A 72,089-nucleotide genomic window follows, 5' to 3' on the forward strand; every position below is an offset into this window, starting at 1 on the left:
CACTACACTGTGTGCAATGTGGCTCTACTGTATAGATTGCAAAAAAGAAGCTTGAACTTCAACACAGAAATCAAAGACAAATAGTTAGAAATGTCGCAGTTTTAAATACAATAGAATTTTTGTTGTTGAAACTATTGATGTGCTGTAAACTGTTCGACTGATATTCTCCGAAATTATTTGTGTAGACCTAAAATTTGGACTCTATCCTGAGTAGAATGTACCCGGTTTCAATACTAGATAAGCAGCCAGATGTCAGATCTGGAAAGGAATATGTGTAAGCTTATGCACACTTGATAACAAGCCACAGTAATAAGCCGAAATTGGTCAAAAGGGGGACATACAATTTGGCAAGGGTAGTTCTGTGCAATAAATGAATGCCTTCATTTTTACCGTGCGCTTACCATGCATTTACGTGGAGGAGGAAGTCATTGAGGCTTTTAAAGACCCCTTACTGTTCTGAGGTGGTTATCAATACATGCGCGCCTTACCAGATTTAAACTGAATGCCTTCCGTAAGGAATTTCATGATTTATGCAAATCAGCTCCATATCTGTGATTCGTCATCAAGTTCCAATGAAAGTTAGTTGTCAAAAATGTTGTCGAAATGCCCGCCACGCCTCCTATTCTCAGCACAGGAAAGCTTGCCATCCTCGATTTCACTTGGGAAACACAAAATAAGGTTGGCACGTACGAAACCCCTGAAAACAGAGTCTTTCTCAGCGTAGAGCTATGTAGATCTAAGTATGTAGATCATGAGCATAAAGTTGGCGTCAGATTTAGATTCAGGTAGCATCATATTGAGCGTCAGATAGCCTCAGATCCGAATACACTCGATGGCAGTGAAGCAGAATCCTTCCCTGTAGTCTCAACGGTATTATTTCAGGTTTGAGTCCGTCGGGTGTCTTCGGATCTGAGGCCATCTGACACTCAATATAACGTTCATAGGATAACGCTACCTGAATCTGAATCTGACGCCAACTTTATACTTGTTCGATCGATTAATCACTCAAATTGGTCATTAATATTCATCGGATTATTATCAAAACCTAATCAGTTCTGGCCATTACCCTACGGAACATGTCTATGAAATTTCGTTTCAATTGATGCAGCCGTCATTCAGAAATGGTGATACAGACACACACACACACACACGCACGCACAGACACACAGACGTCATCGCTATATTAAAACCTTCCTTACGGAAGGTAAAAATGATATAATTCATATAGTCGCAATAGGCCTTTCTGGTGAACTATCCCAAATATCTACCACACATTGACTGAAAAAATATTTACATCTATCCAATCTGGATCTGTCCTTGAATAATTCCAATCTGTGTCCTTTTGTCGAAGTAGATGCTTTTAACTGGATCAACGAGAATATGTCCATGGAAAACGGTTTATACACTTCCTGTAAATCAGCTCTAATCCGTCTGATTTCTAAAGTTGTCAGTTTCAATATGCGTAACCCGGGGCGTAGACTATCCTCATAATTCAAGCCACCAAGCTGCGAAATCATCGTAGTGAACCGACGCTGCACTTGTTACGAATAGTATCCCTACTCACATGAGTGAGTGTGTGTGTGTGTGTGTGTGTGGGGGGGGGCACACTTGGGACGAACTAGTGATTTCAAACATAAACCAACCAGGTTATTCACAGTAACTAAATTAATTAATGGTTGACATACATTGAATGAAAATCATGAAAATATAGCGATTAGCAACATCATCAAATCAATACAGTTCTATTAAATTCAAATAAACCGGAATATACAAATGATATGCAAATAAGGAAGCCAGAATTTACACAGCAGTCTACGATACCAAGAAATACATTTACACAGATATAAAGAAATCGTACAGCTCACATATTTCAATTTGCCATCAACATACAGAAAAAGTTCAAAAACCGTGATTTTACATCATTCACGAAATGCTGCCAAAATTACCCTCAATATTGAAATAAAAATTGCCAACATAAATTTTTTGATTGCTCAGATGATTGGTAACACAATGAGATATGTTGGCAAAAATTAACACGAATTTCACATGACATGAAACCCAAAAATGTCCACATACACTAAATAGCCAACAAATACTAGTAGTAGTACATACATTGTGCAATCAACGACGAAACTTTGACATGCAGCGCAGCGCAGCAAACGTTATACAAACGTTACAATGTTGCAAATGCTTAGCTGTGGATGTAGGTCAAAATCTTCGAGTCGTCTGCTCTCGCGTTTCTTTTGATTTGAGCGCGCTGTCGCGTGATCAATCTTTCAATGTGAGTAACCGGAGTATCGACACATAATAACATGTCACATGGATCATGCGACTTGCGAAATGAACCTGATCATCATAAATTCTGAATGTTGGTAGGTATACTATTATTGGCTTTTGTGAAGTGTCACCATCACGATACAGACAAATGAGTGGACACACAGCCAAGTAAAAGTCTGTAGCGATATGAGTCTTATGACCGATAACTTGATAAGCTGTATACAAGTAGTAGTACGCGTTGTGTAGTTGCTACTTTATAGCTTAGCCTTTACCGTTTGTTGAGTGGGTTAGACACACTGCTCACAGACAATCGACCTTTTCTCAGATATATGTCCTTACAAATATCATAAGACATTATACAGAGCCATTGAAGGAACATTAGACGACATATGACCAGAGCCGATGCCGACGATGAGGGTGCAGATATAGATGTGAGTCTTGCTTCGTGGAAATGGACCATACTACTGCTCGCTCGTCCTACGTGCGTGTTCATCCATCCATCCATCCATGATCACTTTTGGCATGTTTTGCCTTGCATTCTAATACGAGGCCAGGGTTATCATGGATGTAGCGCTAGAACAGTATCCAGGGGATACGAAACGAGCAGTGTAAAATTTAATGGGAAAGTTAGGTGGCAACGAGTCCCGGCAACTATAGCTTAATGATCATACCCCTATGAGAGAAACTGGTTGCAGTGTCTGACATGGCGCTAGCGCGCTATGTTATTATAGTGACTTGAAATGAACACTGTTGGCATCATGGTTCGAGATTTAGATGGTGACGAGAATACGAATGATAAAGGGACATGACTGGGACTATACAAATACTGAGCAAAAGAAAAATGTTGGTTTACTTTTCACAATAATCACAATGGAAATTTAATTCAGAAATTCTCGCTCACTATAATAAATATTTCATGAATAAGAAATACAGGATTCACGTTAAGTCAGGTCAGTAACCTTTTTCACCATCACTCATCCTGCAAAACTTTTTTGCTTGTCTCACTTTTTATATCAGTTGTCATCAAACTGTATACAAAATTTAGTAGCTTTATAAAGTGGAACTTTTAAAACTGACAACTTTCTCTGACCATGGAGGTGCTGTAAGTAATAGGATAGTATTAATGTTTATGAAATATCTCCGTACTTTCTTCAGGAAATAATACATATGCGATAACATAAACTACTATTTTGACCATCATGGCAAGTGGTTCGTGTGCAACATCCTCTGAAACATGTAGCAGTAGTAGCAGCTGTAGCCTGCCAGAAAGTTTAATGCCAGGAACGTTTCAAACCTGGTTTAGTGAGCTCTACTCGCCAAGTAAGTATAAAAAGTATCAGTGTTTTTGATAAGGTCGGTAAGCAGGTAAAATCTACTGGGGTCCCTAGCAATTTTACAGGTGATTCCCAAACAAAATTATGGTACAGATTGTATGGGAAACTATGTAACTTCTACCCCATTCCTTGTTGCTGTTACCTAGGCTCCCCAACCTTAGCAAAAAAAAAATGTACAGAACGCAAAAAGTAAGATAACCTCCTACGTATTTCAAAAACCATAATAGTAAAAATGTTCTCCCTAGAATTGTATTACCTGTTGTTTGCATGGTGACTAGACGTAAGGAAAGAAGTTGGTTGAATTTTGTATTCTTGCTATTCTGTTCAGGGATAACTCTAGTGTAATATGTATATATAAGTTAATTATAAATGTCTCTAACAGCCATATTGGTGGTTATCCATTTTGTTTCAGCAATATAGTATCTTATTGATTTTGAGCTGAGGTGGATGTCAAAATAAGTTAATCAAACGATTCCTTGGTTCGTACTGATTCTTTATAGGAAAAGTCCAGTCAGACTTGTTTCTATGTTAAGGTACACTTGTATTGATATATCGTAAAAATGATTTTGTGTTATATATCATAACATCACACCTTTAGTAACTACCTCAACTTTGAAATTGCATAAAAAAACCTATTTCACTTGACATGTGTTTAGTCATTTTTGGATTTCTGCAAATAAAAGGTTTATAGTAACACAAATCTCTTTTGTTTTGATAGTCACAATGGGCGTATATTTCTCTAAAAGTTCAGTGTATTACATTGGTTTACTGGCTCATTGGCCAATGGGCTTCATTTACACCTGTCAATCACACTAGTTCCACCTTCATTGGCTACAAACAAATATGCACACAAACACTATTTTTCACCTTCTACATGTACATATCTTTCAGGATTTATGGTACCTGGTTCACAGTTGATGGCATTTATAAGTATAATGAATGAAATCAAAGTAAGTCAGTGTAGTTGTATATATTGTATGCAAATATCATCTACATCAAAGCACATTTACCTTGTTTTATCGATGTCTTGTTTTAGTTCATGTTGTAAAAATATGATTATATTTATGGAAAGGTCAAAAAGCCCTCTAATTTGTGCAGACGACAAATTCCCCAAAGTAATAATCCAAACCACTTATGCTGCAATGGTAACAGCATGTGTGTAGTGACTAACTCCAGATCTGCTTCCATTTGGGTCTCCAATTGGCAACTGCAGAAGGTGTCAGAGCTTTCTTATTGAAATAATTCATGGGATAATACTGCAGTATTATACATACTGTTTGTCATAAAGACTTAGCATTTTGGTGTTTGAGACACAATCATAATTGTCATACTCTCAGAGGCTTAGGGACGATCTGTCGATTGCACAATGTCGCACTAGCTCAATAAACAAACTTAACTTTGTTTGTTTGGAGCAAAGCCCCCCCCCCATGACCATTCACAAGTGTGACATCAACACGCTTATACATGATGTAAACCATGATGAAAATTGTAGTGGTCGCACTGCTACGATCAATGCAATGTAAATTTATACACAATAAACACATTAGAATATCATTGGGAAACCCAGCTTTGTGTATCACATTAGCAGTAAATTCTAATCAACATCTCAGTAGTAAATACAGAACCTGTTATCGGTGAAGGTGTGAAAGTTTTCTAAATTTGTGTTGCTTAGAAGTGTGAAAATGAAGTTCAGCAGTCACATATTGACACCAGACGGACCCCTTTCCTTCCCTAAGTTCATTTATTGAGCTTGTGTGACATTGTGTGATCGTCCCTTAGGGTGTGAGGGTTATGAAACAATTTACTCTAAATCAGAACACATCATTAAAAGAAGTGCCAATATGAGTCAACAAAACAGACAGTCTAGGCCAGAAATGTTTTCAGATACCTTCTTCTTTAAAGTGTCCTGCCATATGCCACAGTTACAATTTTGCTTTATGTTTGAGAGGACATAAACTTCTGGTCAGTCAGTTTAAGTTGACGCATTCTTTGATGTGATCTAATTTAGAGAAAATTATTGTGTCAAACCCTAAAATGTGAAGTAAACCCTATATGAACAGAAATGAGGTGTTTAATTTAAGACTCTCTGAAATCTTATCATTAAAAGGTATAGAATTGCAGGGTTTATGCAGCAATTTACTCTAAAACAGACCCTATCAAAGAATGTGTCAACATGAGTCGACAGAACAGTTTTGTGGTTTCAAACACCACTCAAATATTGTAACATTGTGTAAAGTAGGACACTTTGAAGAAGTTGGTATCTGAGAACACTTAGCCTAGATTTTATGTTTTGGCAACTCAGTTTGACGAATCTTGTGATATATTCTGTAAAATGGTGCATAAAACCTTCAAATGTTTTAGCATTTATGTCAAGGATTGTGTGTGTGTCTCAAACGCCAAAATGCTATAAAGCCTGTACAACAAAGAGTGTACAAGCATCAGTTATTGGAGCTCCAACCCTTGACGACACCATCAGCATTGGCAGAGGTATGAACTCGGTTAAGTTCTCTATAGGTATAATAGTATTCTATTGACTGCTGCATCCTTTGTAAATCTGTTTTGATCACTTGAGGATTTTTGTCCTTAAATGCAGTTGTGATATTATAATTATGAAAACCATCAACATAAAATATATGATACCGTTTAATTTTTCAGAGAGAATATGTAGACAACCCAGAAGTTTTCAGACACCTGATACAATTACTATATCATATTGATACGGATACAATAGATGGACAAATGAGATATCTAATGGTAAGACTGACATATTCTACATTCACTGTTAAAAAGACATAATTCCTTGGCTATCAAATTACCTTTAAGAAAATCAAACACATTCAAGTTTGGAGTGTGTCAGAGAAAAAAAAACTTTCATTTTTCAAAAAAGCGAAGACTTTTTTCGTTACGTTGCCTCAGCTGGTTCAAAAACATCTGACAAAATCAGACCAATAAAGAAACATGGTGCAACAAAATCAAACACCCTTCAAATTTGGAGTGTGTCAGAGGGAAAAAACCCTTCATTTTTCTAAAAAGCCTTGAAGGCTTTTCAGGTGATCCACAAACACCTGACAGAGTCAGACAAATACGGAAACATGGCAATCGTTCTTTTAGTGTGGCCGCACCAATTCTGTGGAACAACCTCCCTAAAATCCATCTGTTGTCAAACCTTGCAATTTTTAAATCTCAACCTAAAACTCACCAATTTAGAATTATTCGCATTTTCCATGCAGCTCATTTTTATTTCAAATGTTTAATTACAGCTTTTAACTTTTTTGTGTATTTATTAGTGTAATCGGTACTTTTAATAACCATCTTTGATGACAAGTTTGATTGTGGATAATGATTCTATATACTTATATAAATCAATAATTATTATTATTATTATTATTATTATTATTAAATATGTGACTATTTTATACAGACTTCAAAACTTCATCCACAATGTATTTTATCTTTTGAATGTGTAGATAAAAAAAAGAATTCGATATCTGTTGAAAGAGCAGAGAATACTAGCTGACAACCTACTGTATATAATGTACCAGACATTTGAACTGAAGACTGGTGTCCTGACATCATATCCAGTTAGTTTAGGACTACTACAAGATGAAAGGTATTGAACATGTTACTGTTCTCTTGGTGGTCTGAGGTTAATTCAACTAATAATCATGAAACAAAGTGATCTGTACCTGTGGACAATTGCATCTGACATTTGTGTTATGTTTTGGTGAAATTGGCTCATGTATGTCAGAGACATGAGCTGTAAATATCCGAATTTGGCTATTTGACCTTGAAGATGACTTTCAAGGTCAAAGTCTTAAAAGTAGGTTTTGATAGTATGGGTGTAGACACTTGAATGTAGTCACTACTTATTACACCTCCAAAGTAATGATGCAAATTGTTTTAAATTTTACAACAATGCCATTCAGCCATATTTGATTCAGTCACAATACAAAGTGTGTATTCTATGGACAAACTAATGTGAACATTTACAGGGGAACAAATGAGAGGCCAATTTTATCTTAGCCCTATTTCTTTATGCTTATAGTAGGGTAGACTGAAAGACCTGCTGTTGTGGACTCTTTCTCATCTATTTCCACAAATGACTGATGGGGAACTGTGTATCTGCAACAAAATGTTGTTGCCTCCAATCATATCTCTACTTTCAAATTATTGACAGTTACATCCTGCATGTTCACACCCACCCAGGCCATGGTGTACATCATCACAATCAGACAAGACAGCAGATATTGTTAATACTCTCTTTTCATTTACCTGGCATGGACCTATATTGGCACAATGGCACTTTATAGATTCTCAACTTCATGGTGAGCATACAGTCCATTGCAGCCTTTGTAACCACATAGGATTAAAACATTCACATTGCACCCTCTATCATACATGGTCCCCAATTCTATAACTGGCCTGGGTTGGTTGGGACACAAGTGTGGTTCAGAACTTCAGTAAGGTCATTAGCCAATAAGAAACAAATGGAAGTGACGAGGCTTGAACCTCCAACCTGCTGATTCCCAGCTGGCCCCACTACCATTCAACTATCATAACACCTTATATTGTTTTTGAAAACTTTTCAGGAGGGAGAAGTTACTTGAATCTCATGGAGTAATGAAAACAACAAATGTATCGGTAGGCAATGGTACCATCAGCCAACAGAAGCCAGGAGTGACGTTTTACAATTATAGCAAACCAGCAGTCAGTGCCTATCTTGCTTCATGTGGAGTTCCTCTCAAATTCACATCGGCATTAAATCCAACAGGTTCATCTCAAGACCCTAGGAGTTGTGTCAGCATTCCATCACTACGTCCTGCAGGAGTACAATCTACTTCATCCAACCTATCACGTATGATGACCACATCTCAACCATCACATATAACAACCACATCTACAATCTTGGAGAAGCTTCTCTTCGCCCCAAATGAGTTTGCAAAGAGTCGACAGCTTTATGGAAATGTACGTATAACTGTTACCATATTAAAAAATAGAAATTCAAGATGCCTTTTGATAATTTTGATATAATTATTATCCTCAAGTATAATTGTGAAATATTGAAAGAATAATTTGACTCATATTTTGAATACCGCAGAACAATGACGTGGATGTGACCAGGGTATAAAAACCATATTGTTGTTTGAATACTTTCAACACAGCTTGTGTGTGGTATAATTAGATATTAATCCCGATTATTTTTCATCGTTCAGCTAAGGAAAGTACGAGACTCTTGTCACTATGAGTCGCTAGACGAGTAGTGAAAACCCTTAAATCATGAGTATTTTATGGCTAAATGAAGACAAATATTGGGGAATAATATAATCATACCATCACCAGTAATGTAAACAAGAATATGTGAAAGTAATGTAATTTTAAGAATTTTGACTCATATTTCGATCAGAACAGAACCATTGACGTAGACACACATTGTTGTGATGTAGAACTACTAACGTATATATCCCACCATATTTTCTGTTGAACCTTGAATGGTATAATACTCCTTATAAGGTAATATTGTTTAATAGCTCAAAACATGAACTGCAAATTGATAGTGTTAGTGTCACTGTTATTCTAGGTGCAGAAAGTTTGATTCTCAAGCTTCCTTTAATTTTCACAGATTCCAATCTCTCTAAGTGTGCAAGGAGAGCTGCCTACTGATGTCACTGCAAGTGGTGACAAAAATAACCAAACAGATAAACTTGGAGTACAACAGGAAACATTTGCAGAGAGGTTGAAGAAGGCACTTTTGAAGAAGAAGTCAACTGGAGAAGCCACACCAGAGCAGAAAAATGGAGTACCTGAAGTCGTCAGTACTGGTAATATTAAAACAGATGTCCATTCATTGATACAAAGACCCATGACACGGAGCACTACACGAAAGCTGGAAAGTGAAACGGAACCTACTAATATGAAGAGAGATTCTGAAGGAAGAAATAGTAGTTGTGAAGATACTGATGAAGAATTGATGATTATTGATGACAACCCTGTTGCGGAACAGTCATGTCTTACTAGCACACCGGGTAATAGCACAGTGTCGATAGGGTCATCTGAATTTAGTGTCAGATCTCCAGCGAAATCTTTCCCATACACACAGAGGGTAACAATAACAAATGGACATATACAAGAAAAGAACATTGAAAAGGTACAGCACGAGAACTGCTTGACAAAACCAAAAGGATCTGATAATATGACACTATTTGCAGTTACTAAACCAAGTCCATTAGCGTGCCTGCACCAAATGGTTGTTGATAAACCAACAGACAGAAGTATAGATGCACAACTTGATTATTCAAAGAAACTAGAGAGTTTAGACATCAGTTCAGAATCATCGGAAGTGCCAAATTCATTCAGTAATGAGTCATTGTCTCCAACTTCTGCTGCTCAAATGTCGGATGACAGCGAGTACGATCAGCTGATATTTCAAGGTGGTGGTACCTCAGACCATTCAGGAATGGAGTCAGCAAGTAGCGATATCGTCAATAATTTTGAAGATGAAAATAACGGGGTTGGTACCAATAATTCTACTGGGCTATACCAACCACCTGATCGGTCTTTCTATGATTGGATGATTGACAAGGCCTTACCGACATCACCAACTTGCCACAAGTTAAGCTCTCCTCGTAAGTTTCAACGCAAGTCAATATCCAAAGAAATCAAACAATCCACAAAAGAAAAAGTGAAACGTAAACAAACACAGAGGCCATATGCTACCAGGGCTTCAACGAAATGACACATTTTTTGTCAAGGAGTTATGTAAAATGTTGCCAAAAATTTTTTGTTGTATGTAAATATGTTTAAGAGCCATTTTTCATGTTGTGATTTTAAAAGTATAATAGTTGACAGATTTTATAATTTGTGACTTTGTTCATATACCGAAATTTCATATGTACTATTTACTGTTTACACCTGCATTAGTTGTTTCTAGAGTGTTATTTTTTTGACAACAATATATTCCCTAAAAACTGTTAAAATACCAATAACTAGACATTAATATTAGTTAGAAGTTGATTTTATACGTCAGTAGTACCGTAACAGGTTGATCGTATCTGTGATACAATATAATAGCAGAAATGACTTTATTGCACTGCTGCAACGATTTGTGATTGCATTTGTGCCATTTATTTTTGGGCTCAGACCCTGACTAATATGGTACGTTCAATCCAATCAAATCGATTTTGGGGTCGGATCCAAAAATCAGTTTGATTGGATTTAATGTACCATACTATGTGTACTGCTACATAAATACGTTGACCTACAGGTAATTCAATACTATTCAGAGTGTACAATATTACAAGTAAGTCATTATATCTAACAAGACAGTTTAAAAAAACCAAAAAAAAAAACATTTCAGTTGCAGCTAGTGCTGCTTTAAAGATGTTTAACACATGTTGTTGGATATGTTAATGTATTGAAGAATTTCAGCAAAAACTTTCAGTATCTTTGAATCTAAACTTATTGCATTTTTAAACAAGAAAAGATAACCATCAATTTATAAAATATATTTAGAATAACTTTTTAAATGCATTGATAGCAATTTAACAAATTAGATATATTTATGATATTTAATAATTTTAAACTATTTCTGATTAAGTTGATGCATGTCAGTTTTATTACATTAAATAAAGTTTCAGGTTTTCATAATTGACTTAGAGTAGTTCCTTCCTGGGAATCTCTTTTGCACTGTATTTGGTTTTCAAGTTTTCTATAATGTTATTGTTAGTTTTTATATACACTACCCACAAGTGTTTTAAAAAGTATAGTACAATTATTATGCTGGCATAGACCTATAATAGTACAGCAACCCTTTAAACATCAACTCCCTGCAGAGCGTCATACCATTACAGTGTCTGTAAGTGCATGGGATATACCACAAACAAGGATTTGGGGAGTCATTTCATGATTTTACATCACATAAATTTCATGCAATTTCCAGGAAACACCAAATAGGAAATTGTGTCACACACACTCATTTAGTGACTTTTAGTAGTGATCCAACATTGCCTAATAGGAGTCAGTAGAAATGCATATGTATCAGATGAACAATATATTTTCATGGTTTCTATGTGCTTATTACTCTTAGATAGTCGGGAATAGCCATTGTCCATCTAATGCATATGCATGTCTCCCACCTCCCATAAGGCAATTTTGGACAACGGCTAGGAAAATGAATGTGAAGCATGATTCGATCTGGCATTTCTTAACAATCATGTGAAATTTATGTGAGATGTGAAATCACGAAATGATTTTCCAGAACCCAATGTTTGCAAAACGTTTTCATTTCCTGGAGTGGCGTCCTTTACAATACTACACTATAGTCGAAAAAAGAAAAAGACTGCACACAATTGGTAAGATAAAACAAAATTTTTTATTGCAAACCTGACCTCTGTAATGGTGTGTATACCATGTGACGATCATTAACTAACATACTGGTCAGCTAGCAAACGAATGTATATTGTTACAAGAATACTTAATTTGAGTTCAAAAGTGACATTTTATGGCCATATCCAGGATAGGACACATAACATCATACATGTAAGCTGATTAATAAAAGCCTGTATTGTTCACACTCAAATGGTTTTTTGATTTACTGCATGTTATTTACATATAATATAGCAAAACACTGAATATAAATGGAACCTGGTCATTCAATCTTGTCATGCAAAATTCAGATATTTGAACTGCATTGTTACATCTACATAGCAACCAATTCAAGGTGTTAGAAACACTCGATGGGGACGAGGACATCATCATCATCATATGTCATTCATTGCCTTGGTGACTTCGTTCCATCCCACATTGCTTCAATGACTTAGTTCCAGAGTACATTGCTTCAATGACTTAGTTCCAGAGTACATTGCTTCAATGACTTAGTTCTATGCTACATTGTCTCAATGACTTAGTTCCATACTATACTACCTCCGTGACTTAGTTCCATACACCATTGTCTCAATGACTTAGTTCCATACTACATTGCCTTGGTGACTTAGTTCCATACTATATTTTCTCAATGACTTAGTTCCATGCTACACTGCCTCCATGACTTAGTTCCATGCTACATGTGCACTACAGTGAAGACTTAGTTCAATATTAAACTGTGTTCATGACTAAGTACTATCTACACCTCATTGGGGACTTAATCCCCTACATCTTTGCAAGTCACTTCATACCACGCTACATTGCAAGTGATTTCTTACCCCTACAAGTGACTTATGATTGCTAGATGATTTAGTTCCACAGTATGTTATTATAATGACTTTTATTTGAGAGTTCTTTGACCATCAGAATATAGAATACCACATTCATCTGACAATTTCAACTCTTTATTACCAATCAGCATTGGCACTTTCATATTGAAAACTCTCAAAACTTTAAACAAAAGTTGAGAAATGAATGAGTTGCGTGTACAATTTGCAACAAAGTTATGCTGCTTAATTGAATATGTAAGCAGTTGACCGATAACGTTTAAAAAGTTTGGAAAGTGTACTGTGGAAAAATTATGATGCATGATAGAGGAACTCTTCCTAGATTACAGTGATACATAAGATTGCTTTTTTTTTTGTAACTCAATACTGGCAATTGAGTAACGTGAGTAAGCACAGAGCTATTTCTTTTCTTTTTAATATTTCATGATTCATGATGACAACAGCAGGTTGTAAGAGTACAGAATCTCGGCAAAAAAAAGAAGAACCTTGAAACATACTAGCCAATGAATAAATTATGTGAAAAACTGAAGTACGGTACAGTAGTAAAATATAATGAGCACCACAGTATTTTCCTAATATAGGTACTACAAAAAACGGCAATTTTGTCAGTGTCTAAAAATTACATCTCACATTCTCACTATCAAATTTAAATATCAGAATATCATAATCTTATAGTATCTTAAATAAAGGGAATAACAACATTTTGAATCATGATTTTGGTTTGCCAGACACTAATAGAGGCACTGACGATATATTTTTTTTATTACTACCGTTCAATTTTTACCTAGTCCTGCACAATATCGTTAAAAGTAACACATCAAGACTGAAGATTCCTAAATAAATTTCAGTTTTTACAGCTTGTACGCATATTTTTAAAATTTTTTTTTTATCAAGAACCATGATTAGCACCAGTTATATACCTCCAATGCAGGAGAAATAGTAATATATGCACAGAAAGAAAACCGTCCCATCTTGCTTGAGGTTCTGTTTGCTTTTCCTATATCTACCATCTAGTATATTTAATATAGGTGTAAATTTAAAAAAAAGGAAATAATGAATTTTAATTCACATAAAAGTAAGTATACATAAACTTTTTGAAAACACATCATATTTTACACTCATTATCATCAGGAGATTATGGTTGCTAGTAATGTCAATAATCGTTAGACTGAGCTGAAAAACCTTGATTTTATTTTTTCAAATACATGAGAGTTCACAGCCAAATAAGATTTAAAATAACACGCTTTAAAAAAGAGGATTTAGCTATTTTTCTCTCTTTCTGGTCACTGTTTTCATTATTTGCATGATCAGTTTGGTGTTCTTGGTGGAATAGTTCTTTCCTAGCTGAGATAGTGTGTTTATAGACCTTGACGGAAAAGGTCACATAATTCTATCTGTTGAAAGAACTTACAAGTTACTGTGTGTCTGTAATAGGTTAGCCTGTTTACGGCACTTACGGTATATTCCTTTCACTCTCTCTTACGCTTGTTACTAAAATTGTACAAAAAAGCTGTTTGTACGGTATGAAAATATCCACCCAATCAGCTTGTTCATCACCATGGGGTATTCAAATGAAGTCAGTATGCAAATGACACACATGCAAATGAAGTGTATGCAGATGAACAAGTGCAGTTGAAATGGACAAAGGGTCTATTCTAATCGGCATGTGTTCGTCTATGCATACACTTCATTTGCATACTCATTTGCATACTCATTTGCATAAGCTATATACCATAAGCACCATAAACAGGCTAGTATACTGTGAACATATTCATCTTGATGCTCAAAAGTGTTTTTCATATCTTTTCTGCTTTATTTTGGCAAATTTGAACATTTCTGGTTGTTTCAGGATACCTGTGTCACCTTTTGATTGACAGCTCCTAACATAGGGTATATCCTTATATGGGTTTTGTTACCTCTTGTTTCTCACAATACACCAGTGAAAGTGATTCTACTTTCGCACTGATTTATTTCGGCACAAACATTGATCAGTTATATGTGTCAAAATACCTACCCACTTTGACACTGATTTAGTTTGACACATTTACACATTTTCACACTAGAAGAGTGAAAATACACGCATTCACAGTTTGAACATGAAAGTGCATTATACACAAACTAAAATAACTGCGGAACACTTTCTGTAAACAACAACCACTGTGAGACATACCACACTTATAAAAAGTGGTGACATAATTCTTTTTTTAATGTGAGATTTGATAAGATCACCAACAGAATGGCAGCATTAATCATACATAATATTGTCGGGTTTTTTTCTGTTGACTTAGAGGACCTGCCAAACCAGACCCCTTAGAATGCAGAGAAAAAGTAATATATGCATAAAACGTATCCCCACCTTTTTTGTGACGTTCTGTTTGTTCTTTCTTTATCTATCATCTAGCATGTACATTGTTTGCATAGCTAATAAACTTTTTTTTATGGCAGCGTCACCTCTCTATCAACCTATGATGCTTTGCCTTCACTCGGCTACTGGTATAAGAAGTGAAGAGAGGCACTCATTATAAAAGTGACGTAAGTTACTGATCATGCAATTGATAGAAACTGTGATATAAAATACGATACACTGTTTTTTATCTAGTCTGTAAGAAACGCCATGATGTGGCGCCCTCACACATCAGTCAACTCCTTTGTCAGGCCGGTGAGCGATGTTACGTATCTTACAATATATTTTTAGTCTGGTTGACAATGATTTGATTCAGACTTGTTCAATACACCTACAACAGAACACTACCAATAGTCCACATGCATAAAATACCCTTTTACATTTTTTTTTTAAAAAACCATGAAATTTTACCATTAAGATGCTGCATCCAATGAAATCTAAGAAATAAATCTTTAAAAAAGTTCTTCTTTGTAAATGCACTTAGAAATCTTTTTAATTCTTTGTTGAGCCTACACTTTGTAAACTGCAATGTGGATGCTCATTTAGTAGAGTTAAAAAAAATCACTCAACTATTGGGTTGCCAAACATTTACCCAATTCACCCAATATTCATCAAATGAGGATGAAAAAGAAAAAAACAAAAGAATTAATCATACTTCTTAGTTGGGGGCAGTGTTTCAAAGAATGTCATATCTGTATAATGTGGTGAGGATACTTAGAATGTTTGTGGTACTGTACATCAAGTGAATTTTCATTGATATTTATACAAGGATTTCCTTACATTCTACTAAAAAGAACGGGAGAACTGTTCACTTTTTTGCATGAACAGTGGTATGAATTATCCAACACACAAGATATGTGCATTCTTAAAAAAACTGAAAATGCCAAGTGGGAAGATCTTGACGGTCTCACTTCACAAACTGCTGCATCTGTTGTACAATTTCCACATCAACAGTTCCCATCATGGTCTCAAAGACTCGTTGACCATACACTTGTTGTGAGACTGACAACTTGTTGATAGTGAAGTCTCTTAGTGAAACTGCATGAACGGGATCCTTCAACGACAACTGAAAATAACAACAAATACATTTTTGAACAACAGCTCAAACTACAACGTATTATTACACTGTGAGGAGTAGTCAGAAATGTGCTCACTAATGAAAAACGAAATGATTTGTTGATAAGAACTGCGTGTGTTTTCTTGTCACTCACAATTATGACAAAGAACAAGGAAACTTGTACTGTACTAACCTGACGTCTGCGTTTGTCATGTTCCGTTTCATATTCGTCCTCTAACTCTTCTCTCTCACACATCACAAGGTAGCTAAAAACAAAATGAAATACAACCTCCCTGTCAGACTTTCCAAACTAAATAAGTTACGAAGCTTTGGTTTACTAAGATAGACACACACTAAATCTATTGTTCTTCAATGTGGTAGATTACACAAGTGGGTGATAGTGGTTCCTCTGTTGTGCGAATCTAATCACCCTGTGATCAAGATAGTGTAAATAAGTCCAAAAACAGTTCACTGCAAGTTCACGGAAAAATAGAATCATAATCAAATCAGCTCTTTTAGCTGGTGGTCTGCAAATGAGGCGTACGAATCCAAACTATTGAGCATTGCTTGTTTAGAAATTACTTCTATACTAACTTGCAATATCAGCTATACACAAGTAATTCACAAACATGGTAAACGATTATTGGCAGATCAAACATTAGGCAAAATAAAAATAAATTGTGTGTTTCTGATAACCCGACCGGTCCAAGTTGAAGCCACCGACCATAAACGCTCGAAAACATTTAAAACAGAAAGGTAAGAAATTCTTTGTCTTCTTCGTCTTTTTGACCTTTGTGCATGTTTGTTTCTTTCCTCCAGTGATGTCTGTACATATTTCATCAAACTATCACATATGGGATATTCCGACCAACATTTAGTTTATTTCTTGTGTCGAAGCAATATTTTCCACAAATAACAACAATTATAATGGTAAGGGTAAAATAAATGACATAAAGTAAAATCCCAAACTACATACCCCATTTTCTGAAGCCACGTTATCGGAAACATACAAATACTTACTTTCATTTTATTTGCCTTATTGATAAACAGGCCTTGTACTTACTCAATTTGTACACCAGAATCACTTCTACAAACATCATGTAGAACTTCAACCAGGAAATTTATGATACTACAAAACTTATCCTGTATAACACTGCAATACAAATAAACATGTACACATTAGCTAACAACTTCACTAAATATTGCTAAATCACCAAAATTCTTACGTTCAATATCACTTTAGTCTACTAATACCATTATAATTGAAAATTGTCTTTTACTAGCTTAAAAAAGATGTGAACATAACTTGATTTCAGATTCATGTTTTTTTATTTATAAAAAAAAATTGGAACTTTATTATGGAAAATTTACCTGGAATTCACATTGAGTAAGGTACCTAGTGCAAACGCTGATAATTTCCGTCTTTCTGTTTGTGTTATGTGGTCTGTTTTCTCCACCCAAGTGTCTATCAAGGAACCCAGGACTTCTGTACTCTGTACAAGAAAAAATGCAAAATTACAAACTTCAAATAATAATCTTTAGTGTCATAAAATGTACAAAATTTACAGGCACATGAAAATGATACTTTCACAAGAGGTGAACATTTATGGTCACATAAATATCATTCTGAGTTTCCTGTTCTTTGTTTTGCCAAGACGATGAAATTATTTTCCTGGTTAAAGTCTACAACATTGTTTAATCGAACCTAACCTAACCTAATACTGATCACAATGCAATCAGTTATATTTGTCAAGAAACAAAAACAAATGATCCAGTCATGTGTATCGGACAATCACTAAACAAGTGTATACGACAGAGCCTTGTTAAAATCTGTTATTTATGCATACATTGCAGTATACTATGAACAAACAAACGAATCAAGTTATTGCCTTTGAACAGAAAATGTGGATTATATACCCTGGTCATTCTATGTCACAACAACCTGTGTCCTATGTCACTGGTTCTGTGGTTCCCAAAATATGTCAAAACATTCCCAATCGCCAAATTTCCTGATTGCTCATAAATTATTCTTGAGGAGATATGATTAGGTCAATATTCCCCAATACTTTTCTTCACTCAGCCAGAAAATACTCATGTTTTATGATTTTATCATTACTCGTCTAGGGACTCATTGCGACAAGACCCCTTAGGTCACTCATATTTCTTTGGCTGAACGAAGCTAAATAATGGAGAATAAATGTCTGATTATATAACACACCTGTTTTCCCCACTGTAAGCTAACATCTTCCAGAAAAGTGTAGAAAAAAGATTCATTCTGTAGTATAATCCTGGCAAAGACTGATAAATACATGGACATAACCATTGGGTATTCCTGTAAGAGCAAGAACAGATAAGAGATTACACTATACCAACCATTACAATACATGTATAGGTAGATCTACATTTGAATGGCGTCTTTGTGTATTAAAATTCTTGAGTTATGGTAGAAAGAGAAATTTCAACTATTTGACCTTGAAAACGTTGGTCAAGGTCAAATGTTAAGCTCTTATTAGAAAGCTTACTATTCACACTGTGGAGGTACACAATTGAATCTTGTCCGTATATATATCAAACGTTTTGAGATATGAAGTAAAGTGTGCATTTCGATCACAAATATGGCCACCATTTTGCCATAAAGGTCAAGGTGATGTGCATCCAAGATAGCATGTTCCCTTTGTGCCAAGTTTGGTTGGAATAGGCTGATACGCCTGAAAAATGAGAGTGCATGGACAGATGAACGGATAGAACCCAAGGTGGAATAGCTCCCTCCAGGTGTCACCAGGGTTCGTACACTTAAAGCAAAACAAAATTCCAGGACTTTCCAGGGGTTTTTCGTCAGTTTTCCAGGGGTATCTACTGATTTTGACCATTTCCCAGGGGTGTTGACACTAAAGTATATTTTTTGAATGACATCTAATTGTCTGATGTGGACGAGAAAAAAATTATCAACAGTTCCCATAATATGTCACAAAACATTTTAAAAACAATCGACACTATGCAAGACGTTGGTTTCAAAACCACGTTTGCACGCTAAGATTAACGGAGAAACCGCTGTCCTATCCCCTAAGTAGCCGTTTCGTCAAGCTGGTGCATTGATCGTGTAAGATTGAGTCGCAGCATTCGTCAGTCTAATTCAGACATATCCAGAAAAATAAACTAAAAACTCAAGTTTGTCCTCGTTATTGTATGGTTTGATGTTACTAGATTTATAAGTCACTTAAAATAATTTTTTTCTTCAAAAGTTTGAATGAAAACGTCATTTACGTAACGAACTTTTGAGCTATGAATAACTGAATATATTCATCGCTTGCGTCTCGATGTTTATATACGGATGCCACGAGTTGCGGAACATCGCGATTTCACAACTCAACTTGACCATTGACGAATGTTACTGTACTGACAACATAAAACAGTAGTTTATTCTTTTAGAACATGTAACACAAATACCCATTTATCGACGACATAAAAGTCACACCCGTACTTCCACAACCCGGAAATTCAACTGCACTTCCCTAGGCCCTAGTATTGCCATGCCTGAGCTTGTAGTATGTCGACTCGTGCGCCGAACTTGTAACAATTTCTAATCGAGGTTGATGATGCTTTGATACTCGCTACAATGTTACGATAATCTTGTTAACAGACCTACTGCATGTACTGTTACCCCCGGCCGGGATTGTTACAATATCATGTCCCTGAAATGACGACTGGGAGATGGAGTAGCAATATACGCAAGATCGCAACAAACACTGCGGCGCTCATTCAACTACGCTAGGCACGGTCTGTGGGGCAAAGTGTCTCGTGGAATGATCGGTTTGACTGTCTGGGTTTAATCGGCGTGAATTTTGATTCAACACCGTGGCGAAAGACTTTGGAAATATTTTCGCCATTTCACATTTACGAGATTCAGAATAATATGAATGGGTGGCTCGAGCACAGACATGACGATCGCCAATATTAATCGATCGATTGATCATGATCATTTTCCAGGGTTTTCCAGGGGTAGGGCACATTTTTCCAGGGTTTTCCAGGGAGGGTTTGAAATTCCAGGGTTTTCCAGGGTTTTCCAGGACCGTGCGAACCCTGTGTCACCTGCCGGGGGCTTAAAATGACGATATAGCTCGTACAGATGAATTGCAGTTGATGACAAAAAATGAGCAATCACTTAGATTGACTTTACATGACATCTGCATGTATTCTTTCCTTACCTCTCCTTTCAAGATGGCTTCAAATATACTTGGTAACAACTGACGGAACATGTGTGACCCTTCAACTGGATAAACTTTGAGTACATTCTCCATAACCTGTAAAATACATCATTAACCCTTAAAGATGCCATAGACTTTTCATGCAAAAGACTCCCTAGGCCAAGGACGTGGACAGTGGAGGATCTTACCCACTCTACAATTATCAACTTTAACATGAAAGGAATAATGAAACATATATTATCAATCCTATTCTTTCCTTATCCACACATTACATAAATAATCGTCAAATGGATATTTTTAATTTACCCAGATATGAGGTGAAGAGCTGAAAATTGGGCTTATACAAATGAAGTTAATTTGTCTGCAGACGTGGCCTGGGAACCCGCAGGGGACTGTCAGCATATATGCAGACATAGCATTGTACATGTAGGGATGTATGATATTATGAGTAAGTCATTACATCTACCAAAAGATTTTCCAAAAAAGTTCCAGTTGTATCTGGAGCAGCTTTAATTTGTTGAAACTAATTCATTTGATACAATTATTTTTTAATTCTATGCTAAGTGCCGTTACATACACAGGGCGTGAACATGAGAATCTAACTGTAATGTACAAAATTTGATAGTCAGCATACACAAGAAATGCTACTCACCCTCATCACCATGACAACTCCTTCTGGCTTGACATCATTTCCTATATGTGCAGAACAGGCTGTGACTACAACCCCAGAATATTGCTAAAATAGGAAACAAAAACAAAGTGAGTCCTGTATGGATCAGCTTAGATATTAATGAATGTATATCAAGGTGCAACATTAATATTTCATATTGAAATCATTTCAAGGGCTAATTTTCAATCCCATGTTAGTGTCTCGACACTTCCAATGTGTATGATGTCAACATTTTCACGAATAAAGTCCCAAAACACAACTGATGTCAAAAATACAGTGACAGATTCCTTTCCTGTATATTCATAATACCATAGTCCAACATTAAGAGATAGAAAATCTGTAATTCTCTAAACTGATAGTTTCATAGGCACTCTATGAGCTCTGTGAACATGTTACATGGTCAAAGTCATCTAGCATAATGAGTGTCACCCTATTTATATGCAGAGTAGGTCTTCAAGCCATACATGTATATACTCACACTTTCAGTTAAGAGAGCACCATCTGTGACCGAGGTCCAATTTTTGGCTAAAAGTCAGAGCACAAAATGCGCAATTATAATTTTAATCACATACCTCTAAAAATTCTTTTGGTCCAAGCAGGACATATGATGTAATGATATTAAAACAGGTCTTTAAGGTTTCAGCATCAAGATCTGTCAAAATATAAAAAACAAACAGTTATCAGTTAAAAATAGCATCACTGTTTGCTACTTGTCATTTGAAGTGGTAGGCTCAGTTACCCAGACATTCACCACTGAGGGCGGGCTCTTCTGTGAGACCTCCCCAGATGAGAGTCTGGGTACACCAAATCCCAACTCGCCCACCTGTGCCAGAACAATCTCCTAGAGCAGTGCATTCTGGGGAATGCTTCATATCCAACATTGTAGGCTTAATGATTTAGGTACCTTCGCAACAGGTTATCCCTTCTCAAGCAACTGATACATCTTACTTACAACAACCAGGCCTTGTAAGCCCATTTCTTATGGCTTGGAAGAAATGTACTGTGTGACCCCAGCGCAGGGTAGTTGGAATATCGTTTCCCTAGACTCTCATCCAGGGTGGTCTCGTAGAAGAGCCCCCAGCAGTGGGAGTCTGGGTAACTGAGACTATTCATGTGGTAGATCTGTCAAGGATGTCAGGTTTAAGACATACAACATAAAAATATTATGGAAGATACACTGCAGATTTTAACATTGGGTATTAAAGTTTGGGTTAAACCAAAATAGCAACAAATTTACTTCTGGCTATATTTGACAAGATTGTTTATGCATGTTGCACAATAATTTGTTCCCTTTATACCAGTTTGATAGATGTTACTTGTTCATATACGAAAGAATAAATGCTCGAAGGGAGACATACACCAAAGGCAGGTAAGCCAAACAGCAGTGTGCCCTCTCTATCCAATTTTACACATGGCAATTTTTTGTGACCCATCAAAAGTTGGCGTTCCATATTGCTTAATTATTATTCAGACACTCATAAGTAACCAATTTTTTTCTGACCAACAACAAAAAGTAGTTGTTTTTTATAAGGGGGTACACACTGACAGACAGACAGACAGACAGACAGATAGAGGCCATTGAAAAGGTTCTTGTCCATGGAGACTAGTAAATGCACAGGGAGCAGCGATCATGTTAGTAGTGTTGATTTGATATGATTAGATTTGATTTGATTTGATTTTTTTTGTGGATAACACTGGGTTTTTTTTTCACTTGTTTTTCATACCTTGACTAAAAACAGTGTTATTAAACCTACAAACAAATCAAAGCAACACATCACTAACTACCTCGCTGCAACCAGTGGTAAATGTGTTGATTGAAAAACACCAATAAGTGAACAAAGTGTACTAACCCAACAAGGCTGGCATATTTGTAAATAATTGTAGTAGTTCTGTTGTAATAGCTGGAGCATGGTGTAACGTTTCCAACCTGGAAAAAATAACAAAAACCAAATATGTGTTTAAAGATCTGAGGTAACTTTTTAATTTCTACATCATGCCAAATTAGAGGAAACGGACTTAAAAATATCAAAACACTGACGGACAACATACACAGTAAATTCCAAATAAAATAATAATAATAAAAATTAAAAAAGAAATCTGGACCACTATAGATTTTGTTGCAGGACTTTTTGGATTATTTTGTCTCTGGTTTGAGGCAACCATATTTCAAATGAATTTACTCACCCTTGAGATAACACAGTTTACAAATAATTGCATACAAAATCACAGAATTCCACTGAAGTCACATGTTATGAGGCTCACTTTTCATTATGTTATCAAGATCTGCTAATGTTTTAAACGTTTATGTGTCCTTATACACATGTGTCTTTATGTGTCCTTATACATAGAACACTCATGCACACTTGCATACAGTATGCCCTCTAACGATAGCCAAATTTTGTTGTTGTGAGTCAAAATGATAAAAACTGGCATTTCTAGTGAGTCACCACATAGTAAGAGATAAGGGAACACCAAATTTTGGTGCATCACTAGAAATTGTGTGCATAGGTGGCACGTCAAATTGGCTAAGAGGGCACACTGCTTGCATACATGTACACAACAATGTTTTTGGTATTGCATTGCAGTGTAAATACCAATAATATGTATATACATTGAATTAATGTAAGTAATTACAGTGGTATACAATACATGTATATGTCGTAATTATATTATCTTGCCAAATTCAGTGTTTACCTTTACAGTAGCCATATGGATAAGAATTTGATATCTATTTTGGATTATTACTTGATAAAACAACTTTACTATGTTTTTCGACTTGAAAAAAAGAACACGAAATAACATATACCAAGTCCTTGTTTGTTACTCACTAAATTGCAAAATATTAAAAAATGTGTAAAATGTTTGTTATTGTACGTACAAGAACAAACCTTTTACAGTTTTTGCATCTGTTGGCAATTTGTTAAGGACTTGGTCTGTGTTACTTCACAATGTTTTATTCCAAAACATGTACCCCTAACTCTCCTCCATATGGCCATTTTACTACAAAGTAGAAATGATCTAAATACAATGTAAGTAGACTTACCAAAGTTCTTCTCTAGATACAATGTAAGTAGACTTACCAAAGTTCTTCTCTAGATACAATGTAAGTAGACTTACCAAAGTTCTTCTCTAGATACAATGTAAGTAGACTTACCAAAGTTCTTCTCTAGATACAATGTAAGTAGACTTACCAAAGTTCTTACCCAGATACAATGTAAGTAGACTTACCAAAGCTCTTATCTAGATACAATATATGCACACTTACCAAAGCTCTTATCTAGATACAATGTATGTACACTTACCAAAGATCTTATCTAGACACAATGTATGTACACTTACCAAAGCTCTTATCTAGATAAAATGTATGTAGACTTACCAAGCTCTTATCTAGATACAATATATGCACACTTACCAAAGCTCAATGCCATCTTCAAAGAGGTAGACATGCGGTGGCTGTGTGACGTCTGTACTATGTTGAATTACTGGCAATAAAAATGAATAGAGAGATACACTGGCCGGCCCAAGTCCCTGTTCAGAGAATAGATGAATAAAGATCATGAATTTGTATCTTGATACAATCTTAATTTGCATAGTTAAAAAATTGCTATGGTTGGGAAACCTTGGTCACAGAAAGGGGAATGGAGTAAAACTTGCATTGTTCCTCATGCTATCGACTATAATTTTGGTTGGGAACCACAGTAAAATTACTGGGGAATCTCGTTAGATTTTACCTGGTTACAGTCCTTAACAACAACACAGCTTGAAGTTAAAATACAGTGAATGGACAGCGACACACAACTGAATACACATATAAATGTATCCACACAACTGAGATGATGAAATCTGGGTTTTATGTAAAAGAGTGCAATATTTTTATTTTGTTGTTCTAAATTTGCCACCTCTTCTTACAACAAACTGACAATAACAAAAACAGCGCCAATATCATTGTAACACAACAACATTTACAGTGATTTAAATCCACATGCCAATCTATCATTCACTGTTGTTTGTAATTGCACCCATGATTTTACTATTGCTATGTATGTTGGACATTGCACCTTGGTTGCTTGGGGACAAAATGTCAATTTTTTTAATGTTTATCCGTGGAAAGATTTGTGCGCAATTTTGAAAAGTCATATACCTATTATTAATAATCAAATATTTATATAGAGAGATGTATGATGAATGAAGAATCTGGTTAAAATTGGCTACACACAACTGCCCTCAGGCAAAGTTAAAGAGCTAATTTTCAGTGTTTGACACTTCCCAACGTCTATCAAACCGACACTTTCACAAGTACAGTCCCCAAATATGTAACTATTTTCAAAAATAAAGTGACAGACTTCTTTCCTGAATATTCATACAATAGCCGTACATTAGGAGACAAAAAATCTGTGCAATACTCTCTACAATGGCAGTTTCATAGGTGCTGTATGAGCTCTGTGAGCATTTTATTACATGATCGTAGCCATCTAGCATAATGAGCAACATCTTAATCTGACCCCTATCTATTAGTCTAGTCCCTATACGCTATTGTTAGGATTTACACCTCCACTCACTGGTTTAGTTAGAGACAACCTTGGCATCCAGACTACCAATCTATATGCAAAGTTAGACTCTCTCACAGTCCTTGGAGCATCACATTGCTGAACGGGCTGTTTTGTTTGTACTGATATCTACTGCATAATTGTACTGTGGTCTCTCATCGACTACATAGGGCTAATCATTTGTTGACATGTTCTCACGCATTGCAATAATGACAGAGTCGCAGTAACATGTCAACAAATGATTATCCCTTTGTAGTTCATGAGGGCCCACAGTACAATTATGCAGTAGATATTGGTACATACAAAACAGCTAATAGTGATGCTCCTGAGGACTGGTGAGAGAGTCTAATGCAGCAAACAACTGCCCTCAGTTAAAGTCAAAGGTTGAAGGTCAGTAAACAGACTTTGATCCATGGTACTGCTGTTTTGTGTAAATGGTAAAGGTTTTCATTTATGTCCTATATTATGTTACTTCTATGAATGATCGCTTGTGAAAGTCTGTGAAACTGATAAAGGAAGGCAAAGTCATTGTTTCTTGTTGTACAGTAATTTAACAGTAAGCTAGAGGGTTCGATGTTCAAGGTAAAAGGTCATATCTGCCTGCTTGCATTGTCTGCTGCCTGTGTCAACTTACATGTAGTGTGAATATGGCACATTGTCAGGTCTCACTGTACTAAACCAAAGGACATACAGAAGATTCAAAGACTTGATTGTACATCAAAGAGGTACTACTGCTGTAAATTTTACAATTATATTTGAAAGTAGACTAGCACCCACATACAGGTAAGTGTAAAAATATGCAACCATGGCAAACTTTGACATGGAAACAATTAGCAATATGGTACTACTACTAGTTGAGTTTCCATAAAGTCAGGGTCAATTTTTATCCTAGCAGAGCTCTACATGTACCTGCTGATATGTGTCCAGAGTTAACTATTTTCCTTTGTCCCCAGGTCAAATTTCACAGTCCTAGTTTTTATTTTGCTTCATGCTTTTAGTTGACTACGATGTATATAGTTCATTGTACTTTCCAAGGACAACCTTGTCTAGCTCTTAGGGGCGTCATCGAAATCAAAAGCATCGTAATTACGCGTCGCTACGAGTAAAGACTAGTAACTACTAGTAGCTACGATGTACTACGAGAAACGGGAGATAATAATAATAATAATAATAATAATGTTGGTTTCTTATATAGCGCTTTCCCACTCCGTGCTCAAAGCGCTTTACAATTATTACCCCTGGCTCGGATCAGAACGGCACAACGGCCATTTTAGTCTTCCTCAACTCCCCGGGGAGCATACAATCCATACTGTACTGAGATAATGAGGTGTTCAGGTTCATGAATAACTGACAATAGATAATAAGTTTACATTTCTTTGTTTCCCTTAACGATGTCGTCTTTACGCGTAGATACACGTAATTTTTTATCGCCAACACACAATAGATAGTGATTCTCACCTTCCATGTTTCCAATGATGACATCGTCTTCTATCGTAGTTGATCGTAGTTTGTCATAATTTTCGATCGTCAAAGAAAACCACGTACTCAGCCAGTAATGTGCTGATGAAACTAGTACTGCACATGTTTTTATGAGTGCAAGTTCATGGGCGATATTCATTAAAAAAAAACAATAAGATATGCACGAAATCAAAGTTTCAATATTCAGTACAAACTAACAGTACAACTTACAAGCTCACGCTTGGCGGCCATGGTAGGGCCAAGAAATGCTGTTGAATTTCCGGGTTGCGGAAGTGCAGTTTTGACTTTTATATCATCGAATAACGGGATTTGTTTTATATATTCTAAAACAACAACTAATTTTTTATGTTTCTCAGTACAGTAACATTCCTAAATGATGGGGTTGAGTTGAGAAATCGCAATGTTCGGCAACACGTGGCGTGATGCATGATGTCGGTAGATATATAAACATAGAGACGCAAGTGATGAACGTATTCAGTTATTCGTAGCCCGAAATTTCGTTATATAAATGACGTTTTTCCTCAAAATTTTGAAGAAACAAAACGTTTTTAGGTGACTTCTAAATCAATCAAATCAAACGATATATTAATGCGAGACAAGCTTTAGTTTTTAATTTGTTTTTGTGGACAATGTTCGATTTCGACTGACGAATCCTGCGACTGGAATCTAACACGATCAATGCACCGTTCAGCAGCCAGACGAAAATGGTCGACATGTTTGTTGACCAGCCGAGAAGTGCATAAGGAACTTGTGAGGCAGTCCGAATAAATAGATGTAAAATCCGACGTTTCGAATAAAAATTCTTCTTCAAGGTATTTTTAGGCAAGACATATTAGGTAAACATCTGAATATATCTGAAACACTTAGTTGACTTACTAGCCGACTGTACGAATGCCATAGAACTTAGAAGGCATCGAATGAATAACATTGAAAAAAGTAAGCGTGAAACTGATTTGCGCACAGGAAAGAAAATCTTTTTGTTTCGTTATTTTTTTCACGATGAAGACTACGCGTAAATGGTCGTAGTTTGGGCTCATGAATAACGGACAATAGGTGTTTACTTTTTATTGTCTACAACCTGAAGTACATGAATATGCGTTGAGACTTATGAATATTCACCGTAGTACATCGTAACTACTAGTAGTTACTCGTCTTTACTCGTAGCGACGCGTAATTACGATGCTTTTGATTTCGATGTCGTCCCTTATAAGGTATCATTACAATTTACATGTTGGCATCCAGGAGAAGGCCAACCTCATTGCACACATGTGAATAATCGCCAATATTGATTGACTAGTGCATTGACATATTGATATCATAGTTTTTATGTTGCTTTATGTTGTTCCATGTACAGTAGTTTGTTCTACATTCCAAGGTCAACTTTACTATACTATGCATATAATTGCCAATCTGATGGACTCAACAATTACAACTCTAGGCTAGGGCATTCATATGTTGATAGCAAGTGAACATAAGTTACATTACCAACCAAAGAAAGATGAACGATGAACTGTATGTAACATTTCTCATTCACAGGACTCATGGCTTACTCAGTGACCTCACAGAGAATACCTGAATTGTTAAAATACATAACAAGATGGCGTCCACAATGTAACCCTCTCTACTTCATGATAAAGAATAGTCATCAAACCAATAACACTTGGCCACATCTCAACATCTACACAGATAATGAACAATTTCACTCCTGTAAAACTGTGGTCTGTAAAGCCAACAACTTCTACAAACCTCCCTACAACATAACATACTTTGCCTACTCTACTGATGGTGGTAGTCTTACAACTTTACTGAAGCAGGATGGAGTTGTGGACCGCAGAGTAGACTACACAGCATTTGAACTTGTTCCTACATGTATTGTAAACAATATTAAGAAAGTGATGTGTGATCAAATGGATTTTGCACATATTATGGAGGCAAAATACAAAACATTTGTTTTTGATCAACAGATGGAAGAGCTAATTGCAGCAAAACCACTTCCAGAGGGACTTACACTAGGACCCCTATCAAGTGAACACGTGCAACTGCTAGAAGAGAAAAACGCACTCCCATTTACACCAAAATTTGCTAAAACTCTAGAACAATACAAACACTTGGCAGCTTATGATGAAAATCAAACACCTGTAGCCTGGGTCATACATAAAGAATATGGTGACATGGGATATTCATATACAGAGCCAGCTTTCAGAAAACTTGACCTTTTCAGTATCTTGGCAAGAATACTTACATTGGAAGTATCTGAGTTTGAAATTGAACCCTATGCAATTGTACACACCAACAACTACCAGTCAGTTGTTCAGATTGCTGCCAGCACTCTTAGATTCAGGCTATACAAAGATTTTGACATGACAAGACTATGTCTAAAAAAGAAGCATTTGGTACAAAATGTCAACACACGGCTATAAATAGTCTAGTCGTACACCTGTTCACAGTTTCTACAAAAACTATCCTCTCCATGTATAGTCAAACTGACAAATTTGACTGAAGATCTAGCTAAACCTCCTGCTGGGGTAAGGCTGGGCAGTCAATGTCAGTAGTAATCCATGTATTATGACGTCATAATTTTCATTGATGTTCCTTCTACAGTTTGCTACAAATAAACAATCATGTTTTCTGTCAATTTGATTGGTTGTTGTATCTTTGCTTGCCTGATGTATTGCCCATGTCGGAATGTTAGCTGAAATTTGCTCTTTTTATAATCATTTGGGAAAGTCAGACCGTCAGAGTGTATCAATTTTTTTTTTTTAAAGAATTGTTCATAAAATGTTCTTGTTGGCGCTTTCTGACAGTAATATACAGATTACGACTGGTTGCGACGCGAGGTCACCATCATACAGCTACCTCCTCGAGGGACTGTGGGCCACCCCAACACTTCATGAAGGTAGAGCCCAAGGGGAAAAAGTCATGGGTTTGTTGACCCATAGACTCGACCCTAGAGAATGTGTCCTATGATGTTACATGTGTATGATCACTCAACAAGTGTTTTGTAACACACCACATCATTTCCCGTGTTGTATGCCTACCTGGCCTGAAAAGTATACATACATGCACAACTCAGCAGTTCAGTAGGGGTATCATATATAGAGGTATCATTTTAACAATGCCAGAACTTTTTTTAAACACCTGAGACAGTTAAACAACCCATTTTGAAAGCAATGTTTTTATTCTAATTTGACATGGGCTGACCAACTGATTAACATGTGGAATCACAGTCACTCTATTTTTGATGCTAGAGGAACTGTGATGAAAAACAAACAGTGACAACTGCCCTCAGTCAAAGTTCAGTAAACAGACTTTGATTAATGGTACTGTTGTTTTGCGTAAATGGTGAATGTGGCACGTTGTCAGGTCTCACTGTATTAAACCAAAGGGCATACAGAAGATTCAAAGACTTGATTGTACATCAAAGAGTACTAAATTTTACAGTTAATTGAAAGCAGACTAGCGCCCACATACAGGTAAGTGTAAAAATATGCAACCATGTCAAACTTTGACATGGAAACACAATATGGTAGTTGAGGGTCAATTTTTATCTCATCTGAGTTCTACATGCATTGTACAAGTTGAAGTGTGTTCTGAGTTAATTATTTGTATTTATCCACGGATTGAATTTCACAGACTCAGACCTACTAAGTTTTGATGTTGCTTCATGCTTTCAGTTGACTACAGTATGTAGTTCATTGTACATTCCAAGGTAAACCCTCAGTACTTCAAGGTAAACCTCACTGCACCTAATTTATGTAAACAATGATTCATTTGAATCACCATTCAGCTATGTAAGTCTAACCTAGTCCAAGGTCTAACAGTAACACCATTGATTTGCAAACAGCCAATAAGTTATAATGTAACTCTAGCTATGTAAGTCTAACCTACTCACTCTAAACCATTGATATGCAAACAGCCAATAAGTTAGCTCATTCATATGTTGATAACGTATACATTTAATAATCACTTTTTATGTTGCTTCATGCATGGATGTATACTAGTACCTTCTCCCTAGTACATCCATGATTAGAGCATGTATGAGTAGAGCATGATACTTCCATGAGTAGAGTTTGTTCTACATTCCAAGGTCATGACCTCACTACACTATGGACAATCATTGATATCACAGGGAAAAGCAGGCATGTGATTGATTGATTGATTATTTGGTGGAATGATTGATTAATTTTTGTGGTTAAATATAACTTATTTTGTGTGTGAAGTTGATCCACTGAATGATTGATTTTTGTGGTGATATAAAAATTTTGTTCCTTCTTTCTGTGGCTACTTTTCTCTCTTTTAGTCACATAAATATTTCTCTCTTTTTTTACTAAACACATCTTGTCCATTCTTCTCCTCTTATCTAAAATAAAACACCCCTAATCTTCATTACCAAGGCATATGGTTACAGGAACAATTTGCTTTATCTCGTATCTTCTTGGAGATTATCACACCACACAAACACTCATTCATGTGCAAACTAGTATAAAATAGAGCTCCTAGTTCGTAAACAAACACTTCATGATCAATCATTCAACCAAATAATCAATCAATTGATAAATCGATCGATCAATCAATTACATGCCAGCTTTCCTCTGTGATTGATATTTTGATAGCAAGTGAACATTAGCACCCAGAGACAGACATTCAGCCTTGTTGACTGGTGTTAATGGTATGTAACATTTCTCATTCACAGGACTCATGGCTTACTCAGTGACCTCACAGAGAATACCTGAATTGTTAAAATACATAGCAAGATGGCGTCCACAATGTAACCCTCTCTACTTCATGATAAAGAATAGTCATCAAACCGATAATACTTGGCCACATCTCAACATCTACACAGATAATGAACAATTTCAATTTTGTACAACTGTGGTCTGTAGAGCCAACAACTTCTACAAACCTCCCTACAACACAACATACTTTGCCTACTCTACTGATGGTGGTAGTCTTACAACTTTACTGAAGCAGGATGGAGTTGTGGACTGCAGAGTAGACTACACAGCATTTGAACTTGTTCCTACATGTTTTGTAAACAATATTAAGAAAGTGATGTGTGATCAAATGGATTTTGCTCATGTTATGGAGGCAAAATACAAAACATTTGTTTTTGATCAACAGATGGAAGAGCTCAAAAAGCTAATTGCAGCAAAACCACTTCCAGAGGGACTTACACTAGGACCCCTATCAAGTGAACACGTGCAACTGCTAGAAGAGAAAAACACACTCCCATTTACACCAAAATTTGCTAAAACTCTAGAACACTACAAACACTTGGCAGCTTATGATGAAAATCAAACACCTGTAGCCTGGGTCATACATAAGGAATATGGTGACATGGGATATTCATATACAGAGCCAGCTTTCAGAAAACTTGACCTTTTCAGTATCTTGGCAAGAATACTTACATTGGAAGTATCTGAGTTTGAAGTTGAACCCTATGCAATTGTACACACCAACAACTACCAGTCAGCTGTACGCCATGCTGCCAGCACTCTTAGATTCTGGCTATACAAGGATTTTGACATGACAAGACTATGTCTAAAAAAGAAGCATTTGGTACAAAATGTCAACGCACGGCTATAAATAGTCTAGTCGTACACCTGTTCACAGTTTCTACAAAAACTATCCTCTCCATGTATAGTCAAACTCACAAATAGAGTGACTGTGATTTCACATGTTAATCAAACTGGAGAAAGGCTGGATAGTCCATGTCAGTAGTAGTCCATCACAGACAGGCAGTTGTAATTGGTTACTTCTTTCCAATAATTGTTCATTAATCTTCAATAAGTACAGCTGAGTTTGAGTTAATCACATGGGGATGTGATAACATTATCACATTTACATCAATGCACCAATATCATTAAACTATAGCTGTCGGGGGTGGGGGTGGGGGGTGGGGGTGGGGGTGAAAATGAAATGTTGTGCTATAGTAACCAGTTTCACTATATGATGGAGATGATTGTAGTAATCATAACATGAATGGGAAACTAGACTAGGCTATAAATGGTACTTAGTTACACATACGTATAAATAAGCAAAGTATTACAACACAGCTAAGCCATGAATGCATTCCAAAACAAAGGTATGAGGTTTAAAACCTGGGCGCTCAACATCACAACAACATGCGTCTACTTCAGTTCTTCTACAGTGCTCATAATCCGATTCCAAATATTATTTTTCCCCCAAATTTTTCCAACATTATAGGAGTCCTGGAGAATATTATCTAATTACACAATCTCCTGATGGTACTACCAGTATAGTTTTGGTCAATTGTGGATAAAGAAACCAGAATGTACAAAAGTTTCAGACTAATCTAAAACTAGTCAATGTAGTAATGATTTCCATTTGTACTGTGATTTTCACCTTTTTCTTACGAAATGTGTTAAAGGGGCACAAGTTAATGATTTTATGACATCAATAAAACAATAACACTGTACATCCCACTCAGAGTGCAAGCTATAATTAAAAAAAAAATTAAGTTTTTTATTCAAAAACACATTGAGGATGGGATTACTCAATTTGAACAATTTTCCATCTACACACCCCAAGTAACGTTCCCACCAAATACCATGGCAGTAGGTCTGGCGGTTTTTGACTTAAGTTTAAGTTGTTCACACACACACACACACACACACACACACGCACACACACACACACACACACACACACACACTTTGTGACACCGAAAGCGTGACTGAACTAGGTACCTCAGTGTTCAGTTGTGCTAAAAAAAAAACATATGACAATCAGATTATGTTTAACCTTACCTGCACTAGGTGAATGAGTGTAGTTAAAATTGCACATCTCAACATGTTGTGCTCAGCTGACTCCTCCCACAACAACGGTAAATACTGAACCAAGGAAGACACGAATGGACGAATCTACAAATAACAAAGTCACACACAAATACAGTCAAAATACAGATTTTGAAATCATTGACATTTATCTTTTTGCGATTAGAAAATTATTTTTTTGTCAGCCATTGCTGTTTACAAATTTCCTGGTGAGCAGCATTTGCACAAATGGCCAGACACTTATCAGCTGTTTTTGAACTTGTCTGTGATAGAAAAATTAATATACATTTCGTCTGTGAATCCACAACTTGTTTGCAAAGTACCATGATTGTGTCCACAAATTTTGAACTGTGGCTTGCTCATTAAGAAGTGTTATAAATTTCACACAATTCATAGCCTGTAGACCACAGGAAAACTTTACTTAGAGGTGAGAAATACAACTTGCAAACTTCATTATCCCTTTGAGCAAGTTTTCTTCGAATTAATTGATCATTTTTTTAACAACAGTGTCAGAAAGTGATAGGTTGAATTTTGGTATCACTATGGTCAGTTGAAAACAATACAATACTTACTTGTCTTTCAACTCTCTCTATTACAAATGACATGACATGAAGTGCTTGCATCTGTTAAAAAAAGAAATGACATCACAGTGTTAATAATTAGGTATAAATTGCTGAATGAAAGGGTGGCATTTCCGGTTCTGTATACATGACAGTCACACAATGGAATTGCGACAATTCCGGATTTGCTGCTATTCCGTTGTGACTGTCAAGTGTACAGAACTGGAAACGCCACCCTTTCATGTGGTGAATGGAAATTAGTTTTGTGGGTTGTAATTTCCATCAAAAGTTTCATAACTTCACTTTAAAACAACTTGAGCATTCTCTGATTCAATCATGTGTCAGACTTCAATTGCTGTTATGATAGAGAGAAGCAAATAGGTACACTTACATAGTCATACATATGATACACGTTCAGCTTTCATAACCCAGGGATGTCACTAATTTTCAACGTAGCAGGTAAAAATTGGAAAAGTAGGCAGTAATGCCGAGGAGGGAGACCCATCAATCTGCCCAACAATGGATATACAGTGATTGAAAAAAGAATTCCTGAAAAAGTAGCCAGCACAACATTGCAGAGAAGCTAGTTATATTTGCCAGCTACCAGACTTTAAGTAAGTACAGCCATGCCATGATGGGGGCGCCCTCACACATCGGTCAACCCCTCCCACATCAGAGAGAGGAGGCCGGTGAGGGTGGAACAACACAACGTATCTTACAGTCTAACTGCATACACAGTTCACACACACATAGTATCAAGTGCACTTCTAGAGTTGGGTCACTCATACCTTTGTGTCACATTCAGACACTTGCTGCAGGAGCTGGAATAGGAGTTGAAAGCTTGTTTCCAAATACTGTTGATAAAACATATACATAAAGTCAATAGAATGACCACAGTGAGAGATAGACATACATACATACATACATACATACATACATACATACATACATACATACACACACACATGCATACATACATACATACATACATACATACATACATACATACATACATACATACAAACAAACATACATACATACATACATACATACATACATACATACATACATACATACATACACACACACATGCATACATACATACATACATACATACATACATACATACATACATACAAACAAACATACAAACATACATACATACATACATACATACATACATACATACAAACATACACACACATACATACATACATACATACATACATACATACAGATACATACATGCATACATGCATATATATACATACATACATACATACATACATACATACATACATACATACATACATACACACACACATACATACATACATACATACAAACAAACATACAAACATACATACATACATACATACATACATACATACATACATACATACATACATACATACAAACATACACACACATACATGCATACATACATACATACATACATACAGATACATACATGCATACATGCATACATATACATACATACATACATACATACATACATACATACATACATCCATACATACATACATGCATACATATACATACATACATGCATGCATGCACACACACACACACACACACACACACACACACACACACACACACACACAAAACGACATACAATCCAAGTGATATATTTTCATACTTACTGGCATAAACTGGTCGGTTTTAAACTCAAAATCATCCACACGTACATCAATGAATCAAGGAATATAAGTCCATGGAATAAGCTCAGATAACAAAATAATGTTATCACACTTGTGTATATTTAAATTGAAAGACATTATGAATTCTTCATACGTTTCTGTGAGAGATTTCACATTGACAGGTCCTCTAGTAAGACCAGGAGATCTTTCAAAATTCAAAACACAAGTTGTGTAATAATATAAAAATTTCTGAGAATGAAATCTGAAACTATCAGAATAAAAAGATAGTAAACTATATACTTAATATAGTACATGTTTCTGGATCAGTGTATTGAAATTCAATTAGTTGATTTTCTGGTTCCAAGATGCATTGCGTGAGATGACATCACTTCCCATATGTATGATGTGTTGTTTAGGCATCTGTTGCCTGTATTACATCATTTGAAATAATATTTTCATCATGAAACAATAGAAATGTTGACCACTTTTAATAATTATGAGTAATTTTATAAAACAAACACTAAATGAAGCCATCAATGACAGAGAAGGATTTTACTGGTAAACCTAGGGTACGGTCAGGTGACAACCATCCCCCCTGAGTAGTGCATGTAAATCCCCTGCATATCCAGAACACATGTTGTATGGGGAGAAGTACACTCCATCTTTGAACCTACACCTAGTCTGTTCTATAAAGGATATAAATTTTGAGTGCTTGTGCTGCCGTGATTCTGACCACCATATCTTCGTTATCGGCAAGTAAGGGTAGTAAAGCCTCATACACAGTAGGCCTTAGATTGGTGGCCAACTTGACACCGACCCACTGCCCTATTAACCAAACTACCCGACGTCGTATCAACTTGAACCTAGGTAAGAACATATCAAACATACATTTGGTGCACATAAATATCAGTAGAAGGCACATTCAAACATGCAGAAATCCATTTTGAAATAAAAAATTAACAGTTTTGTCATAAACAACATGGTCATCTATCTTACATGAAATTTATGTCTATGATTATTTATTGATACTCCTTTGAGATTGAAGGTCAACACAACTCCAGGAAATGGAGACAATGTCATAAACTGTGGGTTCAGGAGATTCACTTCATGATTTTACATCACCAACAATCACTTGCACTTTCAGAGACACATTAAGTTGATCGTGTGCCTTTATAGGGCATCTTTGCTATGGACTACTGCATCATGGGAGTCAGCAGAAATAATCATTCATGAATTGATTGAACAATGAATATTCATGATTCCTAAGTGCTTACTCTCTTCAATGTAAAACATTTCTCATGAATCGCATGTAATTATAGGTGATATAGAATCATGAAGCGACTCTCCAGAACCCACACTTTATGAAAATGACTTTATTTCCTGAAGTGGCATTCCCTTTTAATACACAGTGTGAAATTTCTAATCATATCACTTGGCTAAAATGTAAAAGATGACTTACCTTGAGTTTTTATTTTGCAATTCTGGCAATAACTGTGAGGTCAACCACGTGTCAAAGTTCACATCATCAAACAACTCATAGGCTGCTAGACCAGCTGCATTATACACTGTACACCAAAACCACAAAGGAGAAAATTAATACATGACTGTATTGAGAAACTAGCAGTGAGCTATAGTGCAAAATATAAGTATAAATCTATTATTAAATATTTATTATTAAAATTATCAAATAATTTTTGTTTAAAGTATAACCGTACACCCCCCCCTCCCCTTTATTTAACGATACAATGAGTGTTTTTATTTACTGTTCCAAAGTAACTTTATTTTACTTTCCTGAGTTTTTAGTTGCAGTTGCAGCTCCTTTGATGTTCAAACGTTTTATATTAACTGACTTCTCCATTCATACTACTTTGTCTGTATAGATATACAGGTTAACTGGTGAAATGTCAAACTCCAAGAAACGGATATAAAACTCACCTGCGTCCTTATGTAGTAAGGCTGACATATTTTCAACATCTGTTATACCTAGTAAACAAATACACTATTAGTTATGATAATCAGACAATATGTACATATTAAAAATGTCTTTCTGATTACACGATACTCTGATAGAGTAGTGGGTTCCTAACAGGGACACTCTTTATAGACTAGTGGTTCCATTCCGAGACTCTCTTTATAGAGTAACAATAGAATACAATATTCTGTTACAGAAGTTCTAGCCAATTTGTAGGCAAGTATCACACGAGGGCGCCCCAGATTTAGCTGGTCACCGATCACATGGCAAAGCACACACGAGTACAAATCAAGACTGCGTTACATCAAGAAGCATTGCAGTAGTGGTTAAGCATGTTTTGATTATTGGTTGTCACTAATAAAACAGAGAACACAGAAAATGAGTGGTAACATCCGGTCGTGTATGTTGTCTTTATGCTACAATACCCAACTATACTACTAACCCTCACTTCTGGCTCAATAATGGCTTGTGAACAGCACTCCTAGTGGCCAAACCATGAAATCTTTTATCTTTCTGATAAGCAGTATGTGGTGTGCTAACGTTTGTTCTTTTGTTAAGCTACTTTCAAGTAACTGTCAAAAAACACTATCAATGATTATATTATAGCATTACCAATTCCAGTGAATTTTGTGACGTCATCGCTGTACATTATTACTGATAATGTACTCAGTTATTGGGCATCGCGGCCCCGGAACGAGCATAACAATACAAGCTTATTTGTTCTGTTTCTTCATACGACTAGGTATTTTTTCGAAATGCATGTTGTTACTTATGATTGTCATTTCCACTGTTTAAAAATACAACGCATTCATGAAACAAATTTGTGTTCACAGCAGTTCATTGGAGTGTATAGTGTGTGTACGTGTACGTACGTGTGTCGCTATGATTAGTATTCAGCTTCCGGGCCGAACATGGCAGACGATGTTCAGCGCTGTGTATATTATACGTTTTTTTGCGTTTCTCGGTCTACAAATTCACTGGAATTGGCAAAACTATAAAATAATAACAATAATGTACGTCCTCCCAGTCCATAATGGACTCAAGCAAACTTTGCACTCCATAATGGGCTCGGCTGTCGCCTCGCCCATTATGTCGTTCAAAGTTTGCTTTCGTCCATTATGGGCTGGGAGGGCGTACATTATTGTTTAAATAATGCCTTTATGAGTTTCAAATATTAACACAAATATCGTACTTACCCTGTGTACCGTGAATCATTTCCAACACAAATGGTGTCAAGGTTTCCCTGTATTCATGGAACAATGTTAAGAAGAACACTTCTACACATGGCTGTAGAAAGTAATATGGAAGAAAGCTTGCATCAGGGAAATGGATTTGTAGTTATCAAAGTTACAAGGCGTAACAGATAACTAAAGCATTTGAGGTACTTGCCCCACGTGTAAAATAACAATGTATTGATGGCTTTTATTTATCAGCTCAGTAAGTGGTCATTCTTAATGTAATCTATCTGTATACAATTGTTTACTCATTGGGAAGGGTAGACCCTAGCTGATCACTCTCAGTCAATGAAGTGTCAATCAAATTTGCCTATATTCTAATTGTGACACAGTTGGGCTTCCTCTGCTGGTGACATTGTTTAAAAATTGAGTACATTTAGAGTGACCACTTACTAGGTTGATTCATCTGATATGAAAGGTCTAAGTGAATGGGGCAAGTAGCTGAAATGCTTTAGTTATCTGTTATATGTTGTACATGTACCTGTCTCTAAGTCTAAATCAAAACATGATATGTGACTAAAACCATATCAACTAAAAAAAGCTCCGGTCATCAGAATTTTATACAGAAATGTTCTATAGTGCAACTCTTTAGTTTAATATACATCCTAATTAAGCTATACAGTGAATGATAAAATCAAAATAAAATCAGGTATATATTCTGTCTTTGTGACGTACTGATGTTCAAAGTAAACCAATCATTATTATAGCTTGTATCTATTCTATGGTGAATACTACTCTGGTAATCAAGGTCTCAATTTACAAAGACAGACTCAAACTATATTGTTGCAACATGTTGATAAAAGCTAGTGAATGGACATTGATTTAATTGGACTCACAGAAAGGGGGCATTTCTGATGATGGTCTTGCAGTGTACATTTTTGGGGATTTCTGATGTACACGTTATCTTGAGCACAGGGTGATTAGATTCACACAACATCGGAACCACTATCATCCATTTATGTAATCTACCACATTTGATCAACGATAGTTTTATTTTTGTGTCTATCTTGGCAAACTGAGGTATTGACTGCCAGAGTAGTGTGTCACTTCCAGGGTTATGACACTTTGTAGCTGAGAGCCTACTTGATTCATTATTTGAGAAATGCTGGTCAAAGACAGCTGATAAGAATGCTGAATTAAATAGTGAAGGTGAAATATGCCAACTTACCCTAAGACTAAATTTAAATGACTCTCCTCCCTCATCCACACAAAAGCCTTCAGCATCCGTTTCCCACATTTGTAGTTCCTGTAAAACAATACAAGTACAAATCATACAAAGAAATATGACAACTAAAAGGTGTAAATACAGCCTTATTGTACTATGCACAAGTCAAGGTGTACACGTTTGAACTGAAAGTATGGAATTTGTACTCAGGTCTTTCTATATCACAATGCATATCTATGTCAGTGATTTTGTGGTGCTGGAAATACGAGTCAAAACATTCAGATTTGACACTCTTTTTGCAGTTATTTCTTAACCCATTAACATCACAGTGCCCTCGTTTTGATCATATATGATTGATAAGCTTGTGCACACATGATTACATCATTCTCAATATTTTTCATCATTCAGCCGGAAAATACTCATTACTTATTAAGGGTTTTGCTATTCTAAGTCTATAGGCTCATAGTAACAAGGTCTTCTAGGTCACTCATATTTTCCTTAGTTGAGCGAGGAAATATATAGATGAACAATATCTAGTTGTCTCAACAGAGTATTGTTCATTCATTCAAGACTGTATTTTAGACTGTTCACTATGATTCAATGTCATCATTCTCACATAGTTCAACATTAATTGCAACCATGAACTGTTGACATCAAAGCATTGACAAATGGAACCTCTTACAAACAGGGAGAGTAAACAAATGAATTGGATTAATAACATTTGGCTCAGCATGTTGGAAGTACAGAGACTTGTATTACATTTCATGGTTTGATAAGAACAGTTTTATGGCCTCTTTAGGTGTACATGAAATGCCAGGGGAACTGAAAATTTGTTTGTGAAAGTGAACTATTACAGAAAGAGGCCATACAGGTGTTCTTATCAATTGATGGAATGTAATACTTGTCTCTGTACTTCCAACATGCTGTGCCAAGTGTTATTGATCCAATTCAGTTGTTTACTTTCCCAGTTTGTAACAGATTCCGTTTGTCAATGCTTCAATGTCAGCAGTTGTATAAACTCTATAGAGATTATTCTTACCTCATCTGTCAGCAGGAAGTATTGAGATATCAATCGTTTACAAATTTCATGTAACGTGGCACAGGTAAAAAATTCTAATTTGATCTGCAAGACACACAACATGGAAATCGAAAGTGGTTACAATCAACTTCTGGTATTTCAATCAACATAGTTTGTGTGTATAGAAGTTATTTTGTGTGTAGGAGTAGTTGGAAAGTGATACAAGAATGCAAAGTCCTGTAAACTTTCAGTAAATTTCACTGAAAGTTTACACTACATGCAGGAATGTTTTACATTATTGTGTACTGGGGAGGGGTGGGGTGGAATGGAATGGTGGGACTTCTACTCTGGTGCTAATCAGGACAAGGAAATCATGATGGTCGAATAGTTAGTATGGTTGTTTAAGAATCTTTACAGTCTCAATGCTGTCCTTTGTTTCTGAATGACTAAAGTCATTAAGGAAGATTCAAACCACCACTGTGCCCCAATTAGATTGTAAGATATGTCGTGTAGCTTAACCCTCACTGGTCTCCTCTTCTGTTGACTGATGTGTGAGGATGCCCCATCACTGAGTACCTTACAGACTGTGCCCCAGTCAACACAGTTGTATAATTGGGGATCTGGTAGGATAGAGGCTGAGATGTCACATGATTGCTGAACTTCATTTTCGCACTTCTAACCAAATTTTGAAAAACTTTTAAATGATAAAAGGTTCTGTATTTACTACTGAGATGTTGATAGGTTACTGCTAACAGGAAATACATGGCTGGGTATTTTAATGTGTTTATCATGTTTTAACATTGTATCGATCTTAGTCATTTGACCACTACATTTTTCACCATGGATATATACCACATTTAAACATGTTGTTGTCACACTTGTGAAGGTTCATTGGGGGGGTGGGGGTGGGGGGGTGGGGTGGGGGGGTGGGGTGTTTGACCTATACGAACGATGTTCACTTATTGAGCTTGTGTGACATGATGCGATCGCCCCCCAAGTAAAGTACCGATACATACTGACCTTGTGTGCAACTATAGTTTGTGGATCTTTGGTGTCCTCAAGTGTCTTTGCTGGTCGGTATGCATCACATCGAATGATGGCTTTGATCAGGTTAATACAATTCACTGTAAACCTTTCAAATGAGAACCCCTCACTGATCTCTGTAAATGTATACGTTGTTGCAAATTCCAACGACTGTTTGATAAAGCTAATAAACGACAAGGGGTATGTATTCTGTGTGTCCAACAACTGTGAAGAAAAAAAAAAAAAACATTTTTAGAATTTTACTTTTTGTTTTTAAGAGATGTTTTTTCTTGCAGTCAAACAAAGCAGTTTACATATTACTGGAAAAATTTGGCTGGAAAATATTACATTTCAGAAATTAATTCCTTTATAATTCCGTTATACTGTCACTGAACCAAGAAAGTGTAGAAAATTACCCCATTTTTCAGGTGTTTATCATGTTTGCCTTTACGCTTGGCAATGAAGCTTTCTGTTTTTTGTATCATGTGTACAAATGATTTGAAGGATGTAAAGTCTGGTACCTTCTTGTTACAACAACTTACGTAAATGAATTTCTTTGGGACAAACAAAAGAAATTTTTAATACTAGTAGATTTGGTAATAATGTATCACCAATTATTAAAGTTACTGTACACTGGAAAGTAAATGACAAGGGGGGTGTATTCTGTGTATCTAACAACTGTAAAGAAAGAAAAAACATGAAAAGGTAATGTGACTCGAAACTTACCACTTTTGTGAGTAAAATAACTTTCTTATCAAGCAATTCTCTACATCGGCTATTTTCTGGAAAGTTATTTCCTGTGAATTTACGCAAAAAGTGACAAAGATTGAGACTAGACATCAAAGGAGAATTCTTCTGTAGGAGAGATTTTTATGAATGTTGTAAATATTTGAAGCTGAACTGGCTACAACTGGAAGACTTTTATGAATGTGTTTTGTTAGAAAAATTACTGGTGTGTAAGTGCGTTTTTGTAGCTGTATATATGATAAATCAAATCAAATTGATTTTCAAAATTCGGGTGTAGACATCAACAGTGATCATGATTTCAACCTGTTACTGCATTATTTACAGATACAATTAACCACTGATTAACATGCACAATGTCTAATTTATTGGCATTTCAACACTTTTCAGTGAATAGATTGTGGTTGTCTGATCGAAAAATTATACACCAGTTACAAGATAGAGCAAATTTCAATTTTAATGTTCAATTTGCGAGCTTCTGTTGCATTTTTTTTTAGTCAAAAGACATATTTGTTAATAGCTAGGTGAATTCTCTACTTGTAGCCTGTAAATATTATTTTACTTCTAAACAATACAATACTTACTGCATATGACCATCTCTTTAAGCCTAATGAAGGTCAGTTTTAAGAAGGTCTGAAAATAGAAATACAAAGAACAAAGTTAGAAATTATTTAGTTGTTATTCTAGTGATAAGATGGGAAGAACACAAGCTATGCTCTTGACCAGCCAACTTATTTTTTTTCTTCAAGTCCACAAAGACTCTATGAAAATAATATTCTTTGTAACAATAGACAAATACAGTGAAAATTATAATAACCAATATACATATACAGCGGAAATTACAATTGCATTCAGTTCCAGTAGTATCGTTATATTCAATTCAAGGATGTTTGTTTGTTTACGTTTACTCACTGAATAAGAATTGTTAGAGGTACAACCTAAACAGACTTTTACAGTCACATAGTTGTTCACTGGTGAGTATTTCTTATTTCTTTTAATGTACTTACCATTACATCAGGTACACTGTGGGGTTCTTTAAAACCATGCACTAGTAACTTACGAAGAACTGAAACAAAGCAGTGTGACACGTGAGATTGTCAACTAAATCTTGCAAAGAAATCTTGACGGATTTGGTAGAAGAAATGGCAAATCTTTTTTGTCTGTAAAACTTTATTACCAGCATTTCAAAATTCTTTTAAAAATTTGCTGATACTCAAAAACAAGTGAGTGGGCCCTAGCTTAAACACGGGCTCTAATGTGATCAATTATGGTACATTTAGTCATGTTCTGTACAAGGTCAAAAAATTGCAACCCTTCGATACATGTTTTTGAAAGCAGTTTGTTTTATTTTTAGAAGTGTTTACTGCAATTAGAAAGCAGCTCAAGTTTTTGACGAAAACTTTCTAGACTAAACATTAGAGGACATTTTCTTCTAAAATAAATTCAAAGAGCCTACCTCTTAAAGCTAGAAGACTGAGTTCCAAAGAATTGACCATTCCTCCATCTTGTGCCGTGGCTTGTTCTTGAAATGCAGTTGAATATTCATTCCAAAGTCTCAGTACAAAACTGAATATGCCATTGGTAAGCTGTTTGTTGAAAGACATAGGTTTTGGACATTTTAAAGGTAAAGTCCAGCCAGGCTTTAATTTCTGCCTTCACTTCTTTTAATATTGCTATCAACTTGCATAATATTTTGGGGGTGATAAAAGAGCATCTTGGTAACTTACAAAATTTTGAAAACTTGTGTTTTGAAAACTTGTGTTGACATGTGTTCAGCCATTTTGGATTTCCTGAAATGGTTTATGGGAAAATCTCTAGTGATGACATCACAAATATAAATGTATGCTTAAATCATTTGTTTTGACAGATACAACACTTTGTATTTGGAGCTCTGAAAGCAACAAAAATCTTCAAGGCATCAAAATAAACAAAACTGTTGTTGTGTACATGTACTAAAATAAAATAGTTAACATTTTAAGATTTACCTCTTGAAATAATCTCCTATCATTGGCAAGTCTCTTGGATGCTAATGTCTTAGTCACATGATGCAGTGTGAGGAGCGCCCTCTGTTGACATAACTGTTCTGGTTGCTTCACTGCTCCTAGCAAGGTAGGTATTAGATCTGGCCAGTTTCTGGGGCAGTCGAGACGTGCAACCTTAGCAATGACAACAGCTAACTGTGTTGCTACTTGGTTGAAGGGTTCATCAAACCGCCCAATCAGTTGTTTTCTTAAGTTGTCCTTTTCTTCTTCTGGTATGGCACTATGTGGGAATGAAATACAAAGATGAGATATTTCAGAAAAGTCTACAGCCTACATGTAGATAAACTTCTCATATTTTTAGAAACCATCCCAACATACAAATCTGATGAAAAATCTCTCAGAATCCTTCTTCAAATTATGCTGAAAGTAGTCTTCTTGAGACTCTCTCACCAGAGCATCGCTATCAGCTTTATTGTATTGTATGCACCGATATCTACTCACAGCAACAAAAAAACAATGTATATTACAAGTATTTTAACAATTTTCAGTGAATTAAATGTTGGTTGTCTAGTCCAAAATACAATATGCCAATTATAGTCAGTGCATGTATAAATAAATACAGAGACAATTGCTTATTCCTGACCTTCAGCAGTGTCATCTAAAAGGCAGACACATCCTTATACATTATGCATACACTGTACATGACAATACTTACTGCGGGGCAGTTTTCCTCCAGTATCTGTCGACTCCGTTCTTGAAGTACAGGACTGCGAGCCATCTAATATTGATATCTACAGAGTGGTTGGTATATATGGCCTATATGCAAACAATACACATATACAAGTTGTGGATTGAATATGCTAATTAGTCTGTTTATCATAAATTAATTTATATAATAATAATTTATTGTCAGAAATTACAAACATACAGAAGATTATCATCTTATTTAGAAATATACAATGAAGTAAAATTTACTGATTAATGTTGTCAAAAATCGGATTATGACACAATTTGTTGTTATAAGATAATTTATCATGAAGTTTACAAACTGTATTTTGTAACCGGATTATTTGCTGTGGGCAATTGCCTCATGGGAATCTGCAGAAATAATATATTCATAGTTGAACAATGAATATTCATGAGGTGTTTTATACTGAAGGGAATGAGGACTCAGGAGTCTTGAATATTCATTGTGAAACCATTCTGCCGGTTCTCATCTGGCAATGTCCCACAGCAAAGATACCCTATAAAAGTACAACATCAACTTGATGTTTTTCTGAAATTGCAAGTAATTGTAGGTGATGTAAAATCATGAAATGACTCTCCAGAACCAATAGTTTACGAAAATGGCTCTTTTTTTCATCGAGAGGTGTTCCCCTTTCATTAATGCACTGTATCAGAACTAAGCAAACACCAAGTCTCTTCATGTTTGTTTGATCTCCAAAATGGTTTACCAGGTATCTGTGACATCATTATGAAACACTTCGCTTTCCACTGATCAACGCGCTGAGACGCACGTGTAGCGCGTTTTCTTACAAGAAATAAAATAATAATAAAAATAATCATTTCAGTTGGAACTTTTGTGTCCACTGATGCATATCAACTTACCAGTAAAATAGAGTAAAAGCCAGGCTGTGTTTCCCATTGTTTTAACTGCTGTTCAGCCGGTTTGAGTGTAGCAGCATCCTGACTGGCTGCTCTGCTTAAAGTCTGTAACACCACTTGACCAGCCGTTTCCCAGTCCATATTTGGAATCTGTCAAAAAAAAGGAGTATGAACTTTTATTACACACCCCATTATATACGTTACCCAGTTATCTATCCCAGGAAAGTTGTGACCCAATTGAAACCCACGAAGCACACAAATACATAGCGTAGAGACTTGGTGTTTGCTTAGTTCTGATACACGAGTCACAAGTAGTGCCTTATCTGCAGAGGTAAGAGCACAGGGTAAAGGAGGAATAGTCAATTTTGTTCTCGCAATTTTCTATTAGAAATCTGGAAAATCGCAAGAACAAAATTGATTATTTGTCCTGTACCCTGTGGTAAAAGGCATACGAGCTAACCGCTTGACCACCGACAACCAATTAACCAATGCGTGTAGCTACAATAACTGAAGCATTTGTTGGGTCTATTATTGATGCACATGTTATGACCAAGAACAACTTTTACAAGTCCATTTTCCAATCCTTGAGCACAATGCATCACATGTCTATTATTTTTTGAAAAGTTCCTTCTTTTATTAGAAAGTGTTTGCTGAATTAAAATACTTTGGGAATGTCCTAATAGATATATATATAGTTGCCACTGACTTGGAAATCCACCAAGTCACACTTCACAGCCACAAAGTCATTTTTACTTATGGTGTTTGGCAAGGCGATGATAAAAGTGAGATATGCAGGAAGTAAACTAGAAAATTTATCTGAAGTAAGGGGCAAAACATTGTCAAATGACAATGCATGAAAAAGAACATGAATCGAATCTGTTTTGTTGGTCTGACTGGAAAAGTACACTTTGTACTTGTAGTATCAATATACATACAGTGGATCAAACAAACATCACAATAACAATTTAGAGTTTCTATTGACTGGCGCTTTGCCACTGAATGTAGTGTTGCTGACAGGCCTGACTTTTACAGCTTCAACATGTTGGTTACTTTTGAGTTGCCCAGCATATCAAATGTAGAAATCTGTTGACATATGTAGCACCTTTCAATTTGTGTACTTCCAACTAACATTGATGACCTGAGCTGGCCACATACATAAATCCAGACCTCCGGTCAAAGGTTATTCATTACCTTGCCATTACATGTATCAAAGTACATAATGACTGACATGAAACACAAGACTCCCCTGACACACTAGACTACATACACAAATGCATCTACCTATGCAAATGCATTACATCTCTTCTTCTTGATAATGAACTTTACTGATGTAAAGATTTTAGTGCTAGCATACTAGTAATTAGATTTTAGGTAATGACGTTGAAGTGGAGAGTGCATCATACAGAATTGTTTGTTTGACCAATTTATACGGTTACCGGTCAAAACGGCCCCAACGTCAAAACGGCCCCGCCTTTAATGGGAGATTGACAAGTACCGATTGTTTGGTTCCTGTAACAATCATGAGAAGAACTGTGTGTACAGCTATGCGTAGAACCGTACGTAGTACTTGTATCCAGGGGGCACTCGACCAGAAGTTGGGTACACATGTACGTACCGCGGTCGGTTTGAAACACAGGTGCAAACTCTACAACTGTCTCAAAATTAGGGGGTCAAAATTCTACATTTTCTGCCCATTAAAGGCGGGGCCATTGGGGCCGTTTTGACCATTAAAGGCGGGGCTGTTTTGACCTTTGAAAGGCGGGGCCATTTTGACGTTGGGGCCGTTTTGACTGGATACCATTTATACTATAGGTACACTCGGTCCATTGTCAATGTCAGTGGTGACAGCATACACTACTTGTTTTGTTGGGAAACATTATAGTATTTATACACACAATTTGATGTGATGAAGCAATCATTTTCAGTGGTAAATAAATAGGGTGTCTTTTTGCCAAAACACATGAAACTGTTCATAAATTTCTACACATTGTGTTGGTAACACTGACAGGCTCCCATTAGGCAGAATGCCAAGGCAAGATATTAATGCATATTAGACATCGTGCTGTGTTATAAGTTATAATCTTGCAAAAAAGAAAACCCCCCAAAAACAACAACAAACAAACAATATTTCTGCTGTGTTTGATGTCGTTGCAATTTGAATTTTAACCTAAGCCAAAAAACTTTAACGGATTATGTATAACTGAATGGCGAACTACAGCATGTTTACAGACGTTACCGCTGCTGTCTACTCAGTGACGAGATTTCTGCTTCAATCCGTCAGATTCGTTGCAAGTGACTAAATTATTGCCAATATTTATGAGTTTCTGGGCTATAAAATTAAACTGAACCATCATCAACATACATTTATACATGTACATCTAACTGGCGGTGCTAGAGCTCTCTTCGTGGAACGAGCCCTGTTTGAAGTTATTCGGTCACTCAGCGACGTGCGATTCTGAACTGATTGTTGAGTCAATACATACAACGTCAACAGGTTCTGTCGTCACGATCTAATGTCTCGTATCGTCAGCACCACGGGCTCACTTTTCAACAAAACTAGCAATCCTAGCACTTTCATAAGACACGATATGATTAGATCTGGCTGGGTGTCAAAATCGTCCAAAAGTGGCAGTAACTGACGGTCGTAACAAGTTGCTTTTAACGGACGATATGCAACTACGTAATTCAACAAACGACAGATAATTAATGTACATGTCAACCTTGTCTGGATCGGTCGAAATCTCTAAAAACAACAACAGTGTGTATCGGACGAAGTCATCAAGTTTTAGAATTCACTTACCAAACTAACAAATTGTAATCAGCAAATTTGATGATATAATCATTTACTTGACAGACAAGGTTTCCCTACGACCAGAAAACAAAAATCTCACATTCTCACATGGAGTCCGCCATTTTTTCTTGTGAGTTTGTTCGTTGTTTCATATTTTATTATTTTTGTCTTAGGGGGCGCTTTCCATCACCAACACCTAAACATCTGACTAAACATCAAACACCCGAGTTAAGCCTCTACAATACATGAATGAATCAATGGAATGGGTATTTACAACCTTTAATGGAATACATGTAAGTAATTTTATTATACAACTTACCTTCAGCGGATATAGTATGGTAAAAAAAACAATAAGAATGCTAACACGTGCTCTAGAAAGCTTGTTGATGTAGCTGTTAGTTTTAATGATCATTTGCATAATTAATGATTTTCAGTAATTAGGCTTTATCTTAAGAATACACTCAAATTCAGTATAACTTGGCACACACATCAATCTAACAAATGCACACATATTCTAAAATGCTTGTTAAATGCAACTCTTGGTTGTAATGTTACATTTGAATAATTAAATATTTTCAGTAATTAGTCTATAATTGAATGCGCACTTCAAATTTCATATAATGTAGTACATTTATGCATTGATATAGTTTACTGGTGTAATTTTTAATTGTAATCAGTCATTTGTATAATTAATAATTTGATAATTTGGTGCACACGTTAATCAAATTGCATGTGTCCTATAAAGTTAGATTATTCGTTTGCATAAGACTTCGCCCTTACGGAAGACACTCAGTTTAAACGTGGTTAAAGAATCTATATGTTCTAAGTTCATTCTGTCCTTGAATATGTTCACGACAATTTCAATCATTTCCCATTTCAGTACGTGATTATTCTTTAATTTCATTTTCACTTTTACTATTAGATATAAAGTGTTAGTCTTTTGACATAAATCTCTCTCCCCAACCGCTCTTTGATATAAACCACCCAATCTCAATTAATTTCTGTTGTTTCGTTTAATGTACACTTTAAAATATGATTATCGTGGCAAGGTACTGGTTGTTTCGAAATACTCAATTTGTTTAACTGCATCAATCTTTAAATGAAATCTACCTTATTGACCCCGCAAACCAATAACTGTGTCACTTACTCCTAACATAAATACATAGATTTTTTTTATTGATTCAAAACTATTCGACTATAGTTTGTTGCTTTACACGTCCACACATTAACCTACCCTTGTAAGTGAAATCATTCCGTGACTAAGAATAGACAGACCAAGAGAAAATAATTTGCTTTATTTTTGAACATGGAAGTTTAAATTCACCATTTGGACTGAAAATGGTACCTAGATAACGAACAATCTAAAGGAGACTTTCAATGCACAATAATATGATCAAGAAAGATTTTTCACGGTAATTACTACAAAACCAGAAAAACTATATAGTTTTAATTAGTTGGCGCTCACACAGCGATTTTTGCTACGAATTCTTTTATATAATTTGTAACAATAAATTAAAACCTTTACGTAAAAAAAATGTACTGCATAAGGCGTAACAAAAAATATGTGGTTCTATTAAACACAAGTTTAGAATAGGTGGTAGGTGGGTAGGTACTAGGTAGACTATATATCATATATGAGTGTCTAGTTCAGGTAGTTGTGATTTCCGTTGTTGTCCATGTGGTCTCTGTGTTAATGGTTTCTTCTCATCAGATGTACAGCCATTACAGATTGGAAGCACAGTTTTATGTTGTCTTTTTATGTTGATGTCAATTTCCGCATCCACTATTTCGAGACTTCACACAATTTTCGTGATTTTATTATTTTTTCTCGAATACGTACGTAAAAACAAGTTTAGGGTTGGCGTGAAAAACTAGGTGGGGTCGGGTAACCGGAACCAAACAATTTTTTGAGTAACTTCAGCTAATGTTAAAAAGTAGTCTGCATTCGCATTTTTCTTATAAAGATGTTTTCTTTCTTTCTTTATAAACCCCATCAGTGACATCACGCATTGCCCAATAACAAACAGTTCCTACTCAGCGAAGACCTCGCCAAGTTCATTGATCGTGTGAGAATGACGGATAGAAGCTAAATCTGTCCAAAGGTGATGTCACTGTCACACCAGCAGCAAATACATGTATGTAAATGATTATACATACCTTCTATATTGCATGTCAAAACAAATATGGTGAACTATAGGCTCATGGAATTCGATGGCAGCCGAAGGCTTGCAGTGTACTTTGGTGCGATGAGTAACTCCATTCCCTCGAGTCATGCATGTGTGATTACTTTCTTGTGAATGTATACGTATGAGCTTCCGTCATTATATGAGATCACTTAAACTCATGGCCAGGCTTTCTTTATTTTTTCAATTTTATTCATCCCTTTGTCAAATGAATGTTTTATTTACGGAAATTGAGACGAAGCCATCCACTGATTTTTCGGTGTTGGCTTGCCTCTGGTAGATAATACACAACCCAATGTTTATATTTTTGTGATCGGAAGATTCTTGAAAGGATATTCTTTACGGTATCTAGATAAATTATTGAGGATTTCTTTCAATTATGGGAGAAATATTGACCGTGTCGTGCCCAGCAAGAACGGAACTCCATTTAACCATTGATGAATTGATCCCCGCATCGTTTTACTATCCTTGACACAAGACGTAAGTAAATACATGTCATACGTCAGCTTCGCTCTCCTCCAGGTCAGGAAATGCATCAGTATCATTACAGCTTTTCAATAAAACCCCCCACAAATTCCAGGTCTCTAAGTCGCTCTGAAAGGACAAGGCGTCGTGAATATGCTAGTGGTTGTTACAGTGCTCTTCACAGACTACAGGAAAGTGTTACTATGTCAAGAAAGTACACATTCAATAACAACAACCAGCATTGCATATGTGTCGCATATTCTTGAATTGACGGTATGAAAATGTGCACCCTTTTTATAAACACTTTTACTTTGCATAGTGTGCTTAAGATGTGTACCACATTCATCAGAATTGATGCAGTTTGTAGTTTTTGAGATATTGTGTCCCCAGACAGACGGACACACACACACCCACATACATACATACATACATACATACATACATACATACATACATACATACATACATACACACACAGACATACATACATACATACATACATACACACACATACATACACACACATACATACATACATACACACATACATACATACATACATACATACATACATACATACATACATACAGATAAACAGACAAAAGCATAACCTTCCCCTATGGAAGGTCAAAATGAGAAAGAAAGGAAATGACTCGCATCAAAAGATGGTGAACCTTTTAAAATAAAATGTTTTCGTTATATTTCAATTGTGTACAGATGATAACCATTGATACATAACGATAATGATCTAGCCAATCAGACTTCTTTCTGCCTTCAGTCTACAGTTGTATTGAATACAGCTATCAACTATGATTTTGCCATGGGTAATAAAAAATAGCATCTTTGAAATCTTGCAAAAGATGTCCTTCTGCACTTGACATGTATTCAGCCATTTTGGCGATTTCCTGTAAGGGTTATGGGAAAATCTTTGGTGACGACATCGCATTTACCACAATCTCAGTATTGGCAAATGCAATGATTGTCAGAGTGGCAGAAATAAGTCTGACTAGTCCCATCCTTTGAAAGGCAAATTCTTCTCAACACGATCTCGCCTCAGGCTCTTACAGATAAACATCTAAAATACGGTCTAGCGATATCACCATACCCTTTAAAAGTCATTTCTTTTTCTGGGTATCCTTTACCATTGATAATTGTTTCCTCCACTGAGATTTCAATTTCCCTGTAGGTTTGCCGTTTCAAACGATAGAAAGTCAGACGCAATTCCCAATCAATAAATGTGAAATGTATATGTCCGAAATCGGACGTGGGATCGAATAGATAATTAACTTTCGCTCTTAAATGATAAGGAGCTCGTAGATATTGTAACACACACACACACACACACACACACACACACACACACACACACACACACTTCATGATCATGACATCATTTTCATAATCATCATCATCATCATCATCATCATCATCATCATCATCATCATCATGAATATGTATGGACATTAAAACTTTCTATATGCCATATTGCAGATATTATAAATGTGCCATTTCCCTATATAAAAGAATTAAGTCTACTTTTTATTTTGCATAATAAGAGTTATCAGTTCAGGTTCCACTGGTACAATATATGAATAGTGTGCAACACACATCTTGTTTACAGAGTACTCTCTCTGACTTCCAAAGAATCGAAGGAATATATTCGCAAATTCGCAACATGGGTATGAATGCACACACACACACATATATTCGTATGAACGTCACGTGCAGAGTCAAATGTTAGCTTACAGCTGTAACTTGTAATACACTTTTGGCTAAAAGGATTAACACATAACAGATTTCTCTAACTGAGAGGAAAGGAGGGGAGAGGAGAGGAGGGGAGGGAGAGAGAGAGAGAGAGAGAGAGAGAGAGAGAGAGAGAGAGAGAGAGAGAGAGAGAGAGAGAGAGAGAGAGAGAGAGAGAGAGAGAGAGAGAGAGAGAGAGAGAGAGAGAGAGAGAGAGAGAGAACTTGGTCCAAGAAGTACAAAGCATACTAGCTATAATGACATATGTTCTAAACAAACTCATTAATCGAGTTCATGTCATCTTCCCAACATCTGAGTTCAAAATGAGACCTTTGTGGTTGTTTTAATTGTGTTGGATGGGAGCGGACTAGTAATTTAAGAACTTCCACTCATCTCAGGTGCGTGACTAACGACGACCAAGTGAAATCCTAATCTATTCAGAGATAATATGATTCGTTTTTTGACGTCGGTAATCACGCACCATCTCAGCCTAGTGTCGACTCCTTCTGTCTGCCATTTGATCTTCATTCCATCTAAAGGATTCTTCAAATTAATTTACTCTCAATTTCATGAATGTAGTAGTAGTAGTAGTAGTAGTAGTAGTAGTAGTAGTAGTAGTAGTAGTAGTATAAATCATAGAATGAATCTTTGTATGAAGGGTGTTACAAAAAAAATACAGTAAATGGATGTCGATGCGAATGACAATTTCATACATGTGCACCTCTATGGCCAGTTTTTTTTTCAACATGTCCACATGTTCTGCATGTATTTCATGACTACATTTGGATCATTCTGGCAAGTGTAGTGACTGAAGGACAAGGGTTCGAAAGAAGAGAAACCACGTAGCAACTTAGACTTTCCAGTCTTTATTTGTTCTTGTCAGCCTTTGCAATTCAGTGATCGTAACTGAAGCTAGACCCCTTGTTCATTTTTTCTCAGCTATATCAATTCTACACAATAGCTGTTTCATACAAAAGCAACAAACTAACGCAACTATTGCGATAATATGTAAATCAGAGATTTTGTTCCGTGAATCATGTATGTGTGCAGTAAGTATACTTTCACTGTACTACCGCTATCTACCGCTTTCCTATTCCACGGTATCCAGTGAATCTTAAAACATAGCATCAAATAACACGATTTCACGAAGTTGGTACATGTAAGTTTTTTTCCTGACACAGGTACTCTTTGGCTGTAGTATAACAAAGCATGATTCAGGTCGAAAGCACAATTCATTAATAGATAGCATTTTGCTTCGGTTGAACGAAAGTTCTATATCTATGATATTGAAACCTCACAGACCACTGGAGCAAATCATGAGAGTGATTTCTTTCGATAGCGTTACAAGGAGTTCGATCAATGACAAAAAAGAGAGAACCAAATCGTTGTTCATTTATGAGCTCAGCTTTCTTTCCATTCCTAATAGTAACCTTCACCCATGTACATCATGAACACGGACACAGATATCCAATAATGCAGAATTCAGATATGATTTTTTTAATGGAAACATGTTGTTTACTCGTTTGATCCGTGACTCCGCTAGGATATATTCAGCAAGAAGACAAGGCTATCTATACAAACATGTGATGATTTAAGATAACACATTTATACATAAATTCAATCCGAAACTGCAATTCCATTCTCAGTTAAATCCCAAGTGTACAAAAATACACAAAACACTGAAATTTACTAGTATTTTAAGCAAATCAACATCAAAATAACATATGAGAGGTTGTTATTACACTTGGTAACCATGTGCCCAATTGGAATAACTAAGTGAGAGATCTTTCAGTTTGTAAACATTACTTGCTACAATGTATATTTTATTTCACAGACATAAACAAACTGATAAGAACTTGGCGTGAATCTACATATAAAGAGGCACCTGTTGTTATTTTGTATCAATGTGAGCTCGATAGTGAGACGAGTTTTCGGCACCTTCAAAGCCAAGTTTAATTGACTGCTACTACTGATAAAACGACGTACCGATCAACAGCATTTCTAAACAACTGTTGCAAAGGTTGTAGTATTTGGAATAATATGAAATACAAAGAAACCACCAAGAGCATACATTATTTACAGAATTTGTCCATTTATTATAATCAGAATAAGTGGTGTGGCTCTAGTCACATGTGCAGACTGAGGTTTGAGCACTATTAGCAATTTACATGACAATAAAAGATATATTACATACTTTTGGATGAAAGGCGTTTGGCAGAAAAATCAAATTACGTTGTTTGCCGTGCGACCAGTAGCAGTTATGTAGTAACAGGAACATTTAAATCTTGTAGACAAAATTGTGCAAAATAACAAAAACTATTTTTCTGTTGACAAACCTGTACAGGAATACATGCAAATGCAAAAAATATTTTGACTTTCAATTATATATAATCCTTAAAAAACTCTGGTTTCACGATTAAAAAATAAAGCCTGTATAAAAACAACAATAACCTCAAATAAATGAAAACTTCTTCGAATAAAATAATGTTAACATGGCATAAAAGTGTGGATTCCATCATAAAACTACACATAAACGGTTGAAATTAGTTTGTAACTCTGAATAATAATGCAAAATACTATAGCTAAAATTAGAATAAAAAGATCTACCTTTAGACTCGTTTTGAAACATTGTCATAAACGCTCGTTTTTCCCTTATATATATATATACATATATATATATATATATATATATTCGACAGGCGTAATTATATTATTTGTGTTAAGACATTGCACTTCATGCATATGTTTTGTTTTTTTGTTTTTGTCGTTTTTTTGCTTTTGTTTTTTAATTTGTTTTGGCTTTATGTTATATGTATATATTACTTTATATCATGTTTTCTTTGGGCCAAAACTCGACGAGTTTGAACAAACTATTTTTGTGGTGCAGCCAGAAGTTTAAAGTTATTTTTTTACGTAGATATTTTTACTTGTGTAAAAAACTTATAAACTCAACTTGTATCACGTGACTGTTTAAACCCCAAAGGTTTGAATCCGTCAGTCTTGGCTCACTTTTCAGTTGAGTCAATGCAAGGATTAGTAGAACCATTCATTTGTTCTTAGTCATCTTTTTCTAAATCTCTGTCGGTCAACTGTTTTTTCTCAAGATCAATTATTGAAGATCGTTGTTGTATGTGCTCAAGAAAAAAACGATTAAGAATACAATATAATAATGATATATCAAATACTACATAAGGTGAATCGTATATAAGTAGTTGCACTTTTACAAAACAATAAACAATATACGTGTTCGATGTTGATCATATTGCTACCCCACCACCATCTTGTAATATCTAGGACTAACAACAACGCCATTACCAGAATCTAACTTATTTTACGGATTACGGATATAAAAATATACATCAAACATATTCAAGAAAATTGTGATACATGACTACATGTTTAAAACTTCGAATACTAAAGTTTTCAATTGGGTTATTACTTGACCCATGTGGAAATATTGAGAGTAAATATATACAATGCTATATTCATAGCCCAAACGGTGGCAGAACGGGACAAAATTGGTTCAAAGGTGTACGTATTATATCTTCCGTTAATTCCTCGATTTCTCAAAAAATGTCTGACTTGTAACCTAATCGAAGTATAGGTAGACTTGTGCTCACAGTGACTCATTCGGATAACTGTTCTCATAGCATGCCCAGATTACGTTGTTTTGTGAACTGTGCACGTGTCATCAATGTAATCAGATTATACACAAAACATCTTGTGCTTTGCTAGTAGCATTTGCGAACAGGAAATATATCTCAAAATGTATGTAAATGTATCTCTTCACTGGAACCACGAAGCCCCGTACAATATCAATATATATTCGTATCACAATACTGACCTTTTTTGCCTACAAAACAATAATCATACTTGCAATGTAATTTTGCAGGACATAGAGAAGAACAGAAACCTAAACATTAGCAATCGTCTCGTGCAATTAAAGACTTTGGAGATGGGGGTGGGGGTGGGGGTGGGGGTGGGGTGGGTAATTGCTTAATTCAAATACTATAACTCTAGTAGTTACTGTGTTTTTGACAACAGTATCTACTTTATATCTTCTGTGAACCTAATGGTTTTCACAGAGTCAATATCTTATACCCTAAGAGAAACAGTAAGTAGGGATGGGGTGGGGGTGTGGGGCGTAATTTGATACTGTACACCTGTGTACACATATAGAACAGCAAGCCTTTAATTGAAGATTCCTTTATATGCGATACGTGTCGATAGTTGGTGTTGACATGAACAACAAAAAGCAAATGGAAAGTATATGTTTTTTTTGAATTTGTAGACTAAGATTATAACTATTAAATGTGATCGGAACTTGATGATTCCTTTGCTACGTTCTTTGTAGTTTGTGCATTCGTCTCGTCGACGGCACTCGATGTGGCCACGCTTGTAGCTCTAGTTTGGAGTGTCATTGGACCTTTCGCACCACCACCATTACTGTAACCCGTATTGCCACCACTGCTTTCGGCACTGTCCGCCACTTTGCCACATCTACATCCGAATAGTTGTTTGACAGCATCTTGGAACTGGTGATACTTGAGGCAGTAAATCAACGGATTGATGCACATGTTAAGGAACGCCATAACCACAGTGACGTTTGACAGGAGAGATGAGTGGTAGACACCAGCTAAGTTATACTCCAGGTACATAAACTGATTTGGGGCCCAGCAGATAGCGTATGTCAGAAATATTATGCACAGCATCTTTATCACGTTTTTCCGTGCACGGACAAAGGATGGATTTTCTTCCTCATTCTTGTTCCCTCGACTTTCACCAGACGTTTGAGCCACACTTCTGGCCCCAGCTCCGAGTTTTTTATTCTGTGATCGACGTTTCAGAGTGAAGAACATTTTACCATAACAGAAAGTCATCGCAATAAGAGGCAGCATATACTCGATCGAAAATGCAAGTACCCCCATAACTTTCTGCATCACACCAACTGTGTAGTGAACGCCACACGAACCGTTGTTTTTGTTGTAGTTGGCTTTGGCCCAGTAGGATTGGTACGCCAAACCTAACCCCCAAACGAAGACACATACGACCTTTGCCTTGAACGCCGTGAATCTGTTGTGGTGAACCACGGGGAAGACTATAGCCACGTACCTTTCTAACGTTACAGCAACCAAGTTGAAAGTGGAGATATTGAAACTCGCCCACATCAAGTATCGTGACAACCAGAGTTTGCACAGGACAGAGCCAGCAAGTCCAGGAGGTACATCTACAGCTTTCTTGTTGGGCCCGAGATTAATCGCAATTACAAGTACCGAGCTTGTCAAATCTATCAGAGACTGATTGCAGATGAGAATGTTTGTCAGTGTACGAAGGGATTTTACTTTCATGATAACGAAGGAAACCAGAAAGTTACCAACAATGCCAAATAACCCAATCAGAACAAATATCGTCTTCATCGTTATTTCTTCTTTGCTTGGCGAACTTGAACTTGAACCCGAGTCCCCCATCGTTGGATCTGTTGTCATAGAAACGCTACTTGACGCATTTGTAGAGTTGGTGTCATTGAATAAAGACATATTGATAAAAGTAAGGTTTGGAAAATTTAATGTTTTTATATCAATGTATAGTCTGTAGGAGATTCGTTCTATACGAACACGTCAGTTCTCTATTACAGTGTCCAGGTGATAGTGATGGAATTTGATATTTGAGATGTATTTTTTTATGTCTTCTAATTTCTCACGTACTAAATCAAAAACTGAGATTGATTTGGGACAAGAGCTTTTAACTTGTGACCTCTTGAAATGTCAAGACGTAGGAACGGCTTTGATTGTATCGATGTAGCATTTAGATGTGCCCAGATAACCCGCGTAATTATGGTGAGAAGATTACGACGGTGTTCAGCAAGGATGTGATCAGCGATGCGAGACCGAGGGCATCTAGAACTCTAGAACCTTGCGTGCGGTGAATAGCATATATCATCAACGAAAAGCAATCTGAAACATTAAAAAAAAAGTCATACTGTCAAGAAAAAGAGAAAAGATACGATCGCTGATAGCATCGATCATCTTAGATTTGTCTGACAACTACGATATAATATCTACAGTATCAAAGTAAAGTGGAATGACAGGGTATACTATCAAAGTAATAAAGTGGAATGGCAGGGTATACTATCACAGTAAAGTGGAATGACAGGGTATACTATCACAGTAAAGTGGAATGACAGGGTATACTATCAAAGTAAAGTGGAATGACAGGGTATACTATCAAAGTAAAGTGGAATGACAGGGTATACTATCACAGTAAAGCGGAATGACAGGGTATACTATCACAGTAAAGTGGCATGACAGGGTATACTAACAAAGTAATAAAGTGGCATGACAGGGTATACTAACAAAGTAATAAAGTGGAATGACAGGGTATACTATCACAGTAAAGTGGAATGACAGGGTATACTATCACAGTAAAGTGGAATGACAGGGTATACTATCAAAGTAAAGTGGAATGACAGGGTATACTATCCCAGTAAAGCGGAATGACAGGGTATACTATCAAAGTAAAGCGGAATGACAGGGTATACTATCAAAGTAAAGTGGAATGACAGGGTATACTAACAAAGTAATAAAGTGGCATGACAGGGTATACTATCAAAGTAATAAAGTGGAATGACAGGGTATACTATCACAGTAAAGTGGAATGACAGGGTATACTATCACAGTAAAGTGGAATGACAGGGTATACTATCAAAGTAAAGTGGAATGACAGGGTATACTATCAAAGTAAAGTGGAATGACAGGGTATACTATCAAAGTAAAGTGGAATGACAGGGTATACTATCAAAGTAAAGTGGAATGACAGGGTATACTATCACAGTAAAGTGGAATGACAGGGTATACTATCAAAGTAAAGTGGAATGACAGGGTATACTATCAAAGTAAAGTGGAATGACATGGTATACTATCACAGTAAAGTAGAATGACAGGGTATACTATCAAAGTAAAGTGGAATGACAGGGTATACTATCACGGTAAAGTGGAATGACAGGGTACACTATCAAAGTAAAGTGGAATGACAGGGTATACTATCAAAGTAAAGTGGAATGACAGGGTATACTATCAAAGTAAAGTGGAATGACAGGGTATACTATCAAAGTAAAGTGGAATGACAGGGTATACTATCAAAGTAAAGTGGAATGACAGGGTATACTATCAAAGTAAAGTGGAATGACAGGGTATACTATCAAAGTAAAGTGGAATGACATGGTATACTATCAAAGTAAAGTGGAATGACAGGGTATACTATCAAAGTAAAGTGGAATGACAGGGTATACTATCACGGTAAAGTGGAATGACAGGGTACACTATCAAAGTAAAGTGGAATGACAGGGTATACTATCACGGTAAAGTGGAATGACAGGGTATACTGTCAAAGTAATCAGTTATCGATCCTATCCGTAAGTATTGCAGTTACTGTAGCAGGTTTAAATCGTGATTTTGGGTGCAGACCCAAAAATCAATTTGATTGATTTATCGTGTATACAGCTTCAAACAATACATGTACGTTCACCGATAGGTGAAACAATTGCATTCAAGGTGTACAATAAATTAACGGTCAATCTCTGCTGTCTGCATTTTCACTGTACATTTGGTTTAAATCTTGTCCTCAGTCTCACTAAACTTGATATCTCACCAGATGACTACGGCTCGCTTCGTGCCACTGTAAAACTGGCTGAATGCCAATTTAGAGCGATTTTACACAGCAGTGAAGAATTTTGTAACCTTGTAACCGCTCTGTTCAGTTTGGCATACATAATCGGATATTTAGATGTTGTTCCCCGATATTTTTCATCGTTCAGCCAACGAAAATATGAGTGACCTAAGGAGCCTTTGTCACTCCGAGTCGGTAGACGAGTAGTGACAACCCTTAGGTCACGAGTATTTTCCGGCTGAATGAAGGAAAATAACATATAACTATACCAGCGCCAGTAATATCAAAGAAAAATCATCGTGGAAAGTAATGGTAATTTTGAACGGTTTTGAGTCATATTTCGAACACAGCAGAACCAGTGACGTAGACACGCGTTGTCGTGACATAGACGTGCGTTTTCGTGACGAAGAAGGACCAGAGTATATATTCCATATTTTTTGTTCAACTTGGCTCGTGCATGGTATAATAAAGTATATATATTCAATTCAGTGCCAGTCAAACACCCAATGTCTATCTTCATTTTCAAATTTAGCTACAGAACTTAAGTATAAGTCTAACTGTCGACGATTTCACTGCCAGGACTGAGCTGAGGTTCACACGTTTGATAGAGTGTGGTAATGAAAAAGGAAGTGATCAAGATAAAGGGTCCGAATTAAAGATGATAGCAACGTTTAATCAGATAGACCATCTAAGATATCATTTGTAAGTCGATTAGGATTCAGATTGAAATGAAACAATGAACGACGTTCACCATTGATTTGTTGTCTACGAGTTATAAACGTACTCATGAAAATCTACATACAAGGGTGACCGTATGCGTAATAAGTCCACAGATCTCCGTGTTACAACATACATGGACTTTGGATCACTGCGCTGCATATTTTCACATTTTATGTGACAATAATGAACATAAATCTTCGCTTTGTAAACAGCTAGACACCGTGACGCTATTGTGTTCAAAAAAGAATAAGCGTAAGGCCAAATGTGTATAGATCATAACTTAAACAATATATATGAAACACTTATAAAGATACGTTCCTCAATTTTACATGTAAGGTTTGTGGTCACAACTAACTTATGAAACCTGTACGCTGATTCATAGTCAAGGCCATTCGTAAAATACCGAGTCACTTTATTGGAAGAATATCAATACTGCAGTACTGATCAATTCTACGATGCCAAGCCTCAGGGTATATGCGAGCAGTGAGCATGGTACATACTCTATTTGTACAGGACCTCTATAGAAATCACTCCTGTAAGTGATTTTAGTGACTGACCTTAGGGTGAAAAAACACACCAAAACAGTCTTGTAGGAAAGATTATTTTTGGGTTTCTAAAACAGTCTTTTAGGAAAGATGAATTTTAGGGTTTTTCTGTGATGTCGCTCTATACAGTAGTTCCGATACATTGCATACATATTCAATGTTGCATGTGAATATGCCTGCCAGTATTTTCCGATCATGGAGCTAGCCTGTGAATTCAACATTAACCACACGTGACACACATCCCTGGGTGACAATCAGAAAGAGTTCACGTGAACACTTTTTTGCGTACATGTGGAATGTGATCAAGATTCGTTCTCAGTTTGATTTCTTAGTGGTGTTCAACGGTAAGCATTTTCCGTTGATGGGGTGGGGGAGGGGAAGGAAAGGAGTCATAGTTCGAAAATTTCGGCAAAGATAATGATGAATCTTTCAAAGTTGATTATGAGAGAACTCAACTACTGTGTTTTAACGTCGTACTATATAGGATAGCCTGGCTACTCGAGTCAGTATTTGTTTTTGCAGAAGGCTGGATATTGGGGAAGTCAAAATACATATTCCAGGGTGAAATATAACGTTTAAATTGTCAAAAAAAAGACTCGAAATGTCCGGTTTTGTATTTTCCGAGTCTGTGTATTAACATTACAAGTATAGTGTCGGGAAAAAAATGCTTCTTCGAGAACATCTTTTGATCGGTTGTTCCTTATCATTGTATCGTGTTGTCGATGTCAAAATTTGTGTTCGTCGAATTTTGAAGATAATGGTGTTTTAAGATATACTTGAAACGGTTAAGCGTCAAAAATAATCATAATCAGAATTATTCGTATTTCAGAGACACCTTTTTCATTTAACAAAAACCCAATAGTTTTTTTTAAAGGACGGTATGTTTGAATAATATTATGTACTGTAGGTCCGTTATTATAGAGGGTAAGGCTACAAATCAAAACAAAAATGTCATTTTCTGGTCACACGTTTATGCAAAGTTGAGAGATTCCTTCGATTCGTTTTTACCATATTTTTCTCTTCTTCAGATAAAACAAATAAAAAACAAACAAACAAATAGACAAACAAATAAAATAAAGACAAACCATATTAAATCCTATTTTGAAAACAACATTAACTATATGTACTCACCGTGTAAAACATCCAGTGACAGTTTTAAGCGGTTTGTGTGGCGTTGTATTATCTATCTCGGTTTATGAGTGCAATCGATTTTTTTTATAGCATATGATTGGCCCATTTCTCTCCCAAACAACTCGCAACACTGCGCATGCTGAATTACTCTTGACTCAGTGATTGGTCAGTCATCCCGATGACGTACACGTGACTCTGGAACATATTAACATACCTGTCACATGCATGGTTATCATCATAGTGTGCTCGCGTTTTGGTTTGTTTTACAGAGCTATATTTTTCATCGTGTTTTCATTACTGTCCTGAGAATACAAATTATCATAACACTCGGTGATCTGAAGGTTTGATCACACATAGGCGAATTTAAGGACTGTGATGTTAACCTTGTCACATATCCTAAAAACTATAGATCCATAGCTCCTAGGTGGGATGACTTTGTGTTTACACACTGGAAAATAAATAACGCTTTGGGAGACGGGACCCCTGTTTACAGTGCCATAATACTGTTTCGGCTCATTCATACATACGTGCATACATACATACATACATACATACATACATACATACATACATAAATACATACATACATACATACATACATACATACATACACACATACATACATACACACATACGTGCATACATACATACATACATACATACATACATACATACATACATACATACATACATACATACATACATACATATGAAAGCTTATATATATATATATATATATATATATATATATATATATATATATATATATATATATATATATATATATATATATAGTTTTGGTAGTACTGGAACTCTTTCTTGGGTGTAACTCGGAGTTTCACGCATATTGCGATCATCAGAGAGTGTCTGATGATCGCAATATGCGTGAAACTCCGAGTTACACCCAAGAAAGAGTTCCAGTACTACCAAAACTATTACGCTCTGCCACTGCGGTATAGAGCACTGTCTTAGCAGATTGATACTCACCGAGTTATATATATATATATATATATATATATATATATATATATATATATATATATATATATATATATATATATATATATATATATATATATATATATATATATATATATATATATATATATATATATATGGCTATGAACTTAATTACGGATGTAATTTATAGGCGGTAATATATATATATATATATTACCGCCTTTAAATTACATCCGTACTCCATTGCCAAGGTCATTATCAACATAATCCTAAATCTAAAATAGTAATCTCTGCCCTCTACAAACCTAAAATTGTGGAGGAATGTTTTGTCTTTGTTCATCGCACTATCATCTATCTCATGCATGGTTATGACATTTTCTGAGTTCAACTAATCGAAATGTTAGCAAGACGTTATTAGTTGATGGTAACATATCACAGTTCGTTGAATGTTGATCGAAAGTGTCACTTTCCCCATCGACATCATGGAACTTAAGATTAAGTTCATAGCCATCAAATTATATATTTGACAATTAGACGATTCGGAACAATTATAACGTTGGATATAAAGATATTTATTCCAGATAGACACACACTTATAAAGATATTTATTCCGAAGTTCTTCGTTTCTAATTCTGTATCAGTAATGACTTGTGTGTAACTGTACCACCGGCATGTAGTAACCAGTTGACACAGATCCTCTGAGCTATTGATTAAATAACTGTTACTCGTGATACCAAAATCTCGCCCTTTTTTTTACCGTCGAACTAAATTATAAGATTAAATATTGACCGTCAAAAAATTAATACAAGACTGTCCTGGTTAACACTTGTAAACGTCACAATCACCCTAGAATCATAAATATCGCGCGCGACCCCTATATAAACACGAAACACGTCTCACGTTTTCATTTATGGACCAAGAAGTCGCTGGAAATTGTGTATTTACCAAACATACATGTGAAAGAGTTTGAAAATATAAAAATAGCTGTCAGTCTCTGATAATATGGAACTCGAAAAAAGAGGGTCACACGATATTGTGGTTGGTGATGAAGACGGAGGGAGAGAGAGAGAGAGAGGGGGAGAGAGAGAGAGAGAGAGAGAGAGAGAGAGAGAGAGAGAGAGAGAGAGAGAGAGAGAGAGAGAGAGAGAGAGAGAGAGAGAGAGAGAGAGAGAGAGAGAGAGAGAGAGAGAGAGAGAGAGAGAGAGAGAGAGAGAGAATATCCCGTCATTGACACGCTCATTCGCATAAGTGTTTATCCAGGCAATCCCTTGAATACTCTGGTATCACAGGAATAAATAGTCAAGACAATGTTCAAAAAGTTTCGTAAAATACATCTTCTATAGCTTAGTATTTTAGTTCAACTATAAATATGAATTTCAGACAGCTGAAGGACTCGTTGTCTCTCGTTTACGTTTAAGGTATCATTTTGGGATGATTAAAATGCCGTACTTGACAAAAAAATCACCAAAAATCCACAAATTTCAGAAAATTAAAGCGCTTTTCTAGATATTTCCGAAGTAACACCTGCGTAGTGTAAACGATAAGGATCAGAGTTGGCCGACAAACTGAATGAAAATATAGTAAATAAGAACTGAGAAACACATTACTGCAAATTGCTTTTTTTTATCGAAAAATAACTTAAAAGATACGTAAAGGTTATTGAACAATGATCATTGAACTTCGGTGCTTCGCGGTTTTGAAAGTTGAAAACTAAGCCTTATTTCTATTTTAACGTACACAACAAAGGCATTTACCTTGTTAGACAATTCTACCCTGACCTTTAGAACATGAACGGTGTCACTGGAGTTCTGATGACTTGGGAAAAATATTACATCTAACAGAAGCATACACCTGGTGCGTTTGCAGCTATGTACGTCACAAGTATAAAGTTAGCCTCAGATTCAGAATCAGATTCACATTGGAGGACAATATGAAGCTGGTCTCATATCGAGTCTCAGATTCAGTCTTATATAGTTTCATCAGCGGAAAATCACGATGACACCCAGTGAACGCCGCCAACAAGATATAATACTACATGAAATGTCCCACTTCACACCCACCAGAATATATTACTTCGAAAGACTTCTATTGGTGACAAGCTTTTATATCTGATTTTCTGATAACTTTTCCCGTATATAAGTCCCCTTTTCAATCAAGCTGGTGTGAAGGGGGGGGGGGGGCATTTCCTTTAGCCTTCTTATTTCATGTTTGACTACTTGCCTGATGTCATCAGGTGATTTTTTTTCCAATATGAGACTGAATCTGAGGCTAAATATGAGATTCTGATTCCGAGACTAACTTTATATACGTATGTACATCGTCATTGTTAAAACGCGAGTTTAGTTCAGTAATGCCCTCCATCCTGGTATTCATTCCTCCGTATGAAATCTTTCTTTCTTCCTTCTTAACGTGTAGCGTGATACACTCCATACAAATGACCTGGTTGATTATAAGAAATCTGAAATCCCCATGATTGTATTGGACTTTCAGAAAGCCGTTAAAGTATCAAACAAAAGAAACAAAATCCGAGTTGCTTATTCTTTCATGGCATTATTAAGATTACATTTGACAACAGACTCCACTTTCTATTTACTATTACATATGTTTGACAAATAATTTTGAATTCCGAACTTATGTCGCAATGAGTGTCCTTCTCCCTTTATAAGAGTAGATTGTAGAATAGAAAAAAAAGTTTTTCAATTGCGATCATCTACTGTGATGTCGCTACAGTATGATTGCAATGAACCCCACATATCCTTTATCTTCCATGATTTTACATTGACGAGAATTATACAGATATTGTAAACTGGGTATGACAACTGACTCAGAGAAAACAGTATATCCCGCGTTACACACATACACGCACGCACGCACGCACGCACATGCATGCATACATACATACATACATACATACATACATACATACATACATACATACATACCAATCTGATTAAAATCTAATGTTAGATAGGCTGGTTTTCCTGTATTTACCTTTATTCCATCGTTATTGCGTCTTTTACGTGAGTTTTTTTTCCTGGGCGAACGCACCTTCACAGTGCCACAAACAGGCGAGTACATGGTGTATATTATGTCATACATCTGTGAATATGAAATCTACATAAAACAGCTAAAATAACATATAAATGAAACTGAATACCCTGAAATCAAGGTGTTCCAGTACAGATATGTATAGTGAGAATTTCACAACATCATTGCTTCCAACATCAATACATCACAGTCATCTTCTTTATTCAAACATGTGACCTACTTCACATCCAACTATGAATAATGAGACTACAAATGTAACTTATAGAATTACCTTCACCCATGTAAGAAGGTAAATGTCTCTATGGATTCTCTGATTTTAACAAAGATTTCAATACCCAGGCATTGCGCAATGCACATGAAATTGTGCCAATTTGACAACATTTCTTCTCCTGTCACCAAGGTACCACAACCTTAGTAACAATACTGACAAGCATCATACTCATAATTTGTTACACATTTTACATATTTTCAAAAAACATTTTTCTGTTTTCTTTATATCTTACAGAAAGGCGTTCGCCCAGGAAAAAAAAAAACTCACGTAAAAGACGCAATAACGATGGAATAAAGGTAAATACAGGAAAACCAGCCTATCTAACATCAGATTTTAATCAGATTGACATACATACATACATACATACATACATACATACATACATACATACATACATACAGACAGACAGACAGACAGCCAGACACACACACACACACATACATACATACATACATACATACATGCATACATACATACATTCATACATACATAGTATACATAGTATACATACATACATACATACATACATACATACATACATACATACATTCATTCTTACATACATACAAACATTCATGCATACACGAGCGCGCAAACAATGCAACTGTTATTATACAAGGAAATCTTCACTATATACCATTGCTAGGATTCTGATTACAGTTCACCTTGTATATATGACATCGGTAATTTCCAGCCTGTCAGAAACATCACTATAGACTAGTCTAACAATTTCACCCCTATGTCTAGGGGAGAAATTGGGACAAATGTAATTTGCTTGATCATGATTTTTTTTGGGCCTGAGCCAGGAGCTATTAAATTAAAATGATGATTCTAACACCAGCGATAATACGTAGATATAGACTATTGGAATGCTCTTCCAACTGTGGTTTTCAATCATTATTGTTCTTCACCAAATGAAGAAATCAACAAATTGTGTCAATATCACGTTGCAAGTAAATGATTCACGATTGAAAATTAAGACATTTTGTGTACTCTTCGAATTCGCTAATCAAAACCCGTGTTATTTTTTCCCATCTTATGTTTATCAATTTCCCATGTTCTCAGTAGAAAAAGAAAATCGACAGCAGGTGGTCAAATCTATAAGCTGATAGCATTAAAAGTACTTTTATATTAGCAACGTTACGGTAGGGATTGTCAAGTCGTATTTTATTTTATTTTTTTGCCGGAAGTGGTCCCAGATAACGATTTGCCAGCACAATCGATTTGACATTGCTAACACTCCCCTCCAGCTGACAGCACGTAAAGATTGAGCATTAGCAATAAACCGATTTTTTTTTACTCAAGAGTACGATTTGAATTTCAACGAAGTTCGACCTTTTCTCGACTGGCGCCTTTCACGGTGTTTATTCACTGGTTCCCTTGGTTACACAGAATGAAATAGATCAGACACGGGAAAATCTAGGATTTGTGTACCTTTTATGTGAGTTAGTATGACTATCATAGACGCGTACTTCTAAACCAGTAATATTTAGATGTACATTTGAAACAAAAGAAATTCAAGGGACAAGATTTTAAAACTGCAACTTGAACGTTTTTTGAAACTGTGTTTGTTTGTTTGTTCGATATAAGGACTTAAAGTTGGTCAATGTTATCCGTAGGTGACGTAGTGACAGGTTTAGAGCTTGCATTGCACGAAAACTTGGGTTGCCGAGTCTGTCGCCAATCCTGGAGTTAGGGTAATACCTTTTTATATCTAGAAAGTACCGACTGTAAACACTTCAATACGGACTAAAACTGACATCAAAGGTGCCGAAAAAGTGGAGAATGACAATGCGCAGACGGATGATCCTCTGGCTAGAAAAACATCTTGAGAATTACTATCCTTTGCTTGCAGCTATGCACTATATATGTTTCGTATAATGATGGAAATGAAAAGGGTTTTTACATGTATATTCAAAACATTGCTTTTCACATCGAATTCATGCATGATGGGCAACTGTAAAAAATTTGTTTTGTTGCGTCTGTCAATCATTTCAATATTGACCACATAACGTTTTGCATAGAGTTGCGATTTCGGGAAGGTTGATAGAATACGTCATGGTTTTCACCTGTAATGGTGGGCGTCTTTACAAGCAAAATTGCAAGAACACGTAACAAACATTCATGTAACTAAAGGGTACTCCATCAACGCCGAGTACTTCTCCTAATAAGCCAGAACTAAACCTTCACCAAATTTGGCCCAAGCCCCAAGACAAATTTTCCCCATAGTTTCGTCGACACCACTCTATATCTGTACGTCATTCTCCAATGATTAAGATCATTAAAAAAGGTTCCTATCCTGATCTAAGAAGCATTTTTCCTCCAAAGTTTTATCTATATTTTTTGAACACATATCCTGCTAAATACATGACTGACAAACAGACAGACAGACAGACAGACAGACAGACAGACAGACAGACAGACAGACAGACAGACAGACAGACAGACAGACAGACAGACAGACAGACAAACAAACAAACAAACATGCAAGCAAGCTGACTTGCCATTTCCACAGCCTGAGGTATAAAGTTATTGACAGTTGTAAAGTGGTAGGCTTACATTTTATTTCACTGAGAGCTCAATTCAGCACCACGATCAATTTCTCAGACGTCGGAATAAATTCGGTATAAGCCAAAATATTGTAGTTGATTTTTGTCGTTCAACTATTGAAAGCATTTTCAACAATCTCATATCTGGGGAGTTCAGTAATTTTTTCTCCAGACGAGAAGTCGTCTGCATCGGCATCACCGCGCCCTACATTCACTGTACTTACTTCAATATTTCGCTAGAGGACTGTCCGTAAGGCGACATGAATCACAGGGGATTCTAGTCATTCCGCTCATGCCTGATCTTTTTAATCACTTACGATCTGATCTGCGTTATCGCGGTATACATTCATCTTTCGAACGGTTTAGGAAAAACGCCCATCCTTCTAATGTGAGTTTTTAGTGAATAGTCAAATTTCAACGTTTCATACATATGACAGTGACGTTTATACATACACTTTCTGTGTAAAAGTGGAAGTATTTTCACTTGAGTAAAAAGCTAATAAACTCAGCTTGTGTCACCTTAAGGTGAAGACAAACTGGATGATATGTATTAAGAATAAAATTGATTTAATCAAGCTATTAAATATTCAAGTATTTCACGGCTTTAAATGTTGTGTACCCCTTATGGCAAATTCTAGCGTGAATATGTGATGCTGTCAATTCCGGCCATAACTTTTGCTCGTTCCTTTAATTTTCTACCATCCTCCCTACAGATTATCAAGATGATCATTCTTTAGTAGGAAGTGTTATGTATAATTGTAAACTGTATGTTCTTTTTCTTGAGACTGCACACATTTTGTACACATGTTACATAGTAAAGCATCAGAAATGTATTTCATGTGAAATATATATGACATGACCGTTTTGATATTTTCATTTAGTTTTGTATAGCCACGATACTTTCCCAAACTGTTACGGTAAGAGCTTAACAGTAACTTTTCGCCAGAAAACAATAGGAAATTGACAAAGCCTTGCCGCAATTTCCTGCTCCCTCTAGGCCACGGCGTCAGCGCCAAAGAGTTTATCTTCACGGTACGTTTAGTCTGCTCCAGAAGGTCTGTGTCATCTGGGAAA

At 36.0% G+C, this 72,089-nt stretch overlaps 3 protein-coding genes across 3 annotated transcripts; 1 reads left to right on the top strand and 2 right to left on the bottom strand.

The window, feature by feature from the left end:
* Positions 1–12,000: 12,000 nt before the first annotated feature.
* Positions 12,001–49,856, bottom strand: LOC144443306 (importin-11-like). Its single transcript, XM_078132744.1, has 29 exons — positions 49,745–49,856; positions 46,948–47,094; positions 46,055–46,155; positions 45,343–45,619; positions 44,814–44,943; positions 44,365–44,423; positions 43,942–43,990; positions 43,340–43,410; positions 42,611–42,838; positions 41,612–41,695; positions 40,576–40,653; positions 39,369–39,459; positions 38,136–38,183; positions 37,660–37,765; positions 36,902–37,063; positions 36,204–36,243; positions 35,325–35,390; positions 34,549–34,599; positions 33,950–34,063; positions 24,566–24,681; positions 23,004–23,080; positions 21,726–21,805; positions 21,136–21,219; positions 20,484–20,579; positions 18,497–18,610; positions 17,650–17,771; positions 17,342–17,431; positions 16,472–16,544; positions 12,001–16,287 (listed from the first exon to the last, which is right to left on the bottom strand). The coding sequence occupies exons 2-29, from the start codon at positions 47,083–47,085 to the stop codon at positions 16,129–16,131; spliced, it is 2,904 nt and encodes a 967-aa protein (XP_077988870.1). The 5' UTR covers positions 47,086–47,094; positions 49,745–49,856; the 3' UTR covers positions 12,001–16,128.
* LOC144443308 (uncharacterized) lies at positions 26,332–29,743 on the top strand. The gene is made up of 2 exons (XM_078132745.1): positions 26,332–26,483; positions 28,716–29,743. Exon 2 carries the CDS (start codon positions 28,721–28,723, stop codon positions 29,597–29,599), a length of 879 nt encoding a protein of 292 aa, XP_077988871.1. The 5' UTR covers positions 26,332–26,483; positions 28,716–28,720; the 3' UTR covers positions 29,600–29,743.
* An 8,577-nt stretch (positions 49,857–58,433) lies between the features above and the next one.
* LOC144442981 (galanin receptor type 1-like) lies at positions 58,434–59,663 on the bottom strand. The gene has a single exon (XM_078132354.1). It carries the CDS (start codon positions 59,661–59,663, stop codon positions 58,434–58,436), a length of 1,230 nt encoding a protein of 409 aa, XP_077988480.1.
* Positions 59,664–72,089: the final 12,426 nt, after the last annotated feature.

The sequence above is a fragment of the Glandiceps talaboti genome, chromosome 12, assembly GCF_964340395.1.
Source record: "Glandiceps talaboti chromosome 12, keGlaTala1.1, whole genome shotgun sequence".
Lineage (NCBI taxonomy): Eukaryota > Metazoa > Hemichordata > Enteropneusta > Spengelidae > Glandiceps > Glandiceps talaboti.

Bases quoted from the DNA above. Each gene is read 5' to 3' on its own strand.
- LOC144443308 (XM_078132745.1), top strand. From the start codon at position 28,721: ATGGCTTACTCAGTGACCTCACAGAGAATACCTGAATTGTTAAAATAC.
- LOC144443306 (XM_078132744.1), bottom strand. From the start codon at position 47,085: ATGGACTGGGAAACGGCTGGTCAAGTGGTGTTACAGACTTTAAGCAGA. The intron at 24,682-33,949 runs GTAAGGTTAAAC...TTCTCTGAACAG, and splicing joins CACTCATTCACCTAGTGCAG to GGACTTGGGCCGGCCAGTGT. The intron at 21,806-23,003 runs GTTAGTACACTT...ATATTTTGACAG, and splicing joins AAATATGCCAGCCTTGTTGG to ATCTTGATGCTGAAACCTTA.
- LOC144442981 (XM_078132354.1), bottom strand. From the start codon at position 59,663: ATGTCTTTATTCAATGACACCAACTCTACAAATGCGTCAAGTAGCGTT.